Raw genomic sequence first — 71,942 nt, 5'->3', positions numbered from 1 at the left:
AGGGAGACACAGCAAGTGTTCTGCATGCATGGAGCACAGACTGGGAGCCAACCGTGTGCTGTTTGCTGGATGGATGCTGGCTGTTTGCAGGGAAGCTAGGTTTGGGATATTTATAATTGAGATCCTAGCCTTAGGGGGTGCTATCATGCAACGTGACAAGGGCCTCATGGTCTTCATAACAAGGGGATTCTGCAATGACAGATGGCTTTAACTTTGGAGTGACAACAACAGCTATTGGATTTAGGACCCCAAAGTAGATGGATGGGGAAGTTGTCTGGGAACATGGCAAGGGGTAGGTAGGAAGCATAGGCTTACTGCCTTTGCCTTTTGTTTCTAGTGTGAGAGGATATGTGGAGAGCGGCAAGAGAGCACAGAATGATCTGCAAACTGATCCAGTTTTTATCCTGGTATTACCTGGGTCTTTCACAGATCTTCGGGTCTCTGTGTCCATCCCAATGGAAATTCACTTGGTGTTGTAAAGGACATTGTGATCTCTTAATAGTATGCCAGTCCATGGAGACCTCTATTATTATTATTATTATTATTATTATTATTATTATTATTATTAGTACAACCTAGAGGTTAAATACAGGATATGTTGGGTATGCTAACAACTTGCAGCTTCAGCATTGTAAGGACTTGGTCATTTCCAGCTCTGTTTAACTGAGGATAGCAATAGCAATACAATTTACATTCCTATACTGCTTCATAGTGAACTCAACACTCTCTAAGATGTTTACAATCTGTAAGCCAATTGCTCCCAACAAGCTGGGTAGTCATTTTACCAACCTACAAAAGGATGGAAGGCTGAGTCAACCTTGGAGCCCTGGAAGCTAACCCATAACCTTGTGTCTGCAATACTGGCATTAAACCACTGTGCCATAAGGGCCCCCTATGTAGAATTTTATACTGCAGTCTTTCCTATGTATTTGTATTTGGTGGCTAGTGTTGTCTTTTCTAAATTGTTTTTATTCTTGGGCAGTGATGTGTTGCTTAGTGTGGTGGACTGGTATTTGGGAGATCCAGACTGAAGTTTTCATTGAGACATTCTATGATCCTACTATGTCACTTTGGGCCAGCACACTCTGACAGCCTAACCTACTTCATGTGATTCTTATGAAGATAAAGTGGAGGGACTAGAGTCAGATATTTTGCCTTGAGTTTGTTGGTGAGATATAAGTTCCCCATCATCAACATTCCTGTTTTCAAAGTACTCACTGATATTCCCATTGATCACTATAGTGGATAGTGAGTGATGTAGCCCCAGGCTCTGTGTGTGTCTTCAATGGTGATCTGTATTCCTTGAGCTAGGACTTAGATATAATATGTAGTATATGTAGCATCTGAAAAAGTTAGTCTTTTTTAAAAAAAATTATAACTCCCAGAAACCATGTGTTGGTTAGGCAATTCTAGGAGTTGCAGTCCAGAAAAAAATTTGAACACTGGGTGTGCCACACTTATTTAAAATGCTCTTCTCTATTATGATCACACATGTAAAGAGGGAAAGAACAAGGGCAGTCAACTGGAGTGTTTTGATTTTTGTTATCTCCTCTGTTGGCTTGACATTATATAATTATTGGGGATCAGACTCAGCCAGTCTGAGTAATCATTAAATTCTTGCTAACATCAATTCCATCCCTTAATCTTGTTTTAGTGTTTCGCCCATAATCCTCCAGACAGAATAGAATAATAGAATTAGAGAGTTGGAAGAGGTCTCAAGGCCATCCAGTCCAACCCCCTGCTATGCAGGAATACAAAATCAAAGCCTGTTTAAAACTCTCCAAAGAAGGAGGCTCTACCACTCTCCAAAAGGAGCATACAGTGGTACCTCGGGATACGAAACCCAGGTTACGAAATTTTCGGGATACGAAAAAATCCCATAGGAAAACATTGTTCCGGGTTACGAATGTTTTTTCGGGTTACGAAAAAACTTTTGGTGCTTTTTTCGGCTTTTTCGCACGGAATCGCGGCTTTTCCCCATTAGCGCCTATGGCAATTCGGCTTACGAAGGCTTTTCGGGTTACGAACGGTGCCACGGAACGAATTAATTTCGTAACCCGAGGCACCACTGTATTCAACTGTCGAACAGCTCTTACGGTCAGGAAGTTCTTCCTATTGTTTAGGTAGAATCTCTTTTCCTGTAGTTTGAACTTATTGGTCCAGGTTCTATTCTCCAGAACTGCAGAAAACAAATTTGTTCCATCATCAGTATGACATCCTTTCAAATATTTAAACAGGGCTATCATATCACCTCTTAACCTTCTCGTCTCCAGGTTAAATGTACTCAGCTCCCTACGTTGCCCCTCATAGGGCATAGTTTCCAGACTTTTCACTATTTAGGTAACCGTCCTTTGGATACGCTCCAGATTGTCAACATCCTTTTTGAAATGTGGTGTGAAGAACTGGATGCAGTATTCCAGGTGAGGCCTGACCAAAGCAGAATAGAGTGATAGATTACTTCCTTCAATCTAGACATGATACTAACAGCCTAGGATCGCATTAGTCACTTCTCTCAAGGATGAAGAGGAGCCATTACTGAGCAGCCTTTGGGTTTGGCCAATCAACCAGTTACAAATCCACCTATGAGTAGCATTGTCTAGCCCAATTTTTACTAGCTTGTTTGCCAGAATATCATGGGGGACTTTGTCAAAGGCCTTCTTGAAATCAAGACATGCTACATCCACAGCATTCCCTTCATCTGCCAAGCAGGTAATCTTATTAAAAGAAGATATAAAATTAATCTAGCATAACTGGTTTTAGATAAACCTATGTTGACTTTTTGTACTTTTAGCATTCTCTTCTAATTTTTTTCAAACCCTCTGTTTAATGATCTGCTTAGAATCTTTCTTTGTACTGAAATCAGGCCAATTGGGTGGTAATTGTTTGGGTCCTCTTTTTCCCCCTTTTTGAAGATGGGGATAACATTTGCCCTCCTCCAATGTGTTGGGACTTCTCCTGTTTTCCAGGAATTCTCAATATATTTTTTTTACCAGTATCTCTGAGATTACTTCTGCTAGTTCTTTTAACATCCTTGGATGTAGTTCATCTGGCTCTGGAGACTTGAATTCATTTAGGTTAACCAGATATTCCTGTACTACCTCTTTACTTATTCTGCACTGCATTTTCCCTACTGTGTCCTTTGTTCCATTTTCCTCAATTTGAGCAGCCTTTTCCTTTTGTGAGAACACTGAGGCAAAGAAGGTGTTGAGAATTCCAGTTACTAGAGGCCATTTCTCTGTCTTCTGTTAGCATTTTTCCACACAATGGTCCTACCATTTCCTCCTTCTTCCTTTTGCTGCAGACATACTCAAAAAAAGCCCTTTAGCTTTTTTGACTTTCCCCTTTTATGTCTTAGGTATTTGTTTGAAGTCCTCTTTGGTGACTTCCCCATTTTTCCATTTCTTATACATATTCAGTTTAAAACTTAGCTCAGCTGAAAGTTTTTTAGTCATCTATCCTGGTTTCTTGAGACACCTCCCATTTTAACTCCTCATTGGAACTGTTTGAAATTGTGCTTTCAATATCTACTTTCTGAGAAACTCCCATCAATCCTAAACCCCTTTGTCTTTTACTATTCCTGACCCAGGATCACCCTCAGTATTTCCCTAAGATTACTGAAATCAGCTTTCCTAAAGTCTAGAATGCATGTCTGACTATGCTTGGCTTATCATTTCCATTGTATAACAAACTCCAGGAGAACATGATCACTCCTACCTAAGGATGTTGCCACTTGCATCCAATTTACCAGATTGTCTCTGTTGATTAGGATCATATCTAAAATATTTATGCTGTTTGTAAGGTTGAGACAGTTGTAGTAAAAGAAAAGGAAGTTTTCCAAGCTAGTGTTATGTATGCAGTGTGTGTGAATATGTGTGTGTATACAGTGGAGCCTTACCTTACATGGGGGATCCATTCTGGACCCCATCCCCACGCAAGGCTAAAAAGGCATATGCTCGAGCCCCATTGAATATAATGGGGCTTGGGCTCACAGCACAAGAGAGCGTGTGCGCCATGGGGGCACATGCCATTCATTATCTTGCCACGTGACTTCAACGTAAGCTGAAAGCTGCATATAATGCGCCCACATATGGATCTATCTATCTATCTATCTATCTATCTATCTGCGATAAACACAGGCACTTTACAGGTATAATACCCCTTTTGATTTTTCCACATTTTGTTGTGCTACAACCTTGAATTGAAATTGATTTAATTGACATTGTTACCACTTCAAATACACAAGATATTCAACACTGTGAAGATACAAAAGATTTTTATGATGGTACTAATTATTTTTAAAGCATACTGGCATTTGTAATTTGCATAGGTATTCACATCCCTGACTAAAGATTTGTTGGAAGAATCCTTGGTAGTAATTGCAGCTACAGATCTCTTGGGTTAAGTCTCTATCAGCTTTGTGCTTCTGGATCTTGCAATGTTTCCCTGTTCTTCCTCGCAAAATTGCTCCAGCTCATCAAATGGTTTGATGGGAACCATTGGTAAACAGCAGTTTTCAGGTGTAGTATGAATATTGCTTCAAGTTCCTGATTTTAATCCATTCCAGTATTACTTTGGCAGTGTGTTTAGAGTAATTTATCTGCTGGAAAAGGAACCTCTGTTCCACTCACAGGTCTCTTTCAGATTGAAACAAGTTTCCCCATAGAACTGCCCTGCATTTGTCTGTATGCATCTTGACCTTAATCTGGACCGGTTTCCCAGTCCTTGCCAAGGAGAAGCAATCCCATAACACAATGCTGCCACAGCCATGTTTCACCAGGGAGAAGGTTTCTTAGAACAAGGAGCACTGTTGGCTTTCTGCCACACTGTTGTTTTTGTTCTGTCTTCAAGTCATTTCCAATTTATGGTGACCTAAAGGTTTTCTGAAGCTGAGAGTATGTGACTCACTCAAGGTCACGCAGTGAGTTTCCATGGCCAAGCAGGGAATAATACCCTGATCTTGCATCATAGTCCATTGCTCAAAGCATTATACCACATAGTTGAGCATTGTTCTTATCAGACTAAAAAAATAACTATACTGCACATGCCTTTTTGCACCTCAGACTGGACTCTGATATGGGTTTATTTCAGCAATGGATTCCTTATTGGTATGGTTCCATCAAGTCCAGCTTTATGAAAGATCAATATAGTAGTTGTCCCATAGATGTTTCTCCCAGTTCATCTGTGGATCACTCCAGTCCCTTCAGAGTTACTGCTGCTTCCTTGACTAATGCCCCCCTTACCTAATCAATTGAGTTTTTGTGGACTCTCTTCTTCAGGCAGACTTCCAGTTGAGCCATGGTCTATTTTGTAATAATGAATTTAACAGTTTTCCAGGGGATGTTTGTAGTTTGGGATATTTTTTGATAACCCAACAATGATTGGTGCATCTGTACAATTTTATCCCAGACTTGTTTCAATACTCCTTTGACTTCATGATGCTGTTTGTTTAAATACTGTATGTTCTCTAATAATCTTTGAGGCCTTCAGGAACAAGTGTATTTCATCTGAAATTAGGGGGCAATGGAATTTCACATAAGTGGACTGCATTCAACTGCTTGTGTGGCTCCTGGAGGCAGTGGGTTGCACCAGAGCTTTTTTAGACTTACCAAAGAGAAGGGGGTGAACACCTAGGCATCCAACAAATACCAGCTTATTTTTGTTTATTTTTTTGTGCCAGAATAAAAATATTTTGCACCTTTACAGTGCTGACTATCTTGTATATATGATGTAGTAATGCAAATTAAGTTTCAGTTCCACAACAAAATGTGGAAAAGTCAAGGATATTGCAGGCTACTGTATTATATCTGCAAACTTCCTTGTTTCCAAAGGCCTTATAATCTTTTGAATTAGATTTAGACCTCTCTTGTGATTTTGCAGTTTACACATCACTACAATTGATCAAAGACAGTCTTCTGAGAACACATACCAAAAACAAAGAGGCCCATTGTATGCTTGTATCCCTTCCAGGGATGAGCTATACAGTAAGTACATAATAGCTCCTTGGCATTGATTGAGGTCCCTTTATAGAGATTTGCTAACCACAAAATGGAGACGCCAGTGTTCTGAGAAACACTTCATATACTAATTTAACATACCTCATCCACCTCTCCTTTTGAAGAACTTTCCACTACATCCTTGATATTATGTTACAATAATTATACAGTGCAATCCTGTGTATTTTTTCTCAAAAATAGTTGCTACTATATTAAATTGGCCTTTGTTGTTGACTGCCACCGAGTCAACTTCAGCTTATGGTGACCACATGAATGAGAAACACCCAAGTCACTCTATCCTCAACTGCCTTGCTCAGGTCTTGCAGTCTCAGGGCCATGACGTCCCTTGATTGAGACTATCCATCTGGATTGCAGTCTTCCTCTTTTCCTACTGCCTTCTACCTTGCCAAGTATTATTGTGTTTTTTTTCTAGTGAATCATGTCTTATCATGATACGGACAAAGTACAATAGTCTCAATTTAGTAATCTTAGGGGACATTCAGACTACCTTTTGTACCGAACTGTAACCCAGATTAAAAGTGGGAAGTTCTCATTGGCACCGGTTTAAACACATCAGAATCAGGGTCTTGCACACCAGATCCAGGGCAAATCCCCCTTAGAGCGGATTTTCCGAAAGTGGATTATTTCCAGTTTCTTTTGGAAAACCCGTGTCTTCCCTGCTGCCGGCAAATGTGAACTTGGCCCTGATCATGATCGGGTCAAGTTCAGGGGAGGGATTTAGGTCAGAGGGAGGGCAGTGGGCAGAACATGCTTCCCCTCTCGCACTGGTTGCTTTGCAAGCGGCATTTTTTTAAAAACTATTTTTTGTGTGTGTGTGACAGAATATACGAATGCTTGTGCTACGTACGTTTCCCTTTTAAATTTGGCAAATTGATACAATGTGTGAATGCTGTTGCTACATATGTGTATGTAAGGAGAGATGGCATTCTGGGGTGGCCATCAGAGGGAAAGCAAAGAAAGAGGATGCAGAGATGGCATTCTGAGGTGGCCTCCCCTGCAAGTGACATTTATTATTGTTGTTGTTGTTATTGTGACCAATTATGTGAATGCTTTGGGCTGGAAGGGAGGGGAAGGGGGTGGCGGGGGGGGGGGGGGAGGCAAGGGCTTCAAAGATGGCATTGGTCTGGAGGGGAAGGGAAGGGAAGAGGTTCCAAAGAGGAGGAAATGCTGGGCTGGAAGCAAAGGGGAAGCTAGAGGCTGACATTCAGACACACATACACCTGGAGGTTTTTAAATTTGACAAGTTGACAGAATATGTGAACACTGCCAACAGTTTTTTTTAAAAAAGGAGGGGGGGAAAGCACCCATTCCGTTGCCCATTGGTTGTAGGATATGTCACCTTTGATGAAAGTGGAAGTGAATTTGATTGACAACAAAGGAGGATCAATTTTAAAGCGGTACTGCAAATGTGAACTTCAGAGGGGCAAATTGCATCGATCAAGGTGAAGGGTAGTGGGAACTTCTTTCTGGGGAGATTTGGTACCAGCTCAGTGAATACGGACCGGATCTACCAGGGCAAATGAGTGAGTGGGAATGGGGCCCTGGGTTCTAGAGAGAGTTCAGGCTTGATTTGCTCTTGGATCCATTTATTTGTCTTTTTAGCATGTATCTGTAGAACTCTTCTACAAACCACATTTTCAAATGAGTTGATTTTTTTTCCTGTCAGCTTTCTTCACTGTTCAGCTTTCACAACAATTCATAGAAATGGAAAATGTGATGACGTGCACAATTTTAACTTTAGTATCTTGATACTTCAGTATCCTGTCTAGTCCAGTAAATGTGCGTAGGATAATAGCTTTGCTTCTGCTTATTGCATTATGATAATATACACTGATTGATACAGTACTGTCATATAACATTGGTGAATTTCATCTTTATATGAGGGAAGAACATTATTTAATGGATTTAAATGTTAGCAGAGAAGAACTTAGAAAAAAAGGTATATTTCTAGAAGACTACAGCTCTCAGAGAAGTCAAGAAATGATAGTATAAAACCATAATTTTCCAGTCTGTGAGATGCAACTGATAACATTGTGCACATGTGTGCATTACACACTGTGCTTTGCACACCAGTGCGCGTGCATTGGGTACTCTTGCCAGCATCCCATTACACACCTTTGCAATTCAGTAAAGTGATTTCTTATCACCTCTGTTACATTGCTAGGATTATGTAAAGTTATATAACATGACAAGTCACATAGGATTCAAGAGACAGTAATGTCTAATTAATTCACATATTTAATACCTGAGAATATGTAAAGTTTTACTTCAACAGCATGCTGTAAAATGCTCGGTTGATCATGAAGGTTATGGCAATTAATTTAAAAAGAAGGAACTGGTGCTTCATTCAAGTGAATATATTAAATGAACTCTAATCTTAATCTACTGCTCCTTGGCCTTTGCTCCTCATTAAGGGCTGGTAGCTGCAGTTAGGGTAAAAGTTGTGCCTAGGTAAATTTCATTTTCAGTGCAAGCCTTATAGCTAAAGGTGTGATTCTGTGCTTTTGGCTGTTTATCCCATCACCATAGCTTCCTTTCCTGTTAATTCAGTTCCCCTGCCAATAGTTTACAATCCTTTTTAAAAAGTACTTTAAACGTACCCCTGCTTTCTTTTTGCCAGTTCCTTCCTTGAATCTGCTATTACTGTCTATTCTGTTCTGGAGCCTCTGTTACATCCCTCAGGAATTACATTTCCTCAGAATTCCATTTGTGCCAACACTATGCGTTATAGCCTATCTGGGAGCTCCCATAGTTTGTAGCTCCTTTATTCAGCTTGTACAAAGCGCGGGATGAGTCCTTCCTGAATCTTCGTTCGCAAAGCAAAGCCAGAGAGAGAGATATTCAGCTCCTTTCATTCTTTGTCTTTCTGTTCCATTCCTAATAAATTTGTTTCTTCTCCACTGTCATCTTTCGGATTCCTGTTTCTTGGCTGACTGTCCAGTTCCTTTTGTCACACCGTATTTCTGCCCCCTGGTCTTTATTTTTTCTATTATGAGAAAGTATTTAAAACCATGCACTCTTTTCACATTTTCCTATCATCCCGCCCCCCCCACTATATTAAGGAGAGATGTGGCAAAAGCAGTAAAGGGTTATAATGCCAAATCAGACTGAATCATCTAAATAAGGCTCCATGGAAAACCTATGAATACTACCGTAATTCAAGTATATGCACATACCACAGATGCAAAAGAGGAAGAAATAGTGAGCTTTTACAAAGGAGTCCAGGAAGAAATTGACAACGCACCAACACAAGATGTTAAGCTAGTCTTAGGTGACTGGAAAACACTGACTTTTTAAAAAATAAAATAAAATGATAACCAAGTACTGCCCATTTAAACAGAGGTGCTAGAAATGAAGGCTCCAAGGCTGGCCATGGTGAATTGCTTATTTTAAGTGAGATATGTCCAAAAATTAATACAAGATATGCCCAGTGGTGTGTAAGATCCCGAAGGCTGATCCTATTGCAGTGTTTTAACTGAAATTGTAGGAGGAGATAAGCCTCCCCATCTCCTAAACAATGCATTTAATTTTTGAAAATTCTAGCAAGGTGAATTCCATGAAAAACAAACAATAACTAAGAATGACATTCATTTTAATAATGTTTACCTTATCTCACAGAGTCATCTTTAAGTCTGCAATCTCTCTTATCAGTTTACTTATATTAAAATTAATCATCTGAGATAAGTCCCTAGGACTAATTATACCCAAACAAGTAATAACATTTGGGTAACATCAAAACTGACATACTTTAAACACACTACACTTATCCCTCTATATTTTCAGCTTTGATATTTGAGGATTTAATTATTCATGAACTTGATTAATATGTTCTCTCTAGGAATATCTAGGTCCTCCAGTGCAACTCTATGGTCAACTTTAACTAAAAGTTGCACTGAAAGACCTAGAGATTCCTAGAGAGAATACTCTACTAGGCCTTTGTAGCTCCTCCAGTGCAGTTCCATGGTGAATATTTGTGGGACGTTGACCACAGAGTTGCACCTAGAGATTCCTAGAAAGGCATCAGCTTACGTAAAAACATGGTGTTATTGTTATTTGAGGTTTTTCCATATACACGGGGGTCTTGTGCCCCTATCTCTAGCAAATATGGAGGTACAAGTGTATACCCCATCTTATCACCTGTTGGTGGTATTTTTGACTTGAATCAGTTAATTTAATATCCAGATATTTTACCAAAATTATTAATCAACCAGCATACAACCAGCACGATGCAAGTGTGGGAATGCAGGAAGGCCCGGGAACCTTACAGAAGTGGTCTGGAGCAAGTACCTTGGGCCTGGTAAGATGCAGCAGCTGGCGTCATTGCTTGCCATGCTTTTTTTTCTTTTGTTGAGTGTACAGGCATAGGTGATCAGATGCACCATTGCACCAGCAAGCTGTCACATACCCCATGAACTGAAATTATGACAAACACAGCAGGGCACCAATAATGCAATAGATGTAACAAAAATATACACAAACTGGGAGAGAAAGGGGTTATGTATGTGGGGGCCCTCCATGATTGTGTTTTCCCAGTGTGTAACTAAGGCCCGTTCTACACAGGCCTTTGCCACATCCCCAGTACGTCCTAGAGGTTGGCCAAGGATGCAGCGTCCAATCAGGCCTCACCCCTGGGATGTACTGGGTACGTCAAAATGGCGGTGCCATTTTGACGGCATGGCACGGTAATGACGCCGCAAATGCGCCACTGGTGCCTTGCAGTGTCATAACCGTGCCGCAAAAAGAATCCGCTTTTTGTGGGTTCTTTTTGCTGCGCCAGGGAATTGCGCAGTTTGTCCGCTGCGGTTCCCTGGTGCAGCAAACATTGGTGCCAGCAGAGCACCCTTTTTGAGCACTCTGTAAAGCGCCTAAGAACACCAATGCACTGTACGAGTGGTGTATCACTTGTGTAACTATGTGGCCAGTCACATGGGGAGTCCAAGGGGATGGCAGCTGGGCAGGATAAGGGAGGCAATTGGCAATCACAGACGATGTATTTGTGATGCTGCGCATACATGGGGGGAAGATTAAAAAATCGAGTATTATTTGATTACACCACACTTCTAGACCATTCTAATTAGGATGACCATACTATATCAAACAAAAGGCAGGGTTTTTATTGATGATGTTGTTATTAATGAATGAAGTAGAAGCAGTATTTTCAGAACACAGTGACTGACAATAAATAATAAATGGTGGAATATAGTGATTTACAGTAGCTTTCTAAATGCATGGAAAAGTATAATAAGGATTTCAGATGCCCACATTTCTTATTTTATTTTAGGTATTTATTTATTATTTGATTTCATTTTATTTTCTTAAGAAGATTTAGCTGAGTGAAAGGAAAACAGAGGAATCATTGGTGGGCAGCCGAGATGTGATTTTAGAAGGAGCTACTGAAGGAAGAAGCTTGCTATTTTTTTCTCCTCTGGATGAAACATATTTTAAAAGTTATAAAGTAAAATAAGAAGAGGAGCAATCCCCACAGCTTCAAGATATTTCCCTCCACTGGCTTTAATGCGTGAATATGCCACTTGTAACTAGAAAAGACAATAAAGCTTGGTAAAAAAGAAGGCAGTAGGGAAGCAATCTGTAAAACTGCTTTACAGATGGATAGACTCAATTTACAGCGCTTTATAAATAAAGGATGATGATGATGATGATGATGATAATAATAATAATAATAATAATAATATGGCCCTGGGTCTGCAAGACCTGAGCAGGGTGGCTGATGGTAGGGAGACAGAGGTCTCTTATTCATAGGGTCACCAGAGATTGAAACTGACCTGATGGCAGTTAGCAACAACAAACTCGTCAGAAACTTCACCAAGAAACATTAAGGAGTTTGTTTTCAAGCTGCCTTGTTTTTCTCTTCATATCCTTCTAGACCTCCTAATGACATGGGTTTCATAGCACCTTCCCTGGAGGTTTAGTTAGAGCTGGAATGCATAGTTTCAGGACCAAATACAACATGGATTCTCTCTCCTTTCATAAAGATGACTTTCAAATGACACATTTTGCAGGAGCTGGGAAAAAAAAAAAAGAGAAACACCTATGTGATGGAGGTATGAAGCATAAGTGTTCTCAGTGAAATACTTGTTTTCTTTCTCTGCAGTGTTAATTTGATGTCAGTTGCTTTGCTCTTGTTGAATTCTCTGTAGACAGTTGGAAGACAACTACTGGGATTATCATTTACTTCACTAGAGACTGAAACCTGATTTGCTTAGAGGAAGAGGGAATTTGATGACACCTTTTTATAAATATAACAGGAAAAAATTGGGACTCAAACTGAAGTGTAGAAATAATTTGTACAAAAATCGTTGTTTATATAGAACTTTATTTAGATACAAATTTTCATGCACACTAAGGCTGGGAAGATAGATTAGGCTAGTCATGCTGTATTGCAGAGCTCTGAAATGTTTGTTTTGGTTTACAGCTTGCAAACCCTCCCAATCAGCATAGAGAGGACATGTTCCATAGGAGATTCTAGGACTTTGTAAGCCGCCCTGATTGCTTTTTGTAGAGGCGGGATATAAATAAATTTTATTTATTTATTTATTATTGTCACACAAAAAGTAACTTTTCCATGCTTTGTTTCATTGCCATTGCCCAGATTCATTTTGCATATGCACCCCCAGAGGGGGGTGTCACCCGGTGGGGTAGTAAATCCCAGGGGGGCCTGCCTTTTGGGTTCCATGCATCCATGGCTATGTGGGACTCAGAAGGCCAGGGAAGGTGGCTGCCTACCATCCGGAGCCACACGGGACTCAGAAGGCCAGGACTGCTGTGAGGGCCAAGCTCACCCACCCACCTTGCTGTCATGATGTAATTCTATGTGCTGTTGCACTAAAGTGGGAGGAGTGCCCTTTTGCCCCATCCCCAGAAGCCCTGTCTCCCTGCACCGGGTGACATCCCAGCTGGGGATGCTACTTATTAAGGGTTTTTACAAGGAGGAATTTCAACAGGTATAGCTTTTTATACATCTGCCTACCCTACAAAGAGTCTGCCTTCCTAGCTATGGGCAGTGAGATCCCATGTTAGTTTGTTTCTATGAAAATGTACACAGAAAATATGTTTGTTTTTCAAATGCAACTGGATTCCACATGGATACTGTATGGTTTGTATTGGATAACAAAAGAAATCCATGTGCAATGTGCCATTGCTCATCAAGCAGGATAATCAGACGGCATGAATTTAAATTTAAGGTTCACTTAAGTTGACTAGTAACTATGCTCTTACTTCAAGTTCTGGGTTTTTAAAGGAATGTTATAGGATAACATTAATTGCAAAAACAAACAAACAAACAAGGCCAAGCCTAAGGCATTTTGATGCTTGCAGCAGAAAATTAAATCATTAGCCCTTTTCCTTGCAGTAAAAATGTAATAATGCAGGCAGGTCTTGATTTATGGTGGGTTTGCATTCCTGGATTCAGGAGGCAAATTGAGACAGTTGTAAATTATAGAAGCCAATACTGTAGTACAGTAATTTAATTGCACCTGGTGTGTGTGTATGCATGTTTCAACAAGCTTAAGTAGCCACAAAAGTAACGATTTATTCAACTCACCAGCAATTTTAAATACATTTGAAGCATAAAACATCAGAGCTTTCTTTTTTCAGGCTAAAGAAATATGAAGATGCTTTCCAGTGACCAGAAGATGCAGTGACTGCTGATGCCAAGGGGGTTTATCTGGAGTGAGCTGGTTTGTCTTAAGAGAACAGTGCCTCCACCCTTCTAATCAGACAAAAGAAAGCCCTGCCTCCAAATGACAAGGAGGTTTGAGCTTCTTCCTCCCCCTCAAGCTCCCTATTCTAACCTGGCAAAGGAAACCCTTTTCTTTCTGCAGCCTCAAGGCTGCAACTTCTTTCTTCTCCTTACCACTTCTCCAACCTTTTCTTGATACTCAAAACTCCATAGCAAAACTCAAAACAGCCATGTTCTTTCAGCTCACTTTCTTCATTCTCTTGCCTTTCCTTTCTTGCTCTCTTCTTCATTCAACTGCACAGGTGCACTGGGAGAGGTATGTTGTAAAGTGAGACAATGCAATTTGACACACCCCTGTAAATTAATGGGACCGATTCAGGTCTTTACCTGTGTGCTTCCACACATAGACACTCCTCCTAAAACAATTTAAGTTGCATTGGTATTTTTTGCTTAAGAGAAAGGAACAGACAAGGAAAAGTAGATACAGTACCAAGAAAGAACAAGGAAGTGGAAGATATGGGTTCATCCCACATTGGGAGGACACTGATCTCTACAAGACAAAAGTTGCCATGTGATAGGGCACAACAAAATTTTTAGATACAAATGGGGGGCAGGATTTGAGCACTTCAGCCCAAATGTCCCACCCCAGAAATAAACTTCTGAACTGTAAAACCAAAGCAGCAGACACAATTTTGCATCTTGTCAGAGGCAATCTGTACCTGTGCATTGGATCACAATAGCTATTAATGTTATTTCCAAATATTTGTAAGTTGCTATTCTTTTTCCACACCACTCTTTTTTACATACAGAATGATCTGGCTATAGCAATAACAAGAAAAAAGTATCATTAAAATAGCATGAATTATTTAATGCCAGGAGTTGGGCATTTCCTAAAATTAGAATCAGAATATCATCCAGGGGTACCATGCTCATCCAGTAGGACAGGACTATAGGTGTGTCTGTGTCTGCATGTGCCTTCAGGTTGCTTGCCATCTTATGACTGCCCCATGAATTTCATACAGTTTCTTAGGCAAGGAATACTGAGAGTTGGTTTTACCAGTTCTTTCCTCTCAAAAATAGCCTACAGCACCAGGTATTTGTTGGTGGTCTTCCATCCGAATACTAACCAAAGCTGACCCTGCTTAGCTCCCAAGATCAAATATCGGATGTAATCCTGCCTCAATCCACAGGGAGAGGTGGGAAATATAAATAAAGTATTTATTATTATTTATTAAACAGGATCAGGTGCCTTTAGGGCAGGAATTCCCAAACTCTGATCCTCCAGGTGTTTTGGACTTCAGCTCCCAGAAGCCTCAGCCATTTTGGCCAATGGGATTCTGGGAGCTGAAGTCCAAAAAATATGGAAGGCCAGAATTTGGGAATTACTGCTTTAGAGTATTACCAGATTATCATAGGACAGACGGAAAATCATAAAAATGTAATTGAACTATCAATAACTTAAAACATATAATAAAAATATTAAAGAAACAGTATATCCCGTTTTAAAAAAACAGTCCTCAAAAGCCTTACAGGATTTTTTTTTAAAAAGCCATCTGACAGGAGGAAAGGAAGTAAGGGCCTATTCTAACATCTCTAGAAGAAGGAGTTCCAGACCCTAGGAACAGCCTCCAAGAAGGCCCTCTACAATGATCCTCCCAGAAGATAGTTGAAGTCAGAAAAGGGCTTCTTCCAAAGAATCCTAGGGCGTAGGCAGGCTCATATGGAAGAATATGGTCCTTCAGACAGTCTGGACCTAAGCCAGGTAGAGATTTATTTGTCATAATTATAACTTCTGATCGTAACTAGAAACAGACTGCTAGTTAGTGGAGCTATTGCAACAAGGGAGTCATGAACTTACTGATCTATTTCAGTCTGGCTGCACTCTCCAAAGGCACCTTTTTGTAAACTAAGGCCTGTTACAGACTGCCAAAATAAAGCTGCTTCGGGTCTCTTTGGAGGTATGCTATTTAAATGATGCATGGGTCCTAAGAGTCTGGAAGTCACGCCAAAGCCACACTCCATTCCTAAGCACTGGAGTCCAGCTTTGGTGCAGCTTCCAGATTCTTAGGATGCATGCATCATTTAAACAGCATACCTCTAAAGAGACCTGAAGCAGCTTTATTTTGGCAGTCTGTAACAGGCCTAAGTTACAGAAAATTCCCACAGAACGTAATTAAAGCATGTGTCACCACAGCCAGGACACCTCATAACTGTAACAGTAACTAAAGGATACAGTTATACTGCACAAAGTGTTGAGTTATTGCTTGCTAAGTTACAATTACAATGTAATTTTGTTATGCTTTTGAAAACTGGATAAAGGAATTACACATAACTAGCATAATGATATTTGTAAGCTGGTAGAAATGTTTTCTCCCAGTGTGAGGGATTCCATAGCAACTATATTCTTCTTTAGGCCATAATGGGCAGTAAAATCAAATTGTTAAATGGCGTTTTTTTTTTTAAAAGCCACAAGCCACAAGCTCAAAAAATTAGCATTAGTGATCACAACAACAATTACATGTTGTTGTCCTATATTCTACATAAAATAAACACAGCTGCACAAAAACACCCTAAGGGGTTCTTAGGCAAAGAAGGAGAAAGTTTAGCTTGCTGATGAAATTTCAATAATGGAGATTCAGAATGTAGGCCAAATAAACAGTAAATGTTCATGTCATGCATAAAACCAAGAGAGAACATTGAAGCAGCTGTAATTAAAAGTTCAAGGTTCTGTGCAAAGGAAAGAGTTCTTGAGGGGGCTGCTAGCAAGTGCCATTTTCTGCATCACATCACTATAAACACTACATGTTGCTGTCATAAAGGAAGACCAACAAGATCTCTATTCCTTGGAAAACATTTATTGGATGACTATAACAAAACAGCAAAAAAAAATGTGAAAAAGATATAAACGAATCACACAGAACCTTTGAGACTGAGGAAAAGGAAATTCTAGTTTCTAGGGCCCAATTCTAGGATGATGTGAACTGGACCCCAGAAGCTTATACTAGAAAAGTCTTTCATTCATTCATTCCCAAAGGTGCTACAGGGTCTCTTTATAGCTTTTTATGCTAACAAAGACTAACATGGCTATGTCTTTGAATACAAAATAATGTGCGTACAATTTACACATTACAATTATAGTGGAATGTAGTGAACCCAAAAATTGCAGTAGAGTTTGCAGGAAACATTCCCATGATCTTGGTAGGTGCTAGAGATATAAAATGTTTGGATATTTTGGGCCAAAGCACACGGCCCAGAAGGAGCAGCCTCCTGTGATTGTGCCGGGACCGTGATGACCATGGGCCACCATTGTAGTCCCAAGCTGGCTGCCAGCAGGAGCTGATTATTTCCGCTCCTTAAAGGTCTGGCTTTCCTCCCCTTAGTGGAGCATCAGAGCAGCTTCCAGCCTCTGGGAGTGTGCACCATGTAAACACCATGCTCCCAAAGCAACCGGAAGATGCCTTATTTTGGCCCATGAGTTTCAGGCCTTTGAAGTCATGGGGAAAAACATTTTTCCAGGGTGTAATAAAATTTGAAAAATTTGCAAAAATTGAAAAATTAGATAACAGCACTCTGCGGATTGAAAGTTATTTTGTTACTTTAAGAACAGAAAATGTATAGATGTAAACTTTTTGTTTGGCATTAAAGTGTCATCACTGATAACAAGTACAGTTTATTGAAACATTTTTTAAACTTTAATTTCCTTTTCAAAAAAATTATTTTTTGTTAGAAATGAAGCTACAAGGTACCAAAGGATAAGGAACCTCTTTGGTCTGGCTAGTTTATTAAGGGGGGGGGGACCTCACAATAAAAACAGAAAAACACACCAATTAGTAAAATATAAAAAATTATTTTGCCCAAGTAGAGACCACAATTTCATTCCTCATCATGTGAATTGCCTTGGATCCAAAGTGACTCTGCTCCCCCTCGCTTCGAATTGGAGCTCCTGTTTCACTTGTGATAAGGCCCATAGTTGTTGTTGTTATGTGCCATCAAGTTGTTTCTGACATATGGCTGACTTATCATGAGGTTTCCTTGGCAAGATTTGTTCAGTGGTTTGCCACTGCCTTCCCCTAAGTCTTCCTGCAATATAATGTTGGGAGAGGAAACATATATGAACACCTTGTCTTAAATACTTTGCCCATCATTCTAAAAGAAAATATTTCATAATCATTTTCTCAGGGGAAGGAAAAACTGCCAATTTCTCTACCCCAAATTTCTTTGGTCATTCATTTCCTTTACTATTTTTCATTGATGGAATACTATACAGTGGTATAGCAGAGCTGGGATTTGCACACTGGAAGTGCAAGGACTTTTCATTAACAGGGACAGTGATTCTTGGTCCTCAGCTCACAGTAGATGGGACGAAACTGGTTTTCTCAGCAACATTATTGCGAGCAATTCCTGTGTTAATGCAATTTGTTTTGGCTTAGGTTGTTTGGGTTTCAAATGGGCAATTCAGACCCATTTGTTTTATGAAACCTGGTCCTGGAGAAGAGGAAAATTGCTAGAACATTTTTGGTGATACAGATCAACAAAACCTGTATCATGGACATGCCTCCATTTTTGGCCATTTCTTGGGGTATGGCTATGTGGACTGTCGTGAAGAAGGTCTGCCCGTCAACATTACCATCACACCACTGGATATGCTTTGTTTTATTCCATACTCCCCTAACTATCCATGTAGCAAAAAATTACACTATAGTGCTCTTGAGCACAGTTCTGAAGGATCCCACAATCCTTTTGAAGAACTGTTTTCCTGCTTAAAATTGCTTTTTCAATCACTACATGATGCAAGCTTGAGATTGTATCAGGCCTTGAATAAATTGCCCAAAAGAGAGGATAGAATTCTTCTGTGTTATCTATGCTGATACCTGCACAGTGCATTTATAATAAAGTTCTTCATTTTATTTTATAACTTTTTCCTATTTGTATTTAAAGAGCTTATAAAATAAAATACATTACTCCTCTCAGCTGGATACATTTAAAAAGAAAATATACATTTATCTAACATAATTTTAAAAATTTACATTATATTATCATCGTAATCTTTCTTATTTTCATTTCTATCCCACCCTTTCCCCAATAATGGGACTCAAGGTGCCTTAGAACATATTTAAAAACAATACAGATTGAAAAAGAACTATCTACAAACTTCAATATAAATGTAAAAAACAGTATTTAAAACAAAATAAAGCAATTGATAAAGTTAAAAACAGTAAAAATTCTTCAAAAGACTACAAAAATCACAAAACTGCACAGCATTAAAAGCTCATCTAAAACTTTATAAAAAGCCGGATGGCACAAGACTGTGGGAGAGACACTGACACCATCACGATTGCCCAGTGACAGAAAAACCACTGAAGAACCTAAGGACTAATGGGACAGTTTTGGGGCTGGTTGATGGGTTTTCCTGACAATTATAACATGCACTCTATCCGCACTTGGACAGCAAGGCAGTGATGCAATGGAGATGGCATCATGAGATAAGTATTGCCAAAGATGATTATTGCCATAGAAGTGTGGGGGTATATATATTTGTGTGATCCTTGGTTGGTATTTACATGTTAATGGCCTTGCCATTCAACAACAGACCAAAACACAGATTAACATGCAAATCACTTCCTCCCAACCAAGGATCACACAAGTATATTTCTTCTTCGTGGTCTCCGAATCATAAAATGGGGTTTCACTGCGCCTGCGCAGTGCTGCTCGGAACCTACTGGAATCACTGGGCAGATTTAACTCTGCAACATATTGAAACTTTTTGGCGGTAACTACCGCCCACCCGTTATAAGGCCCCCTCCCTCCCGCTCTTTTCCCCGTTCCTTTTTTTCCGCTGCGCTAGCTGCTTCAGGGAAACTTTCGCTTGCTTCGCTTGCTTGGAATCACTTTCGCTTTTGACCTCGGACTGTATTTGACCACTCTTTGTCTCCCCCCCTGGTAACTTCGGACTTTCGGACTGTTGACCTCGTTTTCGGATTTCCCTTTGGCTTTGTCGACCTTGGAAATGCCTGCACCTTCAAGAAGTGCGACATTTGCGGGGCAAAGGTGCCCGTTCAAGACCCGCACTCCTCCTGCCTGCGTGCCTGGGCAAGAACCAGACACCAAGGCCTGCCTGCTCTGCAGATCCCTCTAGTCCCAGGCCCGAAAACCGTGAGTCCCGGCTCACTTCGGCGATTGCCCTGGGGAAGGTGCAAGAGGGGAGCTCGCGGCATCTTCTGTCCCGCCTTCGGCGCCCCCCGCCTCATCTTCTCGGCCATGGTGTCCAGTGTCGGATCTGGGAGAACTGCCGCTCCCAGCGTGGTGGTGTGTCCCGGCCGGGACTCCTTCCACCACCTCCATGTGGCCCGGGGCTCCAAACCGCCCAGTGCCACCGCACAACCTCCAAGTGCCCCCACAAGTCGTCGGGGACTGAGGGTACCGGGCCGACCATCCAAACGGCGGGAAATCGGAGGGCTCTCGCGTCCGAAGAAGGCTACCAGCCGGAGGTCACCACGCCTCGCTCGCCTTCATCCTCCCAAGGCATCCAGCATCGCGCCATGCTCCGAAGCCAAAGGAGCTGGCTGGGCCTGTAGAAGGGGCAAAGTCCCCAAGGCCTTCGTCGTCGGCAGCGCTGCTGTCCTCCTGGACCCCCGGACAACCATTCTTCCCCCGGCAGAAGAGGTCCCAAAGCCTGGGAAGAAGAGGCACCAGGACAAGTCGGGTCGTGATCCTGCCCGAAGAAGTCCAAAGCCTTCTAAAGACCGACCTACCACCGACCACCCGAAGGCGAAGGAGAAGAAGCCTCCCCTCCCCGTCCAAAACAGGCCCGCGCTCCGCTTCAGCAGCTCTTCGGGACCCGGAGCCGGCGCGGTAGATCGGCGGACCCCGGTACCGGACACCCACTGCCTCTACCACCATGGACTTTGTCCACGGGAGCGGACGACACACGTTCTTCCTCGCTCCCCAGAGCACCGGTCCCCTCCCATCCGGCAACCGACGACGAGGAAGTCCAAGCCAGCCGCGGCGGCAAGAATACCTGATCTCTTCTTCGACACGCAATGGCCGGTATTACGTATCGGTGCGAGGACAAGAGCATGAAGAGTTCACCAGGCTGAACCCCCATCCGTAGATGGCAGGGCCACCCCGTCCAGGTCGGTCCCGACCGTGTCGGTATACGAGAGGTCGCAGTCTCCACAACACGCAGGCGCTCCTGATCTTCACAGACCTTGCCCAACCGCCGAGATCCCAGGTTAGAGTACGGACCCCCCTCTCCTCTGACCTGGACTCCGACATGGGCCACTGCTTCCTTCTGAGGCACCTCGGACGAGGATGTCCTCTCGGACCCCACCTCTCCCCAGAGATGCACAACCCATAGCCGTCTTCCCCATCGGACGATGGTCCTGGTCCTTCAGAACACGTCGTGAGATGGCGAGGGCCCTCGATATCGTCTCGCTTCTGCGGAAGACGACTGAGGACCCGGTTGAGCATCGGGTGCACGGTCAAGTGCCTACTCCACCTTGCCTGCCTCTCCTTCCGTCGCTCCAGACCATCGTCAAGAGGTCCTGGGACTCTCCCCACCCTGTCGGCGCCCTCCACACGTAGAGTCGTCTATAGGGTCGCCGGCGGCGAGTTGCCCTTGGTTGCCGACCACCCCAGCTGAACTCTGCCATCGTGGAGGGAGCCCAACACAGCTTCGTCCCAAAGCAGCGACCTCCCTGTCGACCGGGAGGTAAAAAGGTGGACGACATGGCCAAGAAGGCTACTCGGCATCGGCCCTTGGGGTCAAGCTGCCAACTACACCGCCTGCATGGGCGTACATCCAGACTACTATGGAACGGATCTCCCCCCTCGTCCCGGACGTCCCAAGATGACAATCCAGAGGCAGCTGGTGGAGATCAGGGACGAGGCCCATTCCATTGGAGTTGGCTCATCACACCACTTCCAGAATATGGCGGATTTTCGGGAGGGCCATGTCAGCATCATGGCACTTCGACACCACGCCTGGTTGAGCCTCCGACCTCAACCCCACGGTCAGGGCGGCACGAGGACATGCCGCTCGACGGGACCGGGCTTCCACGCCGGAACCGACGACCGCCTGAACCGCAAGTTCAGGATAAGGCGGCGGCGAAGAAGCATGGCATGTCTTCGGCCCGGCCTCTCCGTTCCGGAAGCGTCAGCGCCCATAGCAGCCGCAAGGTCAGTCACAGGGGACCTCTCCGGGATGGCGATCCCAGCAACAGGGCTCCCAGAGACACTGCTTCCCCTCGCAGTCTTCCTCCTCCTCTGGCCGTCGCAACTTCCCGCCTCGGTACGCAAGTCCCGCCGGCAGACACGACCAGGGGAAGAAGAGAGCCTGAAGGGACGCAGCCGCTTCGTCTCTCCTTCACCCCTCTTCTTTTTGGACATTTTGAGGCCCTTTGTTAACACCTGGGCCTCTATAACATCGGACTCGTGGGTTCTCAACATGTCCTTAGGGGTTATGCACTCGAGTTCCAAGAGCTCCCTCCAACTGGAGCCTTCATGTCCACCTCGGACACCCTTCTCACGAAGTGCGCGCTTGTTGGTAAAGGGGCAATTCTCCCCTTTGCCGCCCGACCAATGTCCTCGGCCTTTTTCTCCAGGTACTTCACGGTACCGAAAGCGGATGGGGGCATCAGGCCCATCCTGGACTTGAGACAATTGAACTTGTTCCTTGACTACCGTCGCTTTCGAATGGTAACCTTGGCTTCCATTCTGCCTCTGCTCCAACCAGGCCTGTGTTTGCGACCGTAACCTGAAGGACGCCTACTTCCACATCGGGATCAAGTCCACCGGAGATTCCTCGCCTTCGCTGTTCGGCTCCACCGCGTACCACTAAACAGTGCTTCCTTCCGGCTTGGCCACGGCTCCACGAGTCTTCACAAAGTGCATGCACCGGTGGTGGCATATACCTTCACCAGAAGGCTTTCATGGTCTTTCCCTACCTGGACGACTGGCTTGCAGCCGAACCCAAGCGAGCTGCAGAGGCAGTCTCCTTCGCCTTGCGCCTCTTGGACTCCTCGGGCTGTCGTCAACAGGGAAAAGTCCCACTTCAACAAACCGACCAGAGGTCAATTTCATCGGGCCTACCTCGACTCCGAAAACTGCTTAGCCTTCCTCCCTCCGATCGGTTTCAGGCTCTGACAACGTCCCTCAGGCCGTGCATCTCCCACAGAAGGGTGAGAGCCAGAGACGTCCAAGTCGCCCTGGGCCACATGGCATCGACGACATTTGTCACCCCCTGGGCAAGACTTCGTCTTTGGCCGCTCCAATCCTGGTTCCTCCGTCGTCTCTCCCCGTTGGAGGATCCTCCTCAAGGTGGCTCACGGTACCGAGACCGGTGGCCGCTTCCTCAGATGGTGGCGAGACAGCTCCAACGCTCACCGGGATGCCTTTCCATCAGCCCCAGGCACAAACGGACTCTGAAAACAGATCATCCTGGAGGGATGGGGCGCCCACCTGCTCGCCTCGTCGTCAAGGACAGGTGGTCCGCACAAGACAAGCTTTCTCCACATCAGCGCTGGAGACTGCTCGCAGTGGAAAGGCATTGAGGGGCGTCGAGTTCGCGGTCTCAGGAAGGGTGGTCCTCCTGAGGACAGACAATACCACCAGTGATGTACTACATCAACAAACAAGGTGGTACCAGATCCAGGACCCTGCTCGGCCTCACGCCTCCGCATCTGGGACTGGTGCATCCAGAGGCCGTGCCCCTCCAGGCGATTCACCTTCCCGGGGAGGAAAACGAGCTGGCAATCGCCTCAGCAGATCTCCTCGGTGTGCCCACGAGTGGAGGCCATCCCGAGACGGTCAGCGACCCTTGGATCGGTGGGGAACTCCCCGGATCGACCTCTTCGCAACCAGGTGGAACAGCCACTGTCCCCGGTTCTGCTCCAGGAAGCGAATGGACGGATCCCTCGGAGACGCATTCGCTTTCCTCTGGACGGGGGAGCTCCTCTACGCCTTCCCTCCGTTCCCTCTCATCATCAGAGTGGTGTCCAAGATGACAGCGACCGCTCGCATGCGATCCTGATCACCCCGTGGGTGGCCGAGACAGCCGTGGTTTGCATCCTCTCCACTCTCCAGGAGAGGCTTCCTCCGTCCGATCCTCGCCCGGACCTGCTGTCGATCAGGACGGACGGATTCCTCCCACCCGACATCGAGACCTGCCGCTGGTAGCCTGGAGGATACAGCCCTGACTGCCCTGCCGAGGCAGTGAGGACGGTGATCTGGCCGCGAGGAAACCTTCCACCAGCGGTCTTATGCCCTGAAATGGAGATTTTTGCCTCTCCTTGACAAAAGGGTTGTCTCCTGCACAGGTGTCCACCCAGTGGTGCTGGAGTTTTTTGATGGCACTTTTGGATGGAGGGCGGTCCCTCACATCCATCAAATGCTACCTGTCTGCCATTTGTGCCAAATACCAGTTCGGGGGGAGGGTTTCTTTCTTCAAGGACCCCTTGGTAAGGGGTCCTGAAGGTTGTTGTGCCAACCTGTATCCTCCTGTGTCGTTACCAAGGCCAACGCCGGCTTGGAGCTTGGAGACGGACGGTCCGCCCTCCAATCCAAGCTCTTCGAACCGATGGCCACAGCGACTTGGATGTTGACTTGGAAAACCGCTTTTCTTGTGGCCATCACCTCTGCCCACCGTGCGGGCAACTCTGTGCTTTACGGAGGGACCAGCCATTCTGAGTTCCACAAGGACAAGGTGGTCCTCCGACGACCATTACCTTCTTGCCTAAGGTAGTGTCTGCTTCCACATGTGCCAGGACATTGTGTTGCCCACTCTAGCATCCAACCGACGTCGGATGAGGAGCGACGCCTGCACTCTCTGATGTCAGGAGAGCACTGGCATTTTACCTGGACAAACTGCTGCCTCCAGTGGTCCGAGAGACTTTTCAATGCTACTCGAAACCAAAGAAAGGGTTGCCTGTGTCTGCGCGAGAGTTTTCCAAATGGGTGGCTGGTACCATCCACTCTGCTATGAACTGTTAGGCAAGCCTCCCCTGGCAGGGTCGGTCCCATTCCACAAGGTCAATGGCAGCATCCTCTGCATTCCTGTCGGGGATTCCTTTGGAGAGTCTGTAAGGCTGCTGTCCTGGTCCCAACTTTAACCTTTATTAAAACATTAACAGGTTGGAAACCAGAGCCATCCGAGACGCAGCTTTCGGGAGGGCTGTGTTTGGTTCAGGGTTGCATTGATTGCACTACTGATGTGTGGTTTTACTACACTTGTACAGTTGGCACTGTTTACATTTGTTGTATGTTGGCTTGCACAAGTTTCTGGGGATCGTCTTGCATGACCTGTTCCCTCCTCAGGTTTAGCAACGTTATTGCTATTTGATCTGTGCATGAACAAAAGACTGATCTTTTATGGTTCAAGGTGTTTTTATTGTAATAAATATACCCTTGGTTCACCATAGCTTTGGTCTCAGGACATCCCTCCGCCGCATACCTTAGCTGTCAGTCTAAACCCATTTGTATGATTCGCAGAGACCACAAAGAAGAAGACAGGTTGCTTACCTGTAACAGTATTTCTTCAAGTAGTCATCTGCGAATATACAAATCCCACCCGTCCCGTCCCCTCAGTGTCCGCTCACATTCTCTCCCCATCTCCTGCTTGGCGGAAAAATTGTGGAACTGGGGAAAAGAGTGGGAAGCGCAGGGCCTATAACGGGGGGCGGGCGATTACTGCCAAAAAGTTTCAATATGTTGCAGAGTTAACTCTGCAAGTGATTCCAGTAGGTTCCGAGCAGCACTGCGCAGGCGCAGTGAACCCATTTTATGTATTCGCAGATGACCACCTCGAAGAAATACTGTTACAGGTAAGCAACCTGTCCATACCAACACACTTATGCCACACCTCTGACAAGCCAGCTACAGAGGCAGGCAAAAGATCAGGAATAAATCTTCCAGAATGCAGCCACATAGCCGGGAAAGCCCAGACAAATCTAGACAACATTGACTTCACAGTCTTGTTACTGGTAGCCACCAACTTTTCTACATATTGGGCTTCTGGGTTTCAAGTGTACAGGTGGAGGGACCATGGGTGAGCTGAGATATTTAAATATAATGGCGCTGTAATGGATAGAGATGGTTCATCATCATCATTATTGTACAGTGCCATAGGTTACATAGCAATTCAAAAATTAAATCCTGCCAAGGCATACAACTAAGAATAATAAAAGTAAAACTATACAGTAATTATAACAAATTTGTGGTAAAGTAAATTGTATAAAACCAATACAGGCAAATCAAGATAAAATTATAAAAACAGTATTAAATAAAGTTCCAAATGTTAGAAAACCAGCAAGTCTTACTCGACGTTAAACAATAAGAGAAGAGGCAGTCCGCGATGTTCAGGAAGGCATTCCAGGAGTGACGGTGCAGCAAGGAAAGGACAAAGCCAAGTCAAAAAGAGGAAACCTTGGCTGGGTAAGAAGCCCAGGACTCCTGGAAACGTAGACTGAACAGACTGGTAAAAGAAGTAAGGGCTAAAAAGATTGGGGGGCACTAGGTTATGTAAGGTTTTAATGTTAAAGAAGCTTGATTAAAGAATCTTAAAAGGAGGGGTAGCCGTGAAGAGATACCAGAATGGGGTCATGACAAAATGTGAACCAAAAAGATAAATCTTAGCAGCAGAATGTTGAATGGAAACCAGAGGACTAAGGTAAACAATGGGAGCCCTGTCAAAAGAAGATTGTAATAATCAAGGAGGGAAAACCAAAGCATGAACTAAGGAGGGGTCGGCGTCCTGCTGCCGATTGCCGACGATTGCCGGCCGTTTCCGCGCCGCTCTGGGCGCCATTTATTTTTCAAAATGGCGGCGGCGGAGGCTCTTCCTGCTTTCTCTCGCCGGCTCCGCGCGGGCCCTCCCTGCCTCCCCGGGGCTCCGCGGGCCCTCCCCGCCTCCCCGCGGGGTCCCGCGCGGCCCTCCCCGCCTCCCCGCGGGGCTCCGCGCGGCCCTCCCCTCCTCCCCGCGGGGCTCCGCGCAGCCCTCCCCGCCTCCCCGCGGGCTCCGCGGGCCCTCCCCGCCTCCCCGCGGGGCTCCCGTGGCCCTCCCCGCCTCCCCGTGGGGCTCCGCGCGGCCTTCCCAGCCTCCCTGCGGGCTGGCACGGCCTCCCCGCGGGGCTCCACCAGCGCCCACGCGGCCCTCCCCGCCTCCCCGCAGGGAAGAGCAGGAGGAGGAAGAGGGGGCAGCAGGAGGAGGAAGAGCAGGAGGAGGACGAAGAGAGAGGAAGAGAAGGTGGTGAGTGGCCAGAGGCCAGATGGGTTTTTTTTTGTTTTATTTTGCATTATTTTTAATTGCTAACAAGTGTCCCGGCTTGACAATGATGAGTTGATGATGATGGAATGATATGAGATGACAATGATGATAAAGCCACTTGAGAGGCATGGAGGCACTGTTTCTGAAGCCAAGAGAGTGTGACCTTGCAAGTTTGTTTTGTGCTTTTAATGCTAACAAGTCCCCTTGCTTTGACAATGAGTGTGATGATGATGATGATGCAGCTTGAGAAGTATGCACTACTGTTTCAGAAGCGAGAGAGTGTGACTTGCAAAGTGTGTTTTGTGTGTTTTAATGCTAACACGTCTCCTTGCTTGACAAATAGTGTGATGATGATGAGCAGCTTGAGAAGTATGCAACTACTGTTTCAGAAGCTGAGAGAGTGTGACCTGCAAAGTGTGTTTTGTGTGCTTAATCTAACAAGTCTCCCTTGCTTGACAATGATAGTGTGATGATGATGATGATGCAGCTTGAGAAGCATGCAACTACTGTTTCAGAAGCTGAGAGAGTGTGACTTGCAAAGTGGTTTTTGTGTGCTTTAATGCTAACAAGTCTCCCTTGATTTGACAAGATAGTGTGATGATGATGATGATGCAGCTTGAGAAGCATGTCAACTACTGTTTTCAGAAGCTAGAGAGTGTGACGTTCCAAAGTGTGTTTTGTGTGCTTTTAATGCTAACAAGTTCTCCTTGCTTTGACAATATAGTGTGGTGGTGATAATGATGATGATGATGCAATGATAATGATATGAGTCAGCTTGAGAGGCATGCACGCTGTTTCTGAAGCCAAGAGAGTGTGACTTTCAAAGTGCCTTTTCTGTGTGTTTTTGTTCTTTAATGGCGATACTTATTGATATCAGAAAGCCTCTGAGGCAAGGCCATTGTAAATTGCTGTGATTTACAAACCCATGCGCAGTGAAGAAAAACCAAAGTCCCTTAACCAAGTACACATTTCTGAGAAGTACACTTGGTCCAAGAACGGTGAAACCACCTTGACATGTTCAATATGCATAGCCATGTTAAACCATGCTAATGTTTAACCCAAGGGGTTTGATTATGGAATAAGCCTCTGAAATATGCAAGAGGCCATGTTAAGTAAAGCCATGTGAAATGCACAACTGTGCTGTTGTGTGTGTTTTGGAATGCAGATTGGGGGTGTTTGTCCAGAAAGGCACCGAGAGGAGAGGGCGGGCACATGTCTCCTCCTCCTTGCAGGGCTTGGTAGAGGCTCCGCCCTGGAGATGGTTCCGCCCTGGAGGGTGGCTCCGCCTGGAGGGTGGCTCCGCCCCGGAGGGTGGAAGCTCCGCCCCCAGCATGCAGCCACGCCCTGGAGGGTGGACGCTCCACCCCCCGGCTTCGGCCCCCCGACTTGTCGGGGGGACACCAACCGGACCCCACGGCTCCAAAAGGTTGCCTACCCCTGAACTAAGGTCTTAGCAGAGGAAACAGAAAGAAAATATCTAATTTTGGCACTGTTATAAAGAAAAAATTGACATGACTTGAATCTGGGGAGCAAAGGACAAAGAAGAATAAAAAATAAAGCCAAGACTATGTGCTTCCTTAACAGGATGAATGGGAACATTATTAGCCATGACAGAATGTATATTGTAAAGAAGGTTTTGGAGGAAAGATAAGTAGTTCTGTCTTTGCCATGTTGAGCTTTAGATGCCGATGAAACATCCATGATGAGATAGCTGAGAGATATGCTGTGACATGATGTTCAATGTCAGAAGAGATTTCTGGAGTAGAAAAATACAATTGAGTATCACTGGCATAAAGAAGCTACTGAAACCATACAAGCTGCTGCGATTACCTAAAGATAATGTGTACAGGGAAAATCTGGAGTGGAGACACCAAAATTGTTAGTTTCCCTGTACAACCCTTCAAAGTTCCATGGAAGGCCATTGCAGCCACACATGCTCTGGCAGATGCCCACCCCTGCTTTCAGGACAGCGGAGGAGGGTTTCCTCCACCTGTGATGGAAATGTTATTGAATGACATGGAGAGCTTTCATGTTTGGGGCTTTGGAACTCCATTATTTAATCAAATTATAGTGTGTGTGTGTGTGTGTGTATATATATATAGAGAGAGAGAGAGAAAGAGAGAGAGATGGTGTAGTGGTTTGAGTGTTGGACTATGACTCTGCAGAACAGAGTTCAAATCGTTTTTTGTGTGTTTTTTGGGCTGTGTGGCCATGTTCTAGAAGAGTTTATTCCTGACGTTTCGCCAGAATCTGTAGCTGCATCTTTCTCTGAAGATACCAGTCACAGATGCTGGCAAAACGTCAGGAATATACTCTTCTAGAACATGGCCACACAGCCCGAAAAAACTGCAAAAAACTATGGATGCCAGAGTTCAAATCAAATCTCAAGGAATGCAAACTTACTGGGTGACCTTGGGCAAGTCATACGCTCTCAGCCACATGCGAAGGCAAAGGCAACTCCCCACTGAACAAATCTTGCCAGGAAAACCCTGTGATAGGTTTGTCTTAGAGTTGCCATAATTCAGAAATGACTTGGAGTCACACAACAAACAAAAACATAGAAAAATAAAGAAAGGAGAAAGAAAATATATTGAGGATATTGCCAAGTATCAGGCACAGACATTACTTTAAGCTGATTGTATGTTTAGAACTGTTCAAAATAAAAGCATAACTTTTCATACCGAATCTACAGAATTGGATCCAGCATAGATTATTTAATGTTTTACGAGTCAATTTCAAAGCAATTATTTGCTATAAAAAGCCAAATGAGCTAGCGTGTTTCATTTTGTTTTGTGAAACAGGTCACTTTGGTACATATTAGTTGTTTTGCCAATGATACAAAATAAGTTCTGAAATTAATTTGTTTAGTCCACACTGCCTACCACTCCTAACAGTAGCTCCTAGTACTGTAGTAACAAGCATTCTACAGCTTTACCTCCTAGATACTGTAATCCCTTTGATGCACACCCCAATCATTATCACTAGCCCAATCATTATTACTGTCTGTTGACCCAGAAAGGTTTGTTCAGGCTTTCTAATGGAAGGCCATAGTTCAGTGGCAGAGCACATACTTTTCATACAAAAGGCCTAAGGTTCACTTGACATCACCTCATAGAGCTGGAAGAGATTTCTGCCCAAAACCAGGGAACAGTATTGCCAAACATGAGTGAGGTTTCGAATGATCACTGTCAGCCTGCTGCTTTCTTCTTGACACATTATTATTATTATTGTTAACTGCTGTCAGCTTCACTTATGGCAACCTTGTGAATGTGGTAGTTCCAAACAAAACAAAACAAAAAACAAATGTTATTAACAGTCCTGTTAAGATCTTGCAGATTCAAGGCTGTGGCTTCCTTGATTGAATCTAACCATCTGTAAAACAGTCATCCTTTTTTCCCTATTACGTTCCTCTTTACCAAACATTATCATATTTTCTAATAAGTCCTGTCAGTTCATGATATGCCCACAGGCTGATAGCCTCAGTTGAGTCATTTTGGCTTCCAGGGAGAGCTCATGCTTGATTTGCTCTAGGATCCACATTTGGGTTTTTGGCAGCCCACACTATCTATAAAATTTCCCTCTGGCACATTATCTGGCAGCTTCCTTTGCTCCCATAGCAATTATACAAAATTGACTATCATGCCTACAGCAATTTGGTTCACCTTACAGTAAGGATGTACACTTCATGGTGTCCCATCCAAATAAGTAGACCCAACCCTGAATAGCGTCCATAATCAAAAGACACTGATATGTTCAGAATGATACTAACTTGTGGCAAAATTTAACTAGATAAGCCTTTAAAATACAGTTCCAATATATTTTATAACATTCCTACCATTCATTAAACATTGGAACCATAGGCAGGCATATAAATGTTACAAACAAATATATCTGAAACAAAAATACAAACACCTATCTTTTATTATTGTTGTCTACATTCTACTATTAATCTTTTCCAAAGATGGCTCAATGAATCAATGGTGACTTGTTAAGCTTCATTAGTTAAATTAATGTTCCTTATAAATTAACTAGTTAAAGCTAATAATAGGACTCTGGTCAGGAAGGGAACAAGTGTTAATGGTGTAAAAGTAGAACGTGGAAGTTATTTCGCATATAAAACAGATCCCTTTAGTTGTATGTGAAAGAGATGATAGTTTGCTCATTGGGACTTTGGCAGTTTCACAGTTAACTGTTAATGGATTTAAGTTTGGTCACTGGGACTTACATAGGCTTAGGTATATTGAGACATTTACATAGAAGAAAATGTTTTGTTGCTAATTGTTGTCTAGTTGGCTTTAACTTTCAGAAACCCCATGTTACCCACAGAAAGGAGGGGGACTAGGGAGGTCCCCATCAAGTATGTCAGTGTTTCTTTAAATGTTGGAGAAATTAGCTTTACAAGAGGCTAGGTAACCGTTAGGACCATTGTCACCTCTGTAAACCAGTAAGAACTGAGGAGGACTCCAAGTTTGAGTGATTTAAGAGGGTTTTATTTAGATAAATACAGAGTACAACCACACACACAATAGTAATTCAATCAGACACAGCACTGAGACCTAACTGAAATGAAAATATGGAAATACACTAGTCTAAAAACAATTGTTAGCCACAGCACTGCACACCTTGCACTGAATGAGTGTAGAGAAACCCTCAGGAGCATGTAGCACCCTTGTGAATTCAGATATATAAGGGACAAGATGATTTCTCAGGTAACGACATCCCAAGATGTTTAAGGCTTTAGAAATTAATAACTAACCCTTAAACCTACCACTAGTAGAGGAAGTCAGTACTGTTCCTTCAGCATATGTGTTATGTGCTGCCAGTAAGCTGTACCAGTCAGAAGCCAGCTGAAACACTGTGCATCAACTGAAGGTTCCAGAACAACCTTAAAGGCAGTCTCACAGTGTACTGTAACTGTCCAATCTCAACACTCTAGATAACAAGCCCATGTTCAAGAACAGCCGCAACTGACATATGAGCCACTGTACTCACCTGAGTCTCCAGCAATAAAGATGAATCCATGAATATCTTCACGCTGATCACGCAGTCCTTCAGGGGGCATTCAACCCTATATATTAGCCTATGTATCTTAGACATGTGTCCCGCTTGTGCATACACATCTGCCTAATTATTTAGAAGTAACCCCTGCTAAACACAGCAGAACATACTTCAGAGTGAAAACAGTGTAAGTCTGCACATTTAAATGAACTGGACATTATTAGCAAAGCTCCACCTTTGAATATATGTGCATAATGTCAACAGCCTTTATGGTCAGATGCAGACCAACGAAGGCATCCACCATGACATACTGGGAAATCCTCTGCAGGTCCCGGAGGATGACATTGTCATGCTTTGCCCCCACATTGGGAAATAGCAGACCATTCTCTTGATATCTCCCTTGCCCCAGTCACTAAATGGCAGTGGAGGAGCAGCAAAGAAGGGGAGGGGAGATGTGGCACAGTTATGCATGGGCAGAACTTTTTGCTATGTCTCCTAAGGCAGAATCTTAGGCAATTATCTCAGGAACAAGGCTATATGGACCATAACTGTATTCCATAGCATCTGTCTCCAAGACAACATGCATAGGACTGCACTACATAAGATGGTGCAGCTCTATGAAATTAATAGGTAGGTATGTATGGCTATAACAGAGGTCTATGGAAACAGTTCCAGATGTTGCAAAGATGCATTTTCAGTAAACCCCCCGGATTAAGTTCAAAGGAAGAACACTTATGTTTGTTTTGAAGAAACTTTGCAATATATATTGAAAAGTTCACCAGCAAGAAACATTTTAAGGAGTTAAGAATAATCTGAAGGCTGCTGTCTCCCAACTTTTAACTTCCACAAGGACAAAGTCACAATTGTGCTCAGTAGTAAGCATTCCAACCTAAAGCATCTCCTTGGAATAAAGGATTCTATAACAAAGTGATGTGCCAATGCAGACAAGGGCTTTCTTTCCCATATATAGAAAAGAGCAAGAGAAAAACCTGCCACAGAACAAAAGTACGTATAACTGCACTTTTGAAGATTCAAATTTAATTTCTGTGACAGATCCACAGAGCATTATGATACTAGGAATGCTGAGTCTGAGAGGTCCAAAACACACTGCAGAAATGTAGTCTGCGACTGCTTTAACTGTCCCGGCTCAATGCTAGGGAATTCTGGGAGCTAGTTTTGTGAGACATTTGGCCTTCTGTCAGAGAGCTCTGGTGCCCTCATAAACTACAATTCCCAGGATTCCCTAGAAGTGTGCCAGGGCAGTTAAGGCAGTCTCAAACTGGATTGTTTTTGCAGTGTGTTTTGGACCAGAAACACAGTTCTTGATCACACTGAAATCAACCTGGTTGTTTTGACCTCTAGAAAGGACTGCATAATGTGCTTTGGCCAGAGCTTAACTAGACAGGAAATGGTTTTGAAGTTTGAGTTGTAGGAGAAGAAAGTGGCCACTTTCAATGGAAACCCAGAGCCATTATTAAGAGAGAATAATAAGGCAGCCATTTTCTCTACTGCTTTTTCCTGTGAGGGATATGAGAACTGCAGCAGAGGTAAGAACTCAATGGTTGCTATGAAATGTCTACCTAACGCACTTTGAGATTAAAATTCAAGACTTAACTTTGAATGTTGTGTGAAAACTGCATTATGGATCAACAATTGGGAGAAATCATGGCCACATAAATTGGCTGTACTTAAGTGGTTCTTAAGGAAGGCTTTGTAGAGACTAGTAAGTTCCATGAATGGACATAGCTGCTGCCTCCTACTCCACATGGGTCAAGCAAACCGGGTTGATTGCCCCATGGCCAAGCTCCAGATGGATTTGGATTTCGTTTCTGGGAATAAATACACTTCTCAACATGCCTCATCAATCCCCAAATTGGCTGTGTTGTTTTAATAGGGTTTCGCTATTTGTAGCTTTAGGATTCTTGTTGATGTTGTTCCGTCCTCCTAATGCGTCTTGGTTGATGGCAGCTGGATATTCACAGCTGCGTAAAATGATTTTGCAAGCTCTGCTGTGGAACAATTAATTGGAAAGCAAACTGAGGCTAAGTGGGGTTGAGATCAAAACGACGGGTAAATAGTCTTAGAGCTGATAATTAGAAAAACAAGGAAAGTATTTGGGAGGAGGCCGGAAGTCACAACTGAAACAAGTCATTTGGAAAATACATCCTTGTACTGAAATGTTACCTGAGTCCTGGCATTTTTCATGCAGCCATCCCAATTGAAGCCTGGTCAGGGGCACAGGCCTTTTGAAGTGCAAAGCAGACCAATGGGAGTGTGCTATGGAGCTACTCAGAGGTGCCTGCCTTTATTGCTCTTACTAATCAGAATGCAGATCTCCCTTTTCTCCATCTGCAGAGGCAGGAGAGGCCTTTTTGTGTCCTTTGCCAGGCAAAAAGAGTATCTGGCGAAGGGAGAGGAGGAGTGAAAGGGCCTCGGTGGAAGCAGGGTGGCCAGGAGGCGCCCTACATTCCCACCTTTTGTCCAGGAAGGACTCCAGACCCCCTTTTGAACATGAATGTATGTTTCTGTGTCTTTCTGGCTTTCACTGCGCCATCTCCTCCATTTCCTCTCTCTCTCTCTCTCTCTTTTATCTTCCTCCATTTTCATCTGGCGGTGCCTTGTCCTCCGCTGGAGGCCGGGGCGCCTGGTAGCCACCCTAGTGCAGCAGAACAGGCCAAAGCAGCCGAACGAGGTCCTCTTTTTTGAGGCCACGTCCTCCATCTCCCCAGCCTTCTGCCCAGGAGGAATGCCCCGACGTCCTCCTCTTTCTTTCTGTGAGCCTATGAAGCAGAGGTTGACATCTCTGTAAGTGCTTCTAGCGTCCCCCATTTTACAGTGCTCGGGGGTGAGGACACCTGGTCCCCCGCCAAGCCCCTCGGTTCCTCCATTTTGTGAGGGGGAAGGGGCCTTCCGTTGCCAGGCGACCTCCTCTGGCCTTAGGTCACATAAGGGGCCGGGGGCGAGTCACGCCGTCGTGACACAATGGCCTCCCCCACCCCAAGACACAAGGGGCGGCCCTGCCGCTTCAGCGCCCCAAGAAAGCCCCTTTCCATCCCCCGCCTCGAAGCGAGAAGGCCGCGCCGCTTCAACCGCCTCAGCCGCAACCGACTTAAAATGGCGGCGGGAGCGAGCGGGATGATCAAGATGACCACGTGACCTAAAAAGAGCGAGGCCCCCATACTGTCGCTGCGCCAAGCGGCCCTCAGCCGAAGCATCGCGAGATCTCCGACAAACGAGAGAGAGGAGGGGAAGTAGTGACTCGACAGCCATTTTACGAAAGTGAAGGGGGAAAGGAGGGAGATCTCGCGCGAGGAGTAGCACCACCCACTTTGTACTGTATAGGGAAGCCTCGCAGTGACAACTGAGCGCGAGCCGTCTCGCTCACACAGTGTAATTCGGGAGGAGTCCCCCCTCCCTTCACCTCAGTTCTCGCGGGAGTTCTGGGAGTCCTCTGCCCTCCCCCCGCCTTTCCTTCTCTCTTTATGCGGAGCGTTCTCCCCGCGAGACCTTCTGCTGCAAGCCTAGGCGGGGGGAGGGGGCCGAGAGGAGGAGGAGGAGGAGTAAGGAGACGAGTGGGCGTGGCTTGGTCGCTGAGGTCATCACGTCGGCGTCGAGGGGGCGGAGAGATATAAAAAGGCCCCGGCCGAACTGGGGGGGTTTCAGTTAGAGACGCGATTCGGAGGCGAAGGGTAGTGAGCTGCGGCAGCCGAGGCAGTGAATCCCGAGGACGTTTCTGGTGAACCCTGACTTTTCTCTGCGCGGAGCGGGACCTCCCGAGACGACCTCTCGTTATGAGTCATGTGGCAGTGGAGAATGCCCTCGGTCTAGATCAGCAGGTGAGCCAGAGGGCGACGCCGAGGCCTAACCCGACCCAGGCCCCGAGGCCTCCTTCGGGTCTCCCCCTCCTCCATCCCTCCCCCTCCCAAGGCCTCCCAGTGGCGCATTTAATTGTGACGCAGTTTTATGGATCCCTCCTCTGCCGCTCCAGGGAACCATCCCGGGCGAGGGGTGGAGAGAAGCGGGTGAAAAAAGGGGGGAGACGGGGAGCCGGGGGCTGCGAGGGCCGTGCTGGGTCAGGCAAGGCCTCGGCCTGTTTCGGGTGCTTTGTGCGGCAGCGGCGAGGGATTAGATTCTGCCGGGCCCCCTAGTGGCGGAGGCTGGGAGCGACAGCGAGAAACAACGGCGGCCATTGTGCGCATGCCCGAACTGCAGGGAGGGGGCAGGAGGAAGAGGAGGGGAGGGGTGATCATGGCGGCCGGGGCGCGCATGCGCGTTCTACCTCATGGCGAGGGAGGGAAGCGCAACGGTGGCGCTGCGCTCTCTCTCCCTCGTCCCTCCCTCCTTTCTCTCGCGCGTGCGCGGTTTCGTGCTCGCTCGCGCTCCCGTCTCCTTTGTCCTTTAGCGAGGAAAGGAGGGACCGGGAGCGCGCTTCCCTCGTGAAAGCCTTCCTCGGAGATGCTTCGCTTCGGCGGCGGCTCCCGAAGTGGGTCACGTGACGGAGCCGAGCAGGCTGCCCAGGAGGAGCCCCCCCCCCAAAAAAAAGGCCTCTCCTCTCCCTTGAAGGAGTAAATGAAACCGATCCTTAGAGGCACCCCTTATGTCAATACATCTGGAGCCTTCGGAGGAGCCTTAAAAGGCCGGACCTTCCTCCTTGGAGTTCTTACAGCAATGCTGCTGAGCCCTCCCACGATTCCCTTTCCTTGACGCCCTCCATTTTGTCTCGGCCTCCTCCTCCTTCTCCTTTCGGGAGTCGTAGGCAGCCGGGCTTAGCCCGAGGCGCCCTCCCTCTGCCCTGGAGGGCTCCAGAAGGCGGCCTCCCCTTTCAGGTTCGTGCCTCCAGGAGGAGGGTTTTCCAGCTGCTGCTGGGCCGCCTCCTGCCTGCTTTTTTTCTGGAACGTTCTCCATTTTCCCGGTGGTTGAATGCCAGCAATGCAGCCGCCGCCCCCCCCCCCCCAGCCAGGAGACGGCCACCCAACAGCAGTGCCTTGCTTTCTGGGGGTTTCTTGGGCTCTTCAGCAGCCTCTGTGGCTGGCATCTGCTCTGAAGGCCTTCCTGGGCCTGACCTTCCCTTAAAGATTCAGAGATCTTGCAACCAAGGGGGGGGGGGAAGAGGTGAGGATACACAGAGGAGGAATAAACTCTTTGAGAGCATGGACACACAGCCCACAAAAAACGATGGGTCCCAGCCATGGAAGCCTTTGCATTCACAGTTCAGAAACATCTCAGCAGATAATCAATCCACCAGTGATAGCTTTATTGGCTGAACAAAATGCACAATGTCCTTGTTGCAAGCTTTGGAAGCTCCATGGGCTTCTTCATCAGGCAAGATGTCACAGGAGGAAAAAGCAATTGGAGATGTTAATAAGATGCCCACATTTGGATGGTTCTGTCCTTAGTTGAGATGGCATGGGGAGGGTGCCTTTCGTGGGCCCAGCCAGGGCTCAGGGGCCATCCAGCCTGGCCTCTTTCCCTAGCCTTTCTGACTTCCTTCCTGGTGCCCCAGGGGTTAAAGGCCTGCACTGCAGCCACTCACTCACCAACCACAAGGTTGCGAGTTCACTACCAGCAAAAGGGCTCAGGCTTGACTCAGGCTTGCATCCTTCCAAGGAGGTCACTAAAATGAGTAACCAGATTGTTGGGGGCAATTGGCTTACAATTTGTACATCGCTTAGACCCTGTTAGTTCAGTATGAAGCAGTATATATAAATGAAGCTGCTATTGCCGTTTGTGGTGGGGACCTTTGGCTGCCCTGCTGCAGAGTAGAACCGTCACAATAACCAGGGTGACCAGACACATCCTCCTTTTCCAGGAACTGTCCTCCAGTTCAGGCTTCTGTCCAGGAGGGATTTTAAAACGTCCTTCCTTTTGAACATGGATTTACATTTACACAAGTCTTTTAGTCCCAGGATCTCTAGGTGTCCTCCTGAGCCAGGGCATGTCCTACATTTCATTACCTTCCCTCCAGGAGGAGCTCCAAAAGGTCCTCTGTTTTGAATATGGTTAAGAATCATGGATTTATATTTCTATGAATGTTTCAAACATCTGGTTGGTCATGCCCTACGTTTTCCTTGTACTGTACGGCCTCCATTTTGCAGTGCCTGGTCCCTCTTGGTGATGAGGACATCTCCTCACCCTGAGAAAGGGGCGGGGGCTTTTTCCTCAACCAAGCATTCAGTGCCTTTGATGGAAGGCCCTCATGATGAAGGAAGCCTTCCTTCTGTCTTCCAGAAACTCCTACAGGGCAGGGAAAGAGCTTTTTCTTATTAACTTCCTGCTCCCCATCCTGTCTCATAGGCAAAATGTTGGGACCAAGATCATACTGTCTTCTCAGAGCATTTGTTCTATAAATACACAAGTATTAATCTTGGACAGGTTTGGACATTTTTTAATAAGGACAATCAATAAAATATCCAGCTGGTGTAGTGGTTTGAGCATTGGACTATGGCCCTGGAGATCAGGGTTCAAATCTCCGCCCGGGAAGCCCACTGAGTCACACTCAGCCTTAGAGGAAGACAAAGCTCTGGAGAAATCTTGCCAAGAAAAACATTATAGGTTTGCTTTAGGGTCACCATAAGTTGGAAACTACAAGTTGAGCTTCCCTTACCTGGAATTCCAAAATCCACAACTATCCAAAATTTTAATTATTTGAAAAATATCATGTATAAAATTACCTTCAGGCTGTGAATATAAGGCATAGACAAAAGAAATGATTTTTATCTTTAGACCTGGGTCCCCTCTTCAAGATATCTCATTATGTATATGCAAATATTCCAGAATCTGGAAGAAAAATCCAAAACACTTTCTGTCGCCAAACATTTTTGACAAAGGCTATTCATCCTATACTTGAAGGCACACCATCACAGTAAGCAATGTGATTGATGCCTGTACATTTGGCAATGCAAAATGTTTCCCCCCGGGGGGGGCAGTGTAACTGTTTTTATTTTTACACTTAACAGTTGGGATGGTTAGCTGAGTGATAGGTGACATTGATATTAACAGTACTAGAATAAGTTCAACAAGTAGCTGTGTGCAGTATTAAATTATTACTTTTCAAATGTATAAATGCTACAAGGAAGTTACAGTAGTTCTTGTAGTTTTTGGATTGATAAATCAAAGCAAGTATGTTGATATTGAAAGGAGAAAGCTGGATTTAATATATGTACTTAATAATTATTCACATAGTTCAAAACTAAGTATTTATTTTTGTTCTTTTCTTTTAAAGTTTGCTGGTCTAGACTTGAATTCCTCAGACTCTCAGAGTGGAGGAGGCACAGCAAGTAGTGAGTATATACTTCATTTATTTATTTAGAGTTAGATAGCATGGTTACCTATAGGACCAGAAAAGAATTCCTTGCTGTTGGAATTCAACCAATATGGAATATATTTGTTCCTGCAAATATTGTTGTGTGAAGTTCTATACCACTAAATCTCATTGACTTTTCATAAAATATTCCACCATGTTTTCATGGTAAGAATTTTGTTCTTGGAACAAAAGGAGTTCCTGTTTCTTAAACCAGCTTCCAATGATGTAATGAAATTCTGTACCTGTAGGAATGGGCCCAGATTCCCAGAGCAGCACTTTCATTTTCTTGATGCCCAGTGAAGTGAATTAGGTTCAGTGAAAATATTCTGCTTTTACATGTTGTCAAACAGGATTGTTTGTTGAAATGGAAGCATGTTTCTGATAGCGAGCAGTGAGGCATTAACACATTCCAGTGATAACTAATTACATAACAGTAATTAGAATGTTATTTTTACATTGTAGCTGCTCTGGGTGGATTTATATATCTCTATTTGTCTTGAGGGCAGTTGGTCTTCTTAGCTGCAGATTTATATTACATGCTTCATTCATAAAGTACTTAATTAAAGGAACACGTGAATGTGCAATAGTGCTTATGATGAAATCTTAGTGCAGACCAAAAATGTTTAAAACTAACAAGTTTCTGTTTTTACTTCCAGAAGGTCGCTACATTCCTCCTCACTTACGGAATAGAGAAGCTTCAAAGCAGGGTATGTTTGGTACATGAATATTCTGCCTATGAAATATCTATCAGTATTAATGTTGCCATGTAACTGAGTTGGGTATGAAAATCAACATGTATTAAGTGTATTAGAAATGGATGTGCTATGCTCTTAAAAGCAGTGGTAGCTCTGAAAATGTGAGGTAAGTTGCACATTAATGCTGGGATGTCTGGCTCCCTTTTCCAGTACTGGGATGGAAGGGATGAGAAACTTCAGATTCATTGTTATTATTAACTAGATAAGTTGCAGTAATTAAAGGGCAAGAACAGCAAAGCTACTTCAGTAGCAAAGAGCCTGTTAGAGAGGAAGAGAGGAATGTACCTGTTGCAGTAGAGGCAGTATCAGGTAGGCAATGGCTGCTTTTGATGATAGACTTGTAGTCTAGCACCTGGGAGTTTGTGGAAACACATCTGGTAATTTGACTTGGAGCTTGTGAAAAACTTCATATACTTTCAGAACTTAAATGGTGGCAGATTAAAAAACCAGTCAGGCAATATAATTTGGTGGCCTGTTATGGTTTCAAAGTGCACTTGGTGCCTCTAAATTTGCTCTAGGAAAATTGTTAAAACATTTCTACAAGGAAGTCTGGGTACAATCTTTTAAATGACAATGAATTGATTTCTTTAAACTCCTCTTCTTAAATTGCCTCATGTTCTAAATCTGCCTGTTGAAAGCTCTAGAGGAATATCCTGTAATTCCAAGCTGTTTGAGATAATATTTTTTATAATGCCTGATTCACAACTAAGGGAAGCTTGAATGAAAACTAGTTATTTTTCTATTTTCTGTTCTCCCTTGGATATATGATAGTAAGTTACTTTGCTTTAAATATCATAATTTGAAAGTGACTGCTGCTTGCATAATTGATGGCAATGGTCTTTGTTAACAGAAGCATATTGGAGTTGTGCTCTAAAATGCCTGTTTATACTGTAGCTACAAGGATAGGATGGGTGCCCCTCTAGACCAACATTTGCTTAGCAGCAGATCATAGTTCATAGAAGTCTTACACAGATATTTTTACTAAAGATTCCACAAAAAAATGTTTATACTTGTGAAGGATGTGTGCTTTCCTGAGTTGTGGGCCATATCCTTTTGAGCAGGAAAAAAGTTACAAATATTTTTGTAAATTGGGTAGTTACATATCACTGCCATTGAAAATGCAGCAGATGACAAACTTTGAACTTGACTTGTTGTTTTGCTTGCCTCTGGTATAGCTGTTGATGGATGGTAGAATATTTCGTAGCAGGGAAGATCCCATATGAATCTTTTAACTTTTGAATATACCAGTCATGCTCTATTTCCTAAGCCAGTGGTTCCCAACCTGTGGGTCGGGACCCCTTTGGGGGTCGAATGACCCTTTCACGGGTTGCCTAAGACCACCGGAAAACACATATTTGCACATAGCAATGAAAATAATTGTATGGTTGGGGGTCACCACAACATGAAGAACTGTATTAAAGGGTCGCAGCAATAGAAAGGTTGGGAACCACTGTCCTAAGCATTGGGCAGGTTGGTTTTGCATTCTTCCTAATTACAAGCAGAAAGTCTAAAATTGAGGTTCATAGCTACTTCAGAAACTATAAAAAATCTTTACCTTACAACAGTACAACAATAAAGCTCTTTACTCTTGGGTTGACTGCAGGTAGTGAGTATCCACAAGCATTGGCAACCATTTCTAAGAATTAGTCACTTCCAGTTGTTTCAACATGTCCCTTTATTGTCCTGTCCTCTGACATATGAGAGTGTTTTCATCATGAATACAGTGATAATCTAAAGTGGCCATACTAGCCCTTGCCCAAAACAATTTTGGGTTATGTTGCGAAGGGTTACATTCACATGGTTGGCAAAATCATCTGTTGACTCTCATGGTGCAGCAAAGTGAGTGATGCCTGCTTTCCAAATGACTAAGGCATATCAGGGCTCTTCCATACCTGTGTGCTTATTTAGGTGCTAGCAAAGGCACTTCTGAAGGAGCTGTAGCTGTTCCTGTGATTATGACCCAGAAATGTGCTGACCTTTTTCTCCAAGCAAAAGGATTGGGTACATGCTAACCCCAAGTGTGCTCTGGAAGTGCTGAAAATTCACCAACATTTCTGAGGGTATTTTAACTTGCTGTTATGGTGTTCTGAGAACACAGAACCTACCATGTGAAGGTTCTTTGGGTTCCCCCTACTCCTGGTGAGCTGGATGGGATCACTTGAGACCAGCCTTTTATCTAAAATCTTGCTCCTGCCACCACCTGATGACTTATCCCAACATTTAACCCTTTTTTGTCTGGTAAGCAAGCTCAAATAAATGGAGGTACTCCCATTTCTGATACTTGCTGAGGGGCCGACTTTTCTACTTAACAACTCCTCTGTCTGCCAGAGATTCATTAGAGGAATGAGGTCAGCTATCTTAACCACCAGGAAACAAGACAGTCCTCTTGGTTTTTCATTTTCAGGTCACCTTCAGTGTCAGAGGTAAATACAGTGGTACCCCAGGTTACGAAAATAATTCGTTCCGCCGCCGCGTTCGTAACCCGAAATCCTTCGTAAGCCGAAAAAGCCATAGGCGCTAATGGGGAAAAGCCGCGATTTCGTGCGAAATAGCGCCGAAAAGCACCAAAAAAAATTTTCGTAACCCGAAATAACCTTCGTAACCCGGAACAGTTTTTTCCTATTGATTTTTTTCGTAACCCGGAAATTTCGTAAGGCGGTGCTTTCGTATCCCGGGGTACCACTGTAGGTGCATTTGTAAAGACCTTGGCAAGTAGCTTTCACACTACACTGCTTGGGTAAAAGGTTTTTTTTTGCAGGTTGAAGAAATTTCATTATACCAGTGAATTACAATTTTGTGTTTATATTTGGAGTAAATCATAACACTAGGAGTGTTCATGACTCTTTTGCAGCAGGAAATGCCTATAACTATACGGCAAACTACTATTCCAATTCGACGCCACCACCAAGAAGCTGTAAGTTGGTGTAAGGCTGGAGTGATCTTACAGTTGGCTATTTGAGAGCATGCCTCCAGGCATACTGCATAACAGGAATTTGCAGTCAACTAATGGTGTGAGCTTTTTCTTGAAACGCATAGTCAGGCATGCTTTACTTGCCTATTTAACTTTTTAAAGACTGATTTGCTTAGCATGTTAAGGAAAATGAGACAGTGAGGAAATGAAAAATTCACTTGTATTGAACAAGCTTAAAATCTTGTTTCATGGTCCTGTGGCTTGATAGCACTGTTTATTAGATTTTTAATATTCAGCTGCAGATAGTAGTCAAATCCAATTAAGAAACAAGATGGGGAACTTTATTATGCATCACCAGGTTTGCTAGTCACTTGAAATTTAGCCACTCCAGATTTATTATTACTTTATTTTATTTTAAATAATTCTAGTTGCCCAACAAAGTTTCTGTGGCCTACATGCACAACAATATGTTTACAGATAAATAGTGCACAATGCTTACTGGCTGTGTGAAAATGATGTAGATTATTGTTTGGATTAAGGGTTACTGACATTAAAACATATATTGCATTAACAGACATAATTCAAATAATTATATGCTGGGAGAAATGCATGATATACATTAAATCAAATACATTAATACAGCTGTGTGATACACTTGTACCAAAACAAAAAAGCCATATAATTATTATCTTAACATGACAATGATAATCACGTGTATCCTGTCCCCATAAGTGTATGTGTAAATTTCAAGTCAACTTTGCCTTACAACAATCCTACCATAGTGTTTTCTTGGCAATGTTTATTCAGGAGACATTTGCTACTACTTTTTCCTGTAAGGCTGAAAGAGTGTGATAGCCCATGGTCACCAGGGGGATTTTACATGGCTGAGGGGGGATTCACACTGAGGTCTGCTAGAGTCCTAGCCCAGCACTCTACATGTTACACTGTGCAAGTTTATCCTTACGCAAGTTTACCTTTCACCAAAGTATGTTCTGGTAACTTGTAAATACACATGTGCCAAATCTTTCAGATCTTTAAAACTACCATTGTCTTTCTGTATTTGTGGCTTTTAGCACTCATGGTTTAGATCATTTGCAAAGTCAAGACTGCAACATGCACGCTTACTCTCACTCCTCTCCATCCCCTTACTGCTGCTCTGTAACTGGCCCAGTTGAGCCAGCCACAGAGTGACAGAGAGGAAAGAGAGGCAAACGTGTGCTCCTCTCCAACCCTTCCCTGCTGCTTTGTAACTGGGGGGGAGGGGTTATTCACAAAATTTTTGCATTCGCAAGGGCCCTTCGCCCCGAACCACGAATATAGAAGCACGACTATAGATTGTTTAATACTGTTTCTCTCATTCTTTCGTATAAACATTTTAGCTGTTTTTAGGTTGAGTAAGTACTTGGAAGGATTAGTACATTGGAGAAGAGAATCTTTGGAATAAGTTGTTCCACCTTAACTAGAACTTGCGATAGGATTTAAAAAGCAGAACAAATAACTTTGGAGCAGTGACCACATACAGATTTTTTCAACTGTCTGAAGCTGTGGAAAAAGTCATTATTTTTTTTGTAGTTAAAGTTATGGGATTGCTGAAATATCTACGTTTTCAAACATTACTACTGTCAAAATGTAAAGTATGTACAAAAATAGTGTGTAAAATCTATTGTAATTAATACAGTTACAACTACAAATGCTTTATTATCCCCTCTGTTGTAAGCCGACCGGATTTCCAGTGATTGGGCGGCATATAAATAAATCCTATTATTATTATTATTATTATTATTATTATTATTATTAATCTATCAGGTATATTATGCTCTGCTTATATTAGTTGTTGCTCTTGCAAACAATTTTTCACCTTTGAGATCAGTATTATCCAAAACAAAAGAGATAACACAAAAACCTTTTGGAATTAAACAGGGCAACATTAGGTGACCTACTATAAGCAATTAAGTTGGTAACCTCAGATTGGATTAAATTACACATGTCTGCAAGGATTGTAATTTCTTAATACCATGGATGCTTCCATTCTGAGTTGCAAATGTAGACCTTAATATTTAAGCTTTTCCTTTAGAAAAGAATGTCATTCATTTTCATAGAGAAAGTTACCTTGCCCTCTACCCTGTTTTTGCCAACCACCCTTGTTCCCCTACGGAAAAGATGGGGTGAGAGGAAAAACTGTAATTTTTCTTCCCTGGTCCCTTGTATTTCACTTTTTCTGATCTAATGGCAGTTTATGCCACAGCTTTCACAGGACTTTGTGTTTTTTGCAACATTGCTTATGCTATCAGAAGTTCATCTGAGATTTTAAAATCTCAGTCTGATTAGACTCTCCAATGTAATTCCTTCAGGAACTTCATAGTGACAAAAGCAGAGTTCACTTTCTGTATTTGGATTTGGGATCCAAACAACACACAACTCTACCAATTAAAGGGCTATCTGGTGATCATGCACATTCACAAAGTATTCATTATCTTTATACTTTATAGTACTTGACTGAGCTTAGCACAGGATCTTGAAGCTTGCTTCACACTGTGACCACCTTTCTTTAAGACATGCTCTGCTTACAGCATTATAGCAGCTACTGGTGCCCAGAACTAATACACATACAAACAGTTGTGCTAGCTTTTCCCCATAACCCTTGGCTGAACTAAATGTTTGCAGCTTTTGGCAACACTAATGCAGCATCCTGATCAAGTCAGTGTCTGCATTTCTGATCAAGAATTTGGCCCCAAACTTGCCAGTCCTTTCCCACGGAAAGTGTCCTTGATATAAATTTCTGGCAGTGAAAGTCACACTGATGCCATGGAGCTTGCAAACACTATTTGCCAGCACAAGTGACATTTTACCCTTTAATTGTTTAACTTTTTATTCTCTGCCAAAGATTCCCCCAGCTGGGACTCTCGTGGAGGTAATGACTATATGAATGGATATGATCGTGACAGCCGGATGAATGGCTACGATCGTGATCGCGGTGTGTTTGGATCCAGAGGAGGATCTGGACGTGATGACAGAGGTGGGCGTGGGGATCTGTCACCTTTCATGCAACACTCCTTCAGAGTCTGCTGGTGCTCTTGCTGAGAAAAACGTAGCTATGTTGTAGAAAGCCTAGGTTATAGTAGTATGGAGTTGCTGCAACTTTCTATGGAAGTTGGAGATTGTTACCAAGCAGTTCTGACAGAGCTGCTTTTTCCTAAACTGAAAGGCTACAGTACTAGTATTCATACCTATTACTTTAATGGGGGCCATGGCAGTTTAATTTACTGCTATACCTGCTGTAAGATGATGATTTAGAATTCTGAAGCTAGAACTCAATCAGGTGAGTGCTTTCATTACAGTGTAGCTTTTTATTCAGTAGCCAGTTTTATACTCCATATTTTGCATGTTGAGGGGCATAAACATTTTTCGGGTTCTTTCTCTACATGAAGTTTCATCCTGTTGGCTTCAGTGTCTTTTTAATAGGAACTGGCCATTTTTTCAGTCCGTTACAAAAAAATCTACAATAAATCAAACTATGGGAAAGATTACCTGGCCCATCAGGCCCCTGGAGCCAGGAATTCAAGAAATAGGTGGCTTGGAGCTGGTTACCATTTGATTTGCCCCCCCAAATTGCTCTCCCACTTGTATGGGTGCAGAGATTGTGAATCTGCTCGTAGAATGGTCCATTCTGTTACCAGTTTGCTATAGTAGGATACTACACAAAAATTGTAACTAGATTGAAAATTAAGATCTCACTTCAGAGTTTAGAAAAAAATTCACTAGAAGTTGCCTAATAGCCATAGACACAAAGACATGCAGGGTCCTCATTGGACATACCTGCATATACTCGACTATAAGTCAACCTCATGCATAAGTCGAGGGCAAATTTTCCGGCCAAAATTACGGATTTTGCTATGACCCGTGGATAAGTCAAGGGTAAAACTGAGGGGCAATATAGCAAAGGATCTAAAGGGTGAAGCAAAGCCAAACAATGTGAAAGAACTTATAAAATTCCAGCAGACATAGCTCTTTGTGCTTTTAAGGCTGGATGGATGAGAGAATAGAGAGGGTCGGTGCTTCACATATTATAATCTTGCTTTTCACCAGGAGATAGTTCCTTCTTTTAAATAAGAATTAAGATACAGTACTTACATTGACTCATGGATAAGTCAATTTTGAGTTTTTTGGGTCAATTTTTCAACCTAAATTTCTAGACTTGTACATGAGTATACACAGTAACTAGACAGCAAGTTTACTGCTGTTTGAGAGGTTTAACAGTTGTTGCATATTGAATATCACTTGCTACAAGACCAATGTATCAGGTATTTATAATTAATGCCATCTTGTGATATTGGCAGTATAACACCAGATAGTGTGTTGCCTTGAATAATTGTACATTCAAATATTTGGGGATGTATCAATTACTGAAACACCTTTATGGTGTTGTTGATGTTTCTTACTTGATTCTTTGACTCTTTACATTTAATAAACACTGGTCATTAAAAGACAAACATTTAATCAGTGATTGCATTACTCCTAGGATTTGATGGTGGGTGGAATGCTGGCAGAGATAGAGATGCATACAGTAGCTTTGGTGCAAGAAGTGAACGTGGTTCCGGAAAATCAAGCTTCTTTGGTGACCGTGACAGTGGCTCAAGAGGAAGGTAATACTTGACTCCCTTCTAATTGACATAATCAGACTGTGCCCATAGTAGATAATTCTAATGTCTGTAGAAGTTTGGCCACTGTTATTCTGTTCTTTACTAAGTATGGGTTGAAGGAGAGATGAGAAAGTTAGTAATCTGAAGAAGTATACAGGATAACCTGAGGTACAAAAGTGTTTGTATTTTAAACTAGCTTTAGTAGGTTTGAATTATACAGTGTTGAGTTGATTTACTTTGGTTCTTCATTAATTGTGCAGTAAATTTATATTTGCTAAATGTGATATCTCAACAAAAACAGCTTTACTGATAACATTGCTTTAGCTTAGAGTGTGACTACAAATAAATGATTTAATTTGCTGATAAAATGATTGGAAGCTTTTAAAAATTAGCATTTCATGTGAAATAGTTTCTTTTTTTCACTGCAATCCCAAGGGGGGGGACCAAGTCTACTTATTTTTTCATGTTTTTAAGAGCTGAGAGGCATGTTCCTGTATGGATGTGTGCACAATAGCAGGGTAGTACCTGAACATTAAATTTGCTTATATCAATTTCCTTTACTGGTTATCTTGTCACTAAGGAGTTAATGGACAGCAGTGAGTGATGTAAAATTGGGAGCCTCTGTGCACTCCAGCTTCTCCATAGTGGAGGTGTTAAGATCAGTTCCCAAAAAATGCTAAATTGCAATCTGAACAAGAGAAGACTTTTCCTCCAGATTTAAGATTTCACTAGATTTTATAACCCCAGAGCTGAATGTGTAGATAGGTTAGCTTGGTTTAATTTATGCTCAGCAAGGGGATGTCCAACAGCCTGGAAAAATTCAAACTATGGTCACTTTAATTATGTTAGTTATTTTAAAGGGAGGCAGTTATGTTCAGCCTCTCATAAGAATTTTTGTGGAAGTTGATTCTGATGTTATCTTATGTGATTTAGATTTGATGACCGTGGTGGAAGAGGCAGTGACTTCGATGGTATCAGCAGTCGTGGTGATAGGAGTGGCTTTGGCAGATTTGATCGTGGCGGAAACAGTCGTTGGTCTGATAAATGTGACGAGGATGACTGGTCCAAACCACTTCCACCAAGTGAACGCATGGAACAGTAAGTACAGTCAGTTTTATCTCAGAGTTTCTAAATCAGGTATTCATTGCAGCCTGATAGTATGCTGAGTATTTCTATTCTAGGGAGCTGTTTGCTGGTGGGAATACAGGCATTAATTTTGAAAAATATGATGACATTCCGGTTGAAGCAACAGGCAACAACTGTCCTCCACACATTGAAAGTGTAAGTATTTTTTGTTTTGTTTAATGTTGCATAATCAGTCTCCAATGAAAGGGATGTCAACATGGTCCTGACAAGGGAAACCTTGTTAATCAGTAATTAGTGTATTAAGTAAGCAGTTAATTCTGGGTGGATTTCAGGGGAGTTTATTAATAAATTTAGGAATTTATTCAAGTGTACTTACTGAATTCAGTTCCTTCAGTACACTTACTTACCTATGTTTACATATTTTACCTGATTTGTATCCATTTTTCTCAATGCTGTCTTACTAAAGATCTCTAAGCTTTTCTGCTTTATTAACCATTTTATTGGGAATTGTTTTTAATGGTAATTTAGGGTGGGAGATTGGGGAACTAGGATCTAATATGTCTTGTTATGCTTTTATCTATTGATAGTCATGCTTGATTTTATTGTTTTTGTTGTTACCCACCTCGATCCAGTACAGGGAGAGGCGGGATGCAAGTTGTTGTTATCATTATTATTATTACTTTAGAAATGTCTAAAATCTCTTAAGCCTTTCTGCTCCTTTAGACCAACTGTTCCCAACATTTGGTCCGCCATTTGTTTTGGCCTTGAGATCCAGATCAAGAACAGTTTGGCCAACAGCCTGGAATTATGGAACGTTGAGTCCAAACTATCTGGAGGACCAAAGGATGGGAACCACTGTTTTAGGTCAGTGCCCGCTTTGGTTGATTAGTTTACTAGTCAACAACAACTTAACTCTTCCCTCTAGATGCTGGCTTTTTTGAGTTAATAGAAAGAATGGACAATTGAGCCTTCATTGAGATTACTTCTTAAAATTTTGAACTTTTGTCATATGTTGAACTTGTTTGTTTCTGCATCATACTGAGATTTACATTGGTATACTTTTTCTGATTCTGGTCTTTATTTTCTCAAATAAGGTGAATAAAGAATAATAATAATAATAATAATAATAATAATAATAATAATAATAATAATAATAATAATGTTTATTTATATACCGCTTTTCCAAATTAGATCAAATGGCCACAGCACATCGTCTTAGAGGATATAATTTATTTGAACATCTTTTAAAACTTTATTAACATACAGATACAACTTTTTAAACCATAGTATCCTAATGTTAGAGTGGCTGGCAGTAAAGCAGACCTAATAGAAAATAAACCATATGTGATATGTTGGGCAGTGGTTATATGCTATTCAGAGGTGGTGTGGTGTAAGGGTGGTAATGTTGTAGACAGCTTATTCAGAATTGGCAGCTTAAATTTTTTAATATAATATTTGATTGGTGAAATGTTAGGGAAAATCTTGACTTTAACAAAAATAATGTAGGCCTCTGGTTGTTGTGTATGGTGTAGAGCAGGCCCAGGGACCGCATATGCCCCGTCAAAGAATTTTGGTCAGCCTTAAGGATGTGAAACAAGTTCAAGGCTCCTGTGCCACCTAGTGAGAAGAGGGCCATATGGAGGAGGATGGGCAAATACTCGCCTTGCTAGGTTTCTCCACTGCTTGGCCTTCTCCTGAGAAGGCCAGGCAACAGAGGAAGAAACAGAGCAAACGCTCACCCCCAAGCTTTCTCTGCCACTCTCCTGAGCAGAGAACCAGGCAGAGGAAGGGGGATGGAATTAATATTAATAATATTAATTAATATTTAATTAAAACAGGTTTGTGGCCTGAAGAAGTTTTGATTTTGACCCATACCTACTGCCAAGTTGTGCATGTCTGATGTAGAGGCACATCTTGGTTTCGTTAGGCATAAACCTGAAGTTTTATACTGAGTTCATTGGGAGTTTTTTCATGTGCTCATGCTACATTCATATGTTTGTATCTTGCTTCTTCGGTCAGGTTTTCTGGGCAGGCTGTAGACTTCTTTAGTTCTAGCAAAATTGTCATACAGCACCAGCCCCTTTGGTAGTCTTATTTGTAACTTTTTCTCTTGGTTGCTGTAAGCAGTTTTAAAAAACCCTGAAACATTCCTGCTCAGACAGCAATGCTGTCTGTTGGAAGGATCCCACTGTAGTTCCTTGCTGCTTGTGGAGGAGAGCACTTAACCTCTTTCATATCCAGTGTGGAAGTAGAAGGGACTATTAAGATACAGTGGTACCCCGGGTGACGAAATTAATTCATTCCGCCGCCGCTTTCGTAACCCGAAATACTTCGCAAGCCGAAAAACCCATAGGCGCTAATGGGGAAAAGCCGCGATTTCGTGTGAAATAGCGCCGAAAAGCACCAAAATTTTTTTCGTAACCCGAAATAACCTTCGTAACCCGGAACAGTTTTTTTAAATGGATTTTTTTCGTAACCCGGAAATTTCGTAAGGCGGCGCATTCGTATCCCGGGGTACCACTGTACAGTGTTCTGTTGAGAGATCTGTGAGACTGATAACTTCAGGACTAATTTGCAAGGCTGCTGTTTAATAGCTTCAATTATCTTGCAGTTCAGCGATGTTGACATGGGGGAAATCATCATGGGGAACATTGAGCTCACTCGCTACACTCGGCCTACTCCAGTGCAGAAATATGCCATTCCTATCATTAAAGACAAGAGAGACTTGATGGCTTGTGCCCAGACAGGTAAGCCTGTGCATTACTTGTTGGAGAAGTTGATATGCTGCTTCTGAATTTTCAGAGCTGTAAATATCTGTGTTCTTGAATTTTTCCCCCTGAATGTGGATATGATCATGAAATGTCTACTTCATATATTTTTTTTAATCTGGTCAGTACACAAACACTGCATCCACACTTCAGAAATAATCCAGTTTGACACCACTTTAATTGCCATGGCTCAACACTGTGGAATTCTGGTAATGGTAGTTTGTAGAATGTCTGGGAATGGTAGGAAAACGCTTGTGCTCCAGCAAACTACAATTCCCAGAATTCCATAGCGTTGAGCCATGGCCATTAAAATGGTGCCAAACTGGATTATTTCTGCAGTGTGGATGCAGCCAAAGCTAATGTTGTGAAGTCTCATTGTGCTGTATAGATGTTAAGAGAGCAGAAATCAAATATGGGTGGGAAATGCTGTTTGATGGTGCTGCTTAGGGATGCAATGTATGCAGTTAGGATGAGAATGGAATGGTGCAAATAATGGGATATTACATTTCTCTAGGGGTAGCAACTAACATAGTGTGGACACTAGTATTTTGACATTTTTAATCTATATTAGAAATAAAATCTTTACTGCTGTTTAAGCTTTTGTGGGGAAAAGATTGGTTTGGAAACTTGAGTGTTGTATTTTTATCAAGACTAAAGTGTATCTTTCCTTTAGGATCTGGAAAAACTGCTGCATTTCTTCTGCCCATATTGAGTCAGTTATATACCGATGGCCCAGGAGATGCCCTGAGAGCTATGAAGGCAAGTTTATATCTAACATATAAGCCATATATGTGATTTATCCCAACAGTTCTGCCCAAAAACGCTACTCAGGTATTGTGATCTTGTTCCAATAGTATTTAGGCAGGAACCTCCTCAATAGGGTGTTTGTGGTATTTGTACGGAGAAGCACACAAACCCAGCATATAGTTGTAATGCCTTGAGCAGTGGCCTTGAGCAGTGAGGGACCAAAGACCACCTAGAACCACCTCTGGTGTTTTTTCTGCTTTTTGATGGAAGATGCATCAGGTGCCTGGGCCACAGTTACAGTTTATGTTGCAGCTAATAACAAGTGTTTAATGTTGCAGGAGAACGGAAGATATGGACGCCGTAAACAGTACCCAATTTCACTGGTGCTGGCTCCCACAAGAGAATTGGCAGTTCAGATATATGAAGAAGCCAGAAAGGTAAACATTGCATGCTCCTAGCAGCTTGATAGCGGTGCATAAGATACCTCAGACTAAAACCTTATTTTCCCCCTCCAGTTTGCATATCGTTCCAAAGTTCGTCCTTGTGTTGTGTATGGCGGAGCTGACATTGGTCAGCAGATACGAGACTTGGAACGCGGCTGCCACTTGCTTGTGGCAACTCCAGGTCGTCTTGTAGATATGATGGTGAGAGGCAAGATTGGACTGGACTTCTGCAAGTAAGTGAAATGGCTCCATAGCTACAAATATTCACAGTCTTGATTGCTGCTTATTAACTTGAAATCTTGGAAATCATGATGCACTCTTGTTTTAGATACCTGGTACTGGATGAAGCTGATCGCATGCTTGACATGGGTTTTGAACCTCAGATTCGTCGTATTGTTGAACAAGACACTATGCCACCTAAGGGTGTCCGTCAAACAATGATGTTCAGTGCTACTTTTCCAAAGGAAATCCAGGTATTCTCTTTTGTGAAGTTGTGTAATGTACAGCTTAGGGAGATCCAGCAGATCTTACAAAGGTGGTGATGTGTTGTTTTTTTTAAACGAAGTAACTGCTTGTTAGGATGTAGGTAGACAACCTGTTTTTCCAGGTTCAACAGATAGAGTTCTCCATGATCATGAACTTTGTCCCTGATTCATACATATCCATGGAAGTGTGTAGCCTAATGGATACATTCATATCTGGATGTCTTATATTGAATAAAATGTTTCTTTTTAGATGCTTGCTCGTGACTTCTTGGAGGAATATATCTTTTTGGCTGTTGGCAGAGTTGGCTCTACATCTGAGAACATCAAACAGAAAGTAGTGTGGGTGGACGAGTCAGACAAACGGTCATTTCTGCTTGACCTCCTTACTGCCACAGGTAAAGACTGTTTGGGAGAATTCCAACACAACTCTAATGGCTCAGGTAATGAGAATCTATGTTAGGTGGAGGAAAAGCTTCAGACTTTTCCTCCTTGTTTTGTCCTATATTTGAATATTTCATTTAAATCTGCATGCAGCTAGCTTGACTAGTAAAGTTGTTGTTCTGTTGTTATTTGCAACCATAATACTAGTTTGTACCACTTGATGGTGCTATAGGTACAGATGCAGCAATGTTTGCTAATGAGATTCTTTACTTACATAGGTGAAGACTCCTTGACACTCGTTTTTGTGGAGACTAAAAAGGGGGCTGATTCTCTGGAGGATTTCCTATTCCGTGAAGGATTTGCTTGTACAAGTATCCATGGTGATCGCTGTCAGCGAGACAGAGAAGAAGCATTGCACCAGTTCCGCTCAGGCAGAAGTCCCATCTTGGTTGCCACTGCAGTAAGCCAATGCTTGATTGTGAAAGTGCATGTATTCAGCACTCTCATTTGATGTGATATAGTTAACAGGCTCTGATGACTAAATTCTTGTCTTCCTTAGGTGGCAGCAAGAGGATTGGATATCTCAAATGTGAAACATGTTATAAATTTTGATTTGCCAAGTGACATAGAAGAATATGTGCACCGCATTGGGCGTACAGGCCGTGTAGGGAATCTCGGTAAGATCCTATTTATATAAACTTGAAGACTTAGTTGTTGAGCCTTAACAAACATATTATGTGAACTTCAGTGCCAGTAACTACCAGCTTGAGGAAGTGTGAAAAAGCTGTAAAGTAGTAATGGGAGACCAATCAGGTTAGATTCATTTTGGATGGAAGCATCGGGAGAACTTGTAGGTCACCTCTAAAGCAGTGAACAGAAGTAAAGAAATATTTTCAGAACTCAAGAACATTTTAGAAGACTGCCTAGGTGATTATTTGTACTCTTAGAAATTGGTTTGAAGCATCCTGCTTTATAAAGTTTATAGCCTGGACTTCTAAACTGAAGGATTTGGATTTTGCTATACTGTAGGGATTGTGCTACCAGTTGCTTTTCTTCCTCTCATTTTCCAAAGCATACGGTAAGGATAGCTCCTCTCATTGCTTTTCCTTTGCAAAAATGCTAGAATTCAGCTTTTGAAATGTATGAGGTACTGGACTTTTTAAAGTTACGCTTACCTGTCCTTAGTGGCATAGTGGCATGAAGAATGTCCACAGCTTCCCTTCTGCTTAGAGTATGTTTTTGGTGAGCTGTTTATAAACGTTTAGAAACATGTTCCAACTGTACTTTTCCTGACTGCATTGTGACAATGGACAGCTTCCTCACTTGACGACTACAGTTCACTTAACAAAGTATCTTTCTCTCTCTCAGGCCTTGCTACATCATTCTTCAATGAGAAGAACGTAAATATCACAAAGGACTTGTTAGATCTGCTTGTTGAAGCTAAACAGGAAGTACCGTCTTGGCTAGAAAACGTAGCATATGAGCAGCATCACAAGGGTGGAAGCAGTCGTGGGCGCTCTAAAGGGTAACTTGAATTAATCTGTTAAATTTGCCTGCACTCCAGAAATGATACTAAATTGAGCAAGCAGAATAAGCATGTTAGATGTATGCTAACTGGACCTTTTAAATCAGGGGTAGGCAACCTGCGGCCCGGCAAGGCCCTGGGACCGGCCCTGCCGCTGATTGCTGCCAGGGCCTGTGGCATCTCGCACAAGGGGCACGGTGGGGCAATTGTCTATAGAAGCCTCAGAAACATGCATTTATCTCAACATTTTTTAAAAATCAGCAAATTTTTTCGCATGACCTCCATTTTTTATTTAAAAAGTGCCCTCCATTGGAAAATTTTGTCCTACATTTGTCCCGGTTTATTTATTTATTTATTTATTTAAAAAAATTATTTAATTATTTATTTTTTGGCTTCGGCCCCCCAGTTGTCTGAGGGACAGCAACCCGGCCCCCAGCTCAAAAGGGTTGCCTTATCCCTGTTTTAAATAAACACCTTTGTCTGGCATTGAAAAGGCAACAAAATTATACATTATTCTACAGATTAGGTGCTTGAAACAGTTTCTTACTTGGTCACTTTCTGAAAGCAGGGGTTACTAGATGCTGACCTTGGCATTTGAACAAATTCATGTGTGAATAAATAGTCCTGTATCATAGCCAGTTATGTTAAAAAATCAGAAAGGATATTTAGTTTTTCTGTTTTCTGATATAATGATGTTTGAGAACATTTCTGAAGAGAAAAAAAATCCACAAAGTCGCTTTAAAGAAATTATAGCCTCTATTTGTTACTTATTACTATTTTTCATTTTTAGCCGTTTCAGTGGAGGATTTGGTGCCAGAGATTATCGAACAAGTAGCAGTAGTAGCAGCAGCAGTTTTGGCAGTAGCCGTGCAAGTAGCGGGCGGAGTGGCGGAGGTGGCAGCAGCGGCGGCCATGGTGGGAGCAGAGGTTTTGGAGGTGGTAAGTATATGGGAGGAGTGTATATTGAGCACTTGTGGATGAAAGGGAAGGGGGTATGGATAATACTAAAATAATGGCTTTTAAAAATAAATGTAAATTTGCTTGCTCCTAAACTATTGATTACTTCTGTCTTAATAGGTGGCTATGGCGGCTTCTACAACAGTGACGGATATGGAGGCAACTATAACTCTCAGGGGGTAGATTGGTGGGGCAACTGATCTGCTTGCTGCAGATTCTTACCAAACAAGCTAATATGGAAACCACATGTAACTTAGCCAGACTATACCTTGTGTAGCTTCAAGAACTCGCAGTACATTACCAGCTGTGATTCTCCACTGAATTTTTTTTAAGGGAGCTCAAGGTCACAAGACGGGAAGGAACAGAAGCCCTACTTTGAAGAAGGTTTAAAGACTCCATTGTAGTCAAGGATTAACTCCCACACCCACCCCCACTCCCAAGACTGTATTTATGATTTTGTGACTGAGGATCATTTGTTAATGTACTGTGCCTTTAACTTTAGACAACTTTTTATTTTGATGTCCTGTTGGCTCAGTAATGCCCAAGATTATCAATTGTCTTGACAAAATTACTCAACTTGGGCTTTAAAAAAATCAAACCTTGGCACGCAGGTGTGATACAACTTACAGGAATCATTGATTCATCCACTTTATACTTCAAAACAAAACAAAAAAACCAACTTGTGCGGTGGCCTGCATTAGGGCTTTGAGACTCGGAGATTTGAAAAATAAAACATCTTGAAGCATATCAGTGGAATTAGTTTCTAATGTGGCAAAACTGTACAAAGTTAAAGTTGATTTGCTCACTCTATCCTGGATAGGTACTTAGAACCTGATAGTCTTTATAAGCCATTCCAGTCATGATGACGAGGTGATGTATGGATACATGCATACAAGCACTGTTTTAAAAAGTTAATGCAAGTAAACACAGCAATTCCAGTGTTTAGGCAGATTATTAATGTGAGCTAGCCAAATGGAGGCGGACTATTACAGGGAATGTTTAAAGGTGTGAACTTGAAATAGTTTTTAGGAGAATTCATCTACTTGGACTTCTCAAAATTGCCTGCCATATAAAATTGAAATGGTAGAATGGCTGACCACAACAGTGATGGGTCCACTTTTTAAGGGCCTGGCTGATTTTTTTGGTCTTAACGCATGCTAGTGTTGATGTTTTTTGGTCAAGGGGGAATGAACAGGAAGAATTATGCAGCAGGCTTTATTTTAATGCAGATTCACATTACTCTGTTCAAGCTGCGTTGAAGTGTTAACTGGCTTACTGTAGACTTGTAAAATGGCTCCAGAAGAGTAACAAATTCTGAGATCACAAAGGTTGGAATGTACATAACTGCACAAGGTTTAATTCTGCTATCAAGTGCAGTTTTAGTCAGTTTTAGTTGCATAGGTTTCCATTGTATTTAGTCTGTTATGCTGAATCTGGCCAAAGATAAAAGTATTTCCAACAGTAAAATGCCTCTGCCACTTAGTATCTCTGACCTAACCTCTGTGGCCAGAGCTGTTACCAACTTTTATTCTAAGTGGTATAGGACAACAGCAAAATCTCCTAAAGTGCAATAGATCTTTTCAAGTGTATTGTGCCTTGTTCTAAACTTTAAGTAGGTGCACTTGACAGTATTTGAGGTCATTTGTTATGGTGCTATTTCAATTAGTCTAGATTTAGGCCCTTGTACATTTTGCCCATAACTTTTTACAAAATACTTCTTTTATTGCACATTCAGAAAATTTTATATGTCTTGTGTGCGTGTCCTTAACTTCCAATCTTATTTTGTCTCTTGGGAGACTGAACGCAGCTTGTCTAAGGAGAAGGAACTAGATTCTAAAACTGGGACCATGGGAATAATGGTTGGGAAGAAAACTATTTGCACACGACAGATTTCTAGATACTTTTTGCTGCTAGTTTTGTGTAATATTTATTGAACATTTTTGACAAATATTTATTTTTGTAAGCCTAAAAGTGATTCTTTGAAAGTTTAAAGAAACTTGACCAAAAGACAGTACAAAAACACTGGCACTTGAATGTTGAATGTCACCGTATGCGTGAAATTATATATTTCGGGGTAGTGTGAGCTTTTAATGTTTAAGTCATATTAAACTCTTAAGTCAAATTAAGCAGACCCGGCATTGGCAGTGTAGCCATAACTTTCTGATAGTAAAGCAAAAATTGGCAACTTTAAAATTGAACATGCCAAGGTTTTGATACACTTGTCTTAAGATATTAATGAAACACTTCAAAACACTGATGTGAAGTGTCCAGATTCTCAGATGTTTGTTGCGTGAGTTTTTGTTTAGTTGTGTGGTTTTTTTTCAGTGAATGTCTGGCACATTGCAATCCTCAAACATGTGGTTTATATTTGTTGTATTGGCATAATCAGTGACTTGTACATTCAGCAATAGCATTTTAGCAAGTTTTACAGCCAGCAATATTCTTCAGTTAAGATAAGGATTCAATCATATGCAAAGAACGGATTTAAACTTGCTGAGTGTAAAGGATTTGAACGTCAGGTCACTGTAGGTTTAGTAATTGCTTATTGTATTAGTTTAGATGCTAGCACTGCATGTGCTGTGCATTACTCTCAATTTTAATAAAATAAAAAGTTGAAATGCACATCATGTCATTTTTGAGTTTTTTATTTATTATTTGAACAAAGTATGGGCTTTCTGGTGATGAAATGTTCTTTAAACCAATTCTTCTTGCACTTCGTTCCTCCCAAGTGCTTTAAACATCAACATGATCAATAGGGTTTCTGGAAGTTAAAGCCCAAAATATCTGGAGGAGTAAAAGTTGAGAACCACTTTAGAGCACAGAACAAATTATTTCATGGATCAGCCTTAATTTGAGGGTGTACAGTGATCTGCAGACTGTTTTAGATGAAGAGTTGTCTACCACTGTTGATTCACCAACTTGATCTTTGTAGCCAATAATATACTGTGGCACTTCAAATGGACTACTGTTCTCAAAGGGGGGGGTATTGTCATCCAAATGAAATAAGCATACATTGGTCCCTTGTTATACGCTGGGGTTTGGTTCTAAGATCCCCCATATATAACAAAATCCGTGGATGCTCAAGTCCATTAAATATAATGACATAGCAAAATGGTGTCCCTTATAAAAAATGGAAAAATCAAGGTTTGATATTTGAAATTTATACTTTTTTTGAACATTATCAAACAGTGGATGCTTGAATCCGTGTATTAAAAATCCGTGTATAAGAAGGGCCAACTGTATTGTCCTTTAGTAATTAACAAGGTTTTCAAAGAGAGTAAGCTATTTTGGAAGTGGGGATAGTGGAAAAGAAAAAGATGCTGAGCACTGACAAGATTTTTGTGATTTAGCTTCCAGAGATGCTGGGCTCCCACCACTCTGTCTACTGTCTTAAGTAACAATACACATTCCATCAAGTAATTTCACTTATGTTAGTAAACTCCCTGGTTTTAACTAAATTTAAAAGGTATTTTCAGACCTGACTCCCCCAGCTTTGAGGGATTGGCTTTAGAAAGTGGTACTTCTCTTTTTGTCAAAAGTTAATTTTAATTGATGTATTGCAGTGCTCTTGAGTAATTTATATGTTAGTCATGCCCAAAATGGTTGCTGGCATGCTTCTTTTCAGTCCTATATTAATATCCCTGGAGATCTTACTTGAGTAATGATTGGTATTTTTAAGACTAGCTTTTATTTTTATGGGAGCTTTTGTAGATATAAACCCTTTTCTTCCAGAAGCAGTATTCAGTGGTATGAAGGCATTGGTATAAAGCATATTTCTACAGTTGTAAGGAGTAATAGGGTAGAATGTAATAGGATACAGAGGAATGCAAAGTGTGGCCCTTCCCCTAAATTTTCTTGAAGGGCTGCATAAGGTGATGGAAGGTCTTTCAGATCTTGGTGTTGATTTGTGAAGTAAATCTGCTTACCATCTGTTACGCTGCATTGCGGAGATGCAGTATAGCATTCCAGCAGACGGAACTACATCATGTTACCTGCCCTCCAACTCTTCCAAGTCAACACTTTCCTACAGCTCCCCCTCCCAACATGTCCGTGTAGTGGCCAAGGAAGGCAGCAGCCAAAGGTTGTCGTACATCGTCTTGTGTCCAGCTTTGACTACTTGGTCATTGACAGTAAGTAGGCTGTTGAAAATGGAGAAGCTGGGGGTGCGTGGGTCACTGCTTAAGGGAAGTTGTTAATTCCTGCCCCCATAACAACAAAGTTGGGCTTAGGCCTTAGCATGTCACTAACAATATGGCAGCCAGGGGTTTTCTTAGTCCAACAACCTTCAGGAAATAGTTCACTTTAGGTATGTTATTACTTGGCAGCCCTGTGGCATATGCAAATTTGGAATAGAACTAAAGTCAGGATCTTTTGCTTACTGTCCATAAAGAACAGCACATTCACTTGCTGTGAAAAGAAAGTAGCTTGTATTTAGTGAAGTCATTTATGTGATAGGTTGAGTGTCATCTAGCTAAATATTCCAGAAATTCTGATTAAATTCCTGTCCATATTTAATGGTCTATTCCCTTTTGACTTCACATTAATGACTACTTGTAACTAGTAGAATTAATAACGGTAGCTCTGAATATGACAGCAACAGTTAATACGAATACATATTACTTATGTTTAAAGGAACATTTACTAAAACTTCCATAATTTTCTCCAGAGGTAATTCACCACAAATGTATAAATATGGGACGAGTAGAAGAAGTTAGCCAACCCTGCACATCAGATAGTCTGAGACACTCTGTGAAATACTCCTGTCTGGTTTAGTTATGTCCACTACTATTCAATGAATTGATGGCTGGTCTGAGAGGATGGCTGGAAATGCATTTGATCACCTCAATAAAGTAAGCCTTATCACATGAAAAAAGAAACCAAAATGGATTGGGACAGTAGTGGCTTTCTTCTTGCCTCGTCACATGCTTGTTGTAGCACTTCCGTTCTCCTTCCCAAGTCAGACAGTTGTAAAAGCTAAACTGATTTTTCCAGTTGGACAAAAGACACACTTTTGTGACTCCCTTGGGAAGAGAATTGAAGTAGTGTATTTCATGGGTATGGAGAGAGACAGAGAAAGCCACTACTCTTCCAATCCATTTTGGCTTTCTCTTCTCATGCAATAATGATCTCTAAGTCATTTTGGAAACAGTTCCAAAAAGAAACACATAAATGTGGTTATTTGTGAAACTCTTTAAGGAAACAGCCAAATTCAGAAGACTTTCTTTTCCTAGTATTACAGATGGACCTTCTGCTTTCACTTGATTGCTGAACAGAACTGAAGCTTCTTCTTCGTGGTCTCTGCGAATCATACAAATGGGTTTCACTGCGCCTGCGCAGTGCTGCTCGGAACCTACTGGAATCACTGGGCAGAGTTAACTCTGCAACATATTGAAACTTTTTGGCGGTAACTCCGCCCACCCATTATAAAGCCCCTGCCTTCCCGCTCTTTTCCCCAGTTCCTTTTTTCCGCCGCGCTAGCTGCTTCAGAGGAACTTTCGCTTGCTTTGCTTGCTTGGAATCACTTTCGTTTTTTGACCTCGGACTGTATCTTGACCATTCTTTGTCTCCCGCCCCTGGTAACTTCGGACCTTCGGACTGTTGACCTCGTTTTTGGATCCCCCATCGGCTTTGGCGACTTCGGAAATGCCTGCGGCTTTCAAGAAGTGCGACATTTGCAAGGGCAAGGTGCCCGTCCAGGACCCGCACTCCTCCTGCCTGCTGTGCCTTGGCCCGAACCACGACCCCAAGGCCTGCCCGCTCTGCAGATCCCTCTCCTCTCAGGCTCGCAAGAACCGTGAGTCCCGGCTCACCTCGGCGATCGCCCTGGGGAAAGTGCAGGAGGGAAGTTCGCGGTCCTCTTCTGTCCCGCCTTTGGCGCCCCCCGCTTCATCTTCTCGGGCAAGTGTCTCCAGCGTGGGATCGGGGAGAGTCGCCGTCCCCAGCGTGGTGTGTGTCCCGGCCGGGACCCCTTCCACCACCTCCGATGTGGCCCGTGGCTCCAAACCGCCCAGTGCCACCGACAAACCCTCCAAGCGCCCCCATAAGTCATCGGGGACTGAGGGTACCGAGCGGGCCTCCAAACCGAAGAAGGGATCGGAGGGCTCCCGTTCGAAGGAGGCTGCCGAGCCGGAGGTCCATCTCGCCTCGCCTTCATCCTCCAAGGCATCCAAGGGATCGCGCCATGCGATACCTAAGGAGCGGACCGAGCCGGTGCAAGGGGCAAGGTCCCCCAGACCTTCGTCGTCGACAGCGGCTGCTGTCCTCCTGGACCTCCCGGACAACCCGTTCTTCCCAACGGAGGAGCCTCCCAGGCCTGGGAAGAAGAGGCACCACGACGAAGCTGGTCGTGATCCTGCCCCTAAAAAGGCCAAGCCCTCTAAGGATCGGCCCACCACCGACCCACCGAGGGCAAAGGACAAGAAGCGCTCCCCCTCCAAACAGGCTCGTGCCTCCGCTTCGTCAGCTCCCCGCGACCAGGAGCCGATGCCGGTGGACCAGCGGACCCCGGTACCAGACACACCGCTGCCTCCTCCGACCATGGATTTCATCCACGGGACGGATGACACCGCGCCTCCTCGCTCCCCGGAGCATCGGTCGCCCTCCCACCCGGCAACCGACGATGAAGAAGACTTGCCCCGAGAACAAGAGTTCCCGGACCTCTTCTACGACATGCAGTCGCGCCGCTACTACATGTCGGTCCCGGAGGACAGAGCCTTGAGGGAGTTCACCAGGCTGAACCCCCATCCTGTGGACCGGGCCAACCCGTCCAGATCGGTCCCGACCGTCTCGGTCTACGAGAGGTCGCCGTCTCCACCCCGTAGACGCGAGAGGTCGCTGTCTCCACCCCGCAGACGCTCCCGGTCTTCGGTCGACTTCGCTCCAACCCGCCCGAGATCCCAGGTCAGAGTGACGGATCCTCTCTCCTCCGACCTGGACTCCGAAGACGAGCCGCTGCCACCTTCGGAGGCACCCTCGGACGAGGATGTCCTCTCGGGCTCGGCCTCCCCTCAGAGGATGCACAACCCGGAGCCGTCTTCTCCGTCGGACGACGTCAGGTCCTTCACGGAACACGTGGTGAAGATGGCGAGGGCCGTCGACATCGAGCTTGCATCCGCGGAGGACGACGCCGAGGACTCGGTTGAGCATCGGGTGCATGGGCGAGTCCCCACTCCGCCGTGCTTACCTCTCCTTCCCTCCCTCCAGACCATCGTAAAGAGGTCCTGGGACTCTCCGGCCGCCCTATCGGCACCCTCCCGCAAGGTGGAGTCGCTCTATAGGGTCGCCGCGGCGAGTTGCCCTTGGTTGGCCGAACACCCCAGGCCGAATTCTGCCATCGTCGAGGGAGCCCAGCACAGCTTCGTCCCGAAGCAGGCCACCTCCCCTGTCGACCGGGAGGCGAAGAAGGTGGACGGACTGGCCAAGAAGGCGTACTCAGCATCGGCTCTTGGGGTCAAGGCCGCCAACTACACCGCTTGCATGGGGGCCTACATCCAGACCCTCATGGAACGGATCTCCCCCCTCGTTCCGGACGTCCCAGATGACATCCAGAGGCAGCTGGTGGAGATCAGGGACGAGGCCCACTCCATTGGAAGTTGGCTAATCACCACTTCCAGGAACATGGCGGACTGCTCCGGGAGGGCCATGTCAGCTTCCATGGCTCTTCGACGCCACGCTTGGTTGAGGGCCTCCGACCTCAACCCTACGGTCAGGGCTGCCATCGAGGACATGCCGCTCGACGGGACCGGGCTCTTCCACGCTGAGACCGACGACCGCCTGAACCGCAAGTTCAGGATGAAGGCGGCGGCGAAGAAGCACGGCATGTCCTCAGCACCAGCTTCTCCATTTCGGAAGCGACAGCGCCCGTGGCAGCCACAAGGTCAGTCACAGGGGACCTTCTCCCGGGATCGGCAGTCCCAGCAGCAGGGCTCCCAGAGACAGCGCTTCCCCTCGCAGTCTTCCTCCTCCTCTGGCCGTCGCAACTTCCCGCCTCGGTACCGCAAGTCCCGCCGGCAGGACACCGACCAGGGGAAGAAGAGAGCCTGAAGGGACGCAGCGCGCTTCGTCTCCGCTTCACTCCTCTTCTTTTTGGACATCTTGAGGCCCTATGTTAACACCTGGGCCTCCATAACATCGGACTCGTGGGTTCTCAACATCGTCCGCAGGGGTTACGCCCTCGAGTTCCAGGAGCTCCCTCCAACTGGAGCCTTCATGTCCACTCCCCCCTCGGACACCCTTCTCGACGAAGTGCGCACCTTGCTTGCAAAGGGGGCAATCTCCGCTTTGCCGCCCGACCAATGTTCTCGGGCCTTTTTCTCCAGGGCCTGTGGTTCGCGACCGTCGACCTGAAGGACGCCTACTTCCACATCGGGATCCGAGAGTCCCACCGGAGATTCCTCGCCTTCGCTGTCGGCCCCGACTCGTACCACTACAATGTGCTTCCTTTCGGCTTGGCCACGGCTCCACGAGTCTTCACGAAGTGCATGGCACCGGTGGTGGCATACCTTCATCAGAAGGGCTTCATGGTCTTTCCCTACCTGGACGACTGGCTGTTTGCAGCCGAATCCCAAGACGAGCTGCAGGAGGCAGTCTCCTTCGCCTTGCGTCTCTTGGACTCCCTCGGGCTGGTCGTCAACAGGGAAAAGTCCCACTTTACGCCGACCAGACAGGTCAAGTTCATCGGGGCCATCCTCGACTCCGACAACTGCCTAGCCTTCCTCCCTCCGGACCGGTTTCAGGCCCTGACAACATCTCTCAGGCCGTGCATCTCACACAGAAGGGTGAGAGCCAGAGACGTCCAAGTCGCCCTGGGCCACATGGCATCGACGACATTCGTCACCCCCTGGGCAAGACTTCGTCTTCGGCCTCTCCAATCCTGGTTCCTCTCCGTCTTCTCTCCGTTAGAGGACCCGCCTTCAAAGTGGCTCACGGTACCGAGACCGGTAGCCGCTTCCCTCAGATGGTGGCTAGACAGCTCCAACGTCTGCACCGGGATGCCCTTTCACCAGCCCCAGGCACAGCTAACTCTGACAACCAATGCATCCCTGGAGGGATGGGGCGCCCACCTGCTCGACCTTGTCGTCAAAGACAGGTGGTCCGCACAAGACAAGCTCCTCCACATCAACGCGTTGGAGATGCTCGCAGTGGAGAAGGCTTTGAGGGCGTTCGAGTTTGCTGTCTCAGAGAGAGTGGTCCTCCTCAGGACGGACAACACCACCGTGATGTACTACATCAACAAACAAGGTGGTACCAGGTCCAGGACCCTGCTTGACCTCACGCTCCGCATCTGGGACTGGTGCATCCAGAGACGCGTCCTCCTCCAGGCGATTCACCTTCCCGGGGAGGACAACGAGCTGGCAGACCGCCTCAGCAGATCTCCATCGGTGTGCCACGAGTGGAGGCTCCATCCCGAGACGGTCAGCGACCTCTTCGATCGGTGGGGAACCCCCCGGATCGACCTCTTCGCGACCAGCTGGAACAGCCACTGTCCCCAGTTCTGCTCCAGGAAGCGAATGGACGGATCCCTCGGAGACGCATTCGCCTTCCTCTGGACGGGGGAGCTCCTCTGCGCTTCCCTCCGTTCCCTCTCATCATCAGAGTGGTGTCCAAGATGACAACAGACCACTCGCATGCAATCCTGATCACCCCGTGGTGGCCGAGACAGCCGTGGTTCGCATCCCTTCTCCACCTCTCCAGGAGATGCTTCCTCCGTCTCGACCCGCGTCCGGACCTGCTGTCGATCCAGGACGGACGAATTCTCCACCCGGACATCGAGAGCCTGCCGCTGGTAGCCTGGAGGATTCGGCCCTGACTGCCTTGCCGGAGTCGGTGAGGACGGTGATCCTGGCTGTGAGGAAGCCTTCCACCCAGCGGTCCTATGCCCTGAAATGGAGATTTTGCCTCTTCCTGGACCAAAAGGGCTTGTCTCCAGCATAGGTGTCCACTCCAGTGGTGCTGGAGTTTTTGATGGCACTTTTGGATGGAGGGCTGTCCCTCACGTCCATCAAGTGCTACCTTTCTGCCATCTGTGCCAAATACCAGTTCGGGGGGAGGGTTTCTTTCTTCAAGGATCCCTTGGTGAAGGGGTTCCTGAAGGGTTGTGCCAACCTGTACCCTCCTGTGTCGGTGCCAACGCTGGCTTGGAGTTTGGAGTCGGTACTGTCCGCTCTCCAATCCAAGCCCTTTGAACCGATGGCCACAGCGGACTTGAGACTATTGACTTGGAAAACCGCTTTCCTTGTGGCCATCACCTCTGCCCGCCGTGTGGGTGAACTCTGTGCTTTACGGAGGGACCAGCCATTCCTGAGGTTCCACAAGGACAAGGTGGTCCTCCGTACGGACATTACCTTCCTGCCTAAGGTAGTGTCTGCTTTCCACATGTGCCAGGACATTGTGTTGCCCACTCTCGCATCCAACCCGACGTCAGATGAAGAACGGCACCTGCACTCTCTTGACGTCAGGAGGGCACTGGCCTTTTACCTGGACAGAACTGCTGCCTCCAGTCGGTCCGAGAGACTTTTCCAATGCTACTCGGAGCCGAAGAAAGGGTTGCCTGTGTCTGCGCAGAGGTTGTCCAAATGGGTGGCTGGTACCATCCACCTCTGCTATGAACTGTTAGGCAAGCCTCTCCCTGGCAGGGTTCGGTCCCATTCGACAAGGGCAATGTCAGCGTCCTCCGCATTCCTCTCGGGGATTCCTTTGGAGGATGTCTGCAAGGCTGCTGTCTGGTCCCAACCTCTGACTTTTATTAAGCACTATAGGTTGGACACCAGGGCCATCCGGGACACAGCTTTCGGGAGGGCTGTGTTGGTTTCAGGGTTGCATTGATTGCACCACTGATGTTTTGTGTTGTACAGTTGAAACTGTTTAACATTTTGTTGAATGTGGGTTTGCACATTTCCTATGGGATCGGTCTTGCATGACCTCTGTTCCCTTCTCAGGTTTAGCAAAGTTATTGCTATGTGATCTGTGCATGAACAAAGAAACTGACTCTTATGGTTCAGGGTGTTTTATTGTAATAAAAATACCTTTGTTTTACCATAGCTATGGTTTCAGGACACTCCCTCCGCCGCATACCTTAGCTTGTCAGTCTAAACCCATTTGTATGATTCGCAGAGACCACAAAGAAGAAGGACAGGTTGCTTACCTGTAACGGTATTTCTTCGAGTGGTCATCTGCGAATACATACAAATCCCACCCGTCCGTCCCCTCAGTGTCCTGCTCACATTGGCTCTCTTTCCATCGCCTGCTTGGCGGAAAAATTACGGAACTGGGGAAAAGAGCGGGAAGGCAGGGGCCTTATAACGGGTGGGCGGAGTTACCGCCAAAAAGTTTCAATATGTTGCAGAGTTAACTCTGCCCAGTGATTCCAGTAGGTTCCGAGCAGCACTGCGCAGGCGCAGTAAAACCCATTTGTATGTATTCGCAGATGACCACTCGAAGAAATACTGTTACAGGTAAGCAACCTGTCCTCCTTCTTCTACCAGTAGTGAGTATTATTGGCATGATAGATTTCAAACAGAAAGTTAGTTTATAAACGAGTACAGAACTTCAGCCAGAATGCATGGAATTTATACACAGCTTCAAGCTTAAACCTACCCACAAATAACTATCTTAGCCATGTTTAGTTTTCTTGATTTAAATTTTATCAGATTTCTGTACTGCCATTCAGTGCAACATTACATTTGGTTTATAGATTTAAACCACCTCACCAGAGGCCTCCATGAGTCAGGGGTTGGGGGGGGGGGGCAACTTGAGGGCAGTTAACAACAACAACCAGAGGATTAAAACAGTTGTGAAGACCAAGTCTTTATTTAGAAAGACTGCTCCCTCAAGTAGTGATGGATGTTTAATCCTAAAAACATACTATTCTTCTTCGTGGTCTCTGCAAATCATACAAATGGGTTTTACGAAACCCGCTGGGTGACCATGAGCAAGTCAGATGCTTAGCCTCAGGGGAAGGCAATGGCAAAGCTCCTCTGAACAAATCTTGCCATGAAAACCCCATATAGGTTCACCTTAGGGTCACCATAAGTCTGAAACAACTTGGAAGGAGCACAACAAACACATCAAGAATTTGCCATGCTTTGTTTCACCTTACGATCCTGCAGTCCTGAATGTGCTGCTTACTGTAGAGATAGCAACGGTGTCAAGTACCCAACTTACTATCCCCACTTCAGCATTTTTAAAGGATTTTTTGCAAGGCAATTTCCGCCTCACACATTGAGGCGGAATTTTTTTTTAGCATTTTTCCCCCTATGCTAAAGAAAACCTTCCTTTCCAGGATGACAAGGGCCATAGTCTGAGGAATATAGCATTGAATGGGCAAGTGAGTTATTTTCTTTTCATGTTATTCAGTTATGGCACTTTGGTGCTACAATGGCTTGAGTCTATGAATTTTGGGATCCCTAATTTTTTTGAGTATTTAGAATTGTCTTCCAGAGTGCTCTAGCGCCTCATCAAATGACAAACTCTAGGATTCTGTGAGATGCAAGCACAACAACTAAAGTGATAGATCTAAGAGCTAAAACTGTGTAGTGCTGAAAGAGACAATAACTTTGATGAGAGAAAGGACGTGTTGCTGGTGAAGGAATTACTACCATGGCAGTTTCATGGTGACAATATTTTTGTTCTTCCCTCACATAGGAGCATGGAATGCACCCACAAAAACCACACATGTTCAAATGTGGGGATAGAAATTGTGAGTGGAGAAGAGGCAAACAGGAACAACAGGCAAAACGTGAACAGTGTCATGGAGGACTTTACCTGGCGAAACGTGACTTCTTGTTAGACAGTAATCATGAGCTTTATTTGCAAGTCTGACAGCCCAGACCTGTTGCTCTGAACCAATTCCATTGTGAAAGAGAACTAACTACTTGTAATGACATGTCATCATCTTGTTCATTTTACTCCCAGATAGTAAAGCTCTGGGGAAAATGTTTAAAGCCATGGCTGGGCTTCAGAAAATAAAGTAGGCACCAATATTTCCATAGCAGGCATAATTCCTCAGGAGGCGGGGGCTACCTACTTCAGAGGTGGACAACTTCACCCTATTTTCCCTTTCATCCGTGATGAAAGTGGAAGTGATAAAACATTACTTTGTGTTTCTCTCTGAGCTAAAACCAGCCATTTTTTCTTACTGAGGATGTTGTAGAGAGGACAACCCAAATCACCATGTTTTTGAATAGTTTTGTGTTACCTGATTTGTGTAGTTTTCAAGCTTTGTTCACCTGACTTTTATATATACAGTATATAAACACACACATGCACACACACGTGTCTTCGGGGATGTCCTGGGGGATGGAGCTGGAGGCTGCACTGTTCCCACCCCTGATGTAGTTCAATGCCACTGGCTTTGCATTCTCAGAAACCTCTAGCAAAGGTGACCACTTATGGAGAGGATAAAACAGGGAACAGATTTGCATGTGCTAATGTAGATGTAGAGACACACAAACAGATAATTATTACAGATTAACTAGAACTACGTTCTTACGACAGTGGAGAGGAGGGTATCTCTAGTCATTACCCCACTTACTTCATCATGTAAATGGGGAGGGGAAGGCAAGTTCTGTCCCTCCATGCCATCACTTCTCTCACATGGAAAGTGATTCACCTGCAGAGGAGAGGTCGCTGTTTGGGAGGAGGATTTCCAGGTGAGCCAGATCTCTGTTTGTCTCTAAGCAAACCAAAATCTCTCTGCTGCAGATGTGTCATGTTTCATACAGGAAAAGTTAAAAAAAAAAACACCTAGGCATTGCTCAGCATTACTCTGTCTTAATGATGGGGGAACTGGAATGAGTAACAAGTGAATAGGGCTTGTGTCCAAGTGTAGGGTGTGCCTGCCCAATCCTCTTGTCTGGGTGTTAATTCAAGGATAAGAAACTTGAATACTACTCCTAGCATCTGCGACTATTGGCTATGCTGGTTAGGACTGAAAGAATGCAAAATCCAACCTCTAGGAGGAGATAGGCTTACCATCTCTAATACTAACTCTAGGGGTTATTTTAAGAACTCTTAATTTTTCTTCTCACAATTGTTTGTCTCTAACCCTGACCTAGACTGGAGAGTGTCAAATAGAGGACTGCAAAATCTAAAGCGAGATACCAAGTCTCCCCCTCTCCCATTACAGCACTCAATTGATTTCATTTGCTTTCATGCAGGTGCATTATATTTTTGCCCCTTAACATAAAGTAAGTAAAAATGGAATCCAGCTAAGGAGGTATTTTAGTAAACTTCTAGACAGACAATGTTTTTGGAGAAGCATTCCTTCTCCTGTCATTCACTACTAGTGAAAGGCACTGATTTCTGGCTATTTATTTGTTTAAATTAAAAACCATCTTCCTCTTTCCCAGAGCAATGGTATCACTAGGCTTGACATCAACCAGTACGGTAACTCATGGTGTCACCCTACATTGGCCTCCTCCCACCCCACCCCACCCCACCCCATACCAAATCCTTAATTTGTTGTTGTGCTGATGTTACTCATTAATCTTAATTCTGCATATCACTGGATGTCATGGTAATAGCTATGACATAAACAACTAGCAAAATTAAAATTATACCTTTAAATGGCAACATTATACACACAGCTTCAGTGTATTTACATACACACTGGGCCATTGGTACTTGATATGGTTTGGTTCCAGGAACCCCTATGGATACCAAAATCTGTGGATGTTCAAGTCCCATTAAGTACATTGATAGTAAAAAGGTGTCCCTTATATAAAATGGCAAAATTAAGGTTAGCTCTTTGGAACTGATATAGTCTTTAAAATATTTTCAAGCCATGGATGCTTGAATTCATGGATACAGAGGACCAACTATACATAGTTTAATGTGTTTGAAGTAAAAATCTGGTGCAAGGTGATATTTTTAAAGAAAAAAATTACAATAATATTTAAAAAAATTTTTTTTTACTAAAAAACTAAAAAAATTTTTTAAAATTCGGACCTCTCCTTTCTGCTTCCACTGAGCCTCACCCCACTCACCCCACTTCTTCAGCATTTTAATTGGACACAGGCTAATGTCACAGCCCATGTCTGGCAAAAAGGAGATGTTTGAGGAGAAGTGGTACCTCCCCTTTAGGGTGTCACCTAGTGCACTCCGCACCTCCCACACACCCCTAGTGATACCATTATCCCAGAGTCTGTTGTGGAAGCAGCTTCCTTCACACTATTTTGTTATAGGGCTGCCTCGGATAAAGCAATTCAAGGTGATGGAGGGTGAAGGGAATTTTTTTGTGGGTTTTGCGGGCTATGTGGCCATGTTCTAGAAGAGTTTCTTCCTGATGTTTCAGCAGCATCTGTGACTGGCATCTTCAGAGAATGCATGGTGAAGGGGAAGTTTCCTCTTTCAACCTCCCACTGAAAATATGCATTCTTGGCTGCATGCACACCTATAGCTCTTTATGGACAGAGTATGGAGGTTATTCTCTAGCCCTTTATACTCCAACTAAAAGCTCTCCTTGGTAGCTGCCATATCCAGGGAAGAGGTGGTGGTGCTGCTTATGAGTGTGGAGGAGGGAAGGCAATTCAGATTAAGATGAGCTGCTCTGTGCTCCTGGGGAAGGAAAAGAAGGGTGCATTCCATCTGTGATCACATCATGATTCCTTCTTCCCTCTGAGCCAAGACCATCAGGTTCTTTATCTTGTGAATTGTCTCTCCTCCCCATCAGTAAGCAGCAGCCGCCCATTCTTAGGTGTGGCAGGGTTTTCCAACCCTCATTTCACCAGCTGTGAGGTTTACACCTGAGCAATCCCACCACTGCCACCAACTGTGAAGATTCCCCTCAGGTAATCTACCCCTTAACCCACCAACTGTGAAGATGTTCATGGTGCTCACTACAATCACCAAGAGTCAGGGCTTTCCCTGCTCCCCATCTCTGTGATCACCAATTTTGGCAGCCTTCTCAATGCTCTCAAGATATCTATGATGATTTATACAAATTCTGTTATCAATAGATGCTCCCCCTTG

The 71,942-nt window shown here is 44.1% G+C and overlaps 1 protein-coding gene and 1 long non-coding RNA gene across 11 annotated transcripts in view; both read left to right on the top strand.

Moving 5' to 3' along the window:
• The window catches only part of LOC121926802, a 20,927-nt gene extending 6,180 nt beyond the window's left edge, over nt 1-14,747 (top strand). The window contains exon 3 of the long non-coding RNA XR_006103089.1: nt 13,629-14,747. This is a non-coding gene — a long non-coding RNA (uncharacterized LOC121926802). The remainder of the gene's footprint in view (nt 1-13,628) is intronic.
• Nucleotides 14,748-35,617: 20,870 nt separating this feature from the next.
• Nucleotides 35,618-58,595, top strand: DDX3X (DEAD-box helicase 3 X-linked). Of its 10 annotated transcripts, none has more exons than XM_042460937.1 (19): nt 35,618-35,808; nt 39,195-39,252; nt 39,935-39,982; nt 42,882-42,944; nt 45,826-45,957; nt 47,461-47,584; nt 48,515-48,679; nt 48,763-48,862; nt 51,279-51,414; nt 52,109-52,194; nt 52,521-52,619; nt 52,698-52,858; nt 52,954-53,098; nt 53,361-53,550; nt 53,770-53,951; nt 54,051-54,168; nt 54,860-55,016; nt 55,807-55,955; nt 56,094-58,595. In XM_042460937.1, the coding sequence occupies exons 1-19, from the start codon at nt 35,764-35,766 to the stop codon at nt 56,171-56,173; spliced, it is 2,238 nt and encodes a 745-aa protein (XP_042316871.1). In that variant the 5' UTR covers nt 35,618-35,763; the 3' UTR covers nt 56,174-58,595. The 10 variants fall into 10 exon arrangements, with proteins under 10 accessions (XP_042316871.1, XP_042316872.1, XP_042316870.1 ...); XM_042460938.1 differs by having other exon boundaries at nt 39,932-39,982; nt 53,361-53,505; XM_042460936.1 differs by having other exon boundaries at nt 39,932-39,982.
• Nucleotides 58,596-71,942: the final 13,347 nt, after the last annotated feature.

The sequence above is a fragment of the Sceloporus undulatus genome, chromosome 3 (genome assembly GCF_019175285.1).
Source record: "Sceloporus undulatus isolate JIND9_A2432 ecotype Alabama chromosome 3, SceUnd_v1.1, whole genome shotgun sequence".
In the NCBI taxonomy this organism is placed as follows: Eukaryota; Metazoa; Chordata; class Lepidosauria; order Squamata; family Phrynosomatidae; genus Sceloporus; species Sceloporus undulatus.
Note: the sequence above shows the minus strand (reverse complement) of the source record. Positions and strands in the feature narration are given on the sequence as shown.

Excerpts from the sequence above, each read along its gene's own strand:
- DDX3X (XM_042460936.1), top strand. The coding sequence starts at position 35,764 with ATGAGTCATGTGGCAGTGGAGAATGCCCTCGGTCTAGATCAGCAG. Across the intron at positions 53,099-53,360 it reads CTTTTCCAAAGGAAATCCAG|ATGCTTGCTCGTGACTTCTT; the intron begins GTATTCTCTTTT and ends GTTTCTTTTTAG. Across the intron at positions 53,952-54,050 it reads CCATCTTGGTTGCCACTGCA|GTGGCAGCAAGAGGATTGGA; the intron begins GTAAGCCAATGC and ends TGTCTTCCTTAG.